A 68866-nucleotide genomic window follows, 5' to 3' on the forward strand; every position below is an offset into this window, starting at 1 on the left:
CATACATTGTAATTGTTTTGAAATATGGCCTACAAACCCAGCAGTGTTTCTTTGTGCCCCTCAATACCAGTGTTACCTTTACATCCAACTGCCTCCATTAGAGGGAGCCAGTTGTACACAGATTTCCCCTAAAGATTGACAAACTGCATGGGACACACTTCGGTCTGCGTATTGGATAGAACAGACGTACCAACTGCAAATAACTGTAATCATACCATATGCAAATATAACATTGGAGTGAACTTGGACAGTGATGAGCTTCAGTTAAGTCTGTTTTATAAATTAGATTTTTCTGAGCATTTGGGTGATTACCAAAGGACTATAAATGTACTTTAACATTTCTTTTTCTCCCTCTTTGGTTAAAAAGGAGAACATTTAAAAATCCTGAATGTTGTACACATGATTTTATGCTCCCGTAAAACATTATTATACTGCATTTAATGTGATTACAAATCCCTTGTTTGGGGTTTATAATACTGTTCAAATCAAATGTCACCTGGACGGAAAGTTTTCCTGGATGTTGGTAGTTGTTGTACGGTATAATACAAATATTTAATCTCTACTGCATTGCTAAAGATTGGCTGCAGTTTAATATCAATTATTGCCTTTATTCCAACTAAATGTTATAAATAAGTGGGGTTCCTTGTTTGTTGTATTCTATTCAGAACATCCAAAGACAGTGTGTCAACATTTAAATGCTTCAATGTTCCTCCAGTTCTCCATTGCCTTTTGGAAGTTTAGGGACATAGTTTTTGTATGTATTTATGTCAATATATACCAGTACTGCCTTTAGCAGATGTGTGTCTCAAAGGATAGTGAGTGTCTGCTGATGCTCAGGAAACAGTTTGTCAGGCCTAGTGTAAAAAACATTTCTGTTGTCGTCCAACGGGCTTCTTTGTCGAGTTTACAGGCAGTGATCAAACAACAGCCCTCTGAGTTCATTATGAACTAATGGATTTCGCTGTATCTGGAAGACCTTGGGGACATTTTTTCAAACCCATCGCAGGGTGGCTGTGGTTTATTGAGTCTATTGATCATTGTTTGAATCTCATGCCCTTTCTTTTTCTCCTTGCCTCTCCGTCTTGTCTCTTCTGACGCTTATTCCCAGATGCACACACACACACACACACACACACACACACACACACACACACACACACACACACACACACACATACACACATACATACATACATACATACATACATACATACATACATACATACACACACACACACACACAGACTTTATAAACACACTGTAAGTATACACCTACACAGGCAACATAGTGTTGAAAAGAAAGTTAATGGGTCGCAGATACTGTAGGCTGTGGTTAAAAAGAGGTGTGTAGGAAAGGGATTAGGACTTTAAATCTCTCATGCGTGGGCACACAAACTAGGCTATATCTGTATTTTTATGTTTTACCACCTCTGTTGGATTTTGAAGATAAATATATTCACATAACATTTTCCGACTTTCATCAACATACAGTACAATAACTCTTAATATCACTTTGCTTCTCTATTGCTAGCTTTCCATCAACATGACCATTTTCTACCATAACTTTAACATTCAAGAGCAGATCTTGCAGAACTAGTGTTGCTACCAAAATCCTACTTTCTACATTGCACTTACTTGTCTCTGAACTTTGCGACATCCTTAACTTCACATTCATTGTAAAAACCTACTGGTCTCTCTTTAAACCTTCCTGTCTTACATTCTTCTTCGTTCTTCACTTAACATTCGACATCGGACTTGTTAACATTCTGTTCCTGTCTGTCTACCTGCAGTATCACCATCGGACAACTTACTCTGGCATCCTTTTCTATTACGATTGTAAGGACTGGTTGCATTTTGTTAAAGGAAATCTATGGAGGATTAAGAGAGTCTCTAATGTTTTACACAATATAAAGTGACAGTTAAATCATGTTAAGCCTGTACGTTAGCTTACTTTCTTTCTGCTTAACTGTGACGTAGAGCCTTAGGAATGTCATTATTTTCTACTTTTTCTTTAAAACTGTATATTCATGTGCTTTGTACTCTTAGTTGGACAACATTAATTTGGGAGACTATTAGAGGAATTTGGGGCATTTCATAGACAAAACAATTAATCAAGAACATTTTCAGTGGATGGATTGATAATAAGAGTGATTTGCAGGCATTTTGTATAAGCTAAGAGAAAAAGAATGGCCAATATGTCTCATTTTGCCATGCCAAATTCCCTTGCTGTCAAGGGTGCAGAGCGCACCTCCTAATACTTTCATTTTATAGAACCAACTTATCCCCAACTTGTAAATGTAAACTGGCATGAAGAAGCTCCCAGATGAAAAATGGAAAACTATAAGCCTATATAGCATAGTATGCTGTGCACACACTTTGATATCAAACAGTTAGTTAGTAATGCACAGTTGGAAGCCATTCTATGCTGTACCAAATTCACCGGGGAGGCAACAATACAGATTTGTAGGTCTATAATACAAAATCTGCTACAAGGACAAAATATCCAAACTTGTACTGAACCATATTCCCCCTTGAAAAGCCTAGAAAATTACAAACTGACTGAAAAAAATGCAAAGCTCTCCAACTAATTTCCTCCATAGACCCCCTCTCATAAATAGCGCACAGTGCCTTACGTGCCTCTTTGTTTTACATTCATCATCATATCCACATGCCGCACCAAACCCTGCCAAGAATTCACTCACTTTACTGCAGAAATTCCTTATCAACATTCCTCAAGAATACACCTGCTAATCTTTCTAAATAACTGCCTCCATGCATTGACCTCTTTACAATTCAACACACTATTTCAGACTTGCTGTAGCCCTCAATGCAGCACATTCGGAAAGCCTCCGTTTCACATTCTGTACCCGCTCTTCTCATTTCGTTACCATTCAAATTAGAACCCATCCCGATGCTTTGAACCTCCTAGAGATTATCTGTGATTGTTAGCGACCATATAATGAGCTTTTTTCTTTTCTTGCCTTCCACATCTCCCAGCGTTTCTCTTGCTTACGTAAGACACATATTCTTGTCTATGTTTGTTGGTGGTATCCAGGATGATTGACTTTGACTAATCATTGTGATGTCAGTTACCAGAGCCTTCCTATCCTCATACACTGGTTCATATGCTATTTTACGAAAGGTTATTTCTAATTACATGTGTATTCTTCAAAGAATCTCCCACGACATATGTCCAAATTTGCTCATCACATGCATACAGTCTTCAAAATAAACATTGGTCTTCACAGAAAACACCCTGGTTATGTTTAGGCAACAAAGGTATTGGTTAGGTTGGGGAAAATATTGGGAATTAGGTCACAATAACCAAAGAATTGGCGTTAATTAGTTAACAGCACTTGCGCAGTTTTTTGAAAACCAAACATTGGCTTATTTGTCACAACTTCTGATTTAAGTAACGTTACTAGGGATGTCCCGATCACCTTTTTTTGCTCCCGATCCGATTCCGATCATTTGATTTTGACAATCTGCCGATACCGATTTTTCCCGATCCGATCTTTATGCAATGCATTAAGAGAAAAAAAAGGAGAAAAGCATTCAAGTTGTCCCTTAAACCCCACGTTCTCCACCACAGATAACGGCTGGTCATCCAACGCGATGAATTCAGCTATCTTGGCTGTTATTTTTTTGGCCTTTTCACTGTTCTGGGGCAGTTTCTCTTTCCTTTTAAAAGTCTCTGAAAGTGTTGGTTGTTTCAGTGCCGTTACCTGAGTGGCCGCTGTGTACTCGTTGTGTTGTTGTTGGTGTTTGTTTCTCAGGTGGCGTATTAGATTGGTCGTGTTGAACGTAGCTCTGTTCTTTCCACCACACGGAACCTCCGCCTTGCAAACATTGCATCTGGCTGTTACACTGCCTTCGCTTTCAATTTTATAATACTTCCAAACTCCTGACATTTTCTCTGTCCCGACTCCCGAGTCACCAGCTGAACGTAGCCTCTCGTTAGCTTACTGCTACTATTAGACACTGCGCCCTGCCCACTCTGTTGCCAGATTTGAGAGAAATAAGCAACCAGGTCTATGAAAACAAGCCCAAAAGAAGCAACACATACATGATGTTGTGTAATTTTAAACCAAAACTAAGGCCTCAGGATGACTTTAAGACGTGAACATGGTCATTTTTGTTTTGTAACATTAAATAAAATAAGAAAAATATTTCATTAAAAAAGGTATAGCTACAAACTGTATATGAGAACTGCATGCCAGAGCAGGTAACATTTCCAACAACAACCAACACCCTGACTGATCGAATCAGCTCATCGTATATTTTAAAATATTCTATATAAATGAAAGCGAAAAACAAAACACTTGTTGATTGCACCTTGTTGAAATCTTAAATGAATGAGGTGCCTTTTGTGGGTTCGCCATTGGGGTGACCAAAGATGTAATGAAGATAATGGTACGCAAGCTGGATATTACCGTAAGTGTCACCTATTCAAAGACCAGACAAATCAAAGACACAATGCCGTGCCACATCTGAAGGACATGGTTAAGGTTACCCACAGTATCTCTATCTGCATCCTCTGTACTGGCGCTCATTTACACACAGTGCATCCATGCTGTAGAAGACGTCCACACACGGGGGGTTAAAACACAATCACACCAAGACATTCACTACATTTTCGAGGGCGATTCTTCCAAGGTGATTTGATAAAGCTAGTGAGTGGATAAGCTGCCAGACGTCCTCAGAATAACAAGTGCTCCAGCTCAGAGGCTCCTCTGGCTTTGATGTTCGGCTTCAAACCTGGCTTTATGCTGACAGCAGATGCCGAGTGAAGTACACACTACGGCTGCTTTTTTCCAGGTGACTGAGTTCAGGTCTTCCATGGATTTAAAACATGACCCAGTTGTTACATTTTAGCCTTAAACAAGCTAGTGCAATAATAAGTGGTCACATCTCACTCATTCACACACTCGCTCTTTTTTCATCACTGAGATGTATCTTCTGGATTGTTGGTACAAATATTGCTCATTTGTTTAAGAGTCTGGAAAACTCTAGTTATGTATGCTCTATTATATGGCTCATCTTCCCAGGAAGAACTGTGGCTGTTATTATTTTTATTTTTAATATGACCCTGATGCAAGCAGTGTCTTTTTTGTTGGCATTGCTTTTGTTTTTATCTTACATTTAATTGCTATCGTTTTTCAGCTCCTATACAAGTCATTATTTGTGTTTGGGCTGTCATTCATTCATTTTTTTTATCACAGGATTGCTTTAAGTTTTCAAAAACAAGAAAAATGTTATCAGTTTTAATGTTATAAACTCTTCTTTAAATGTAGCTGTTTTTTTTTCTCTTTACTTTCTCACACCCTCATGTTGCTCGGTCGACCTGACCCGACCCAGGATCCCTGCAGATATATCTCCTCTGTGAGCTGTTTCATCTCACTTTGAGCTTTAGTTGACCTTGGTGATTAGCTTAGCTGGTAGGCAGCTGGTGGGTGGAAAGCCAGGCTGAACCGCACTGTCACCAACTTTAGGGCTCAAGAGGGGGCCCATGGGTGAGGATTATGGTGCCGAGTCAGCGCTGGGAATGCGTGAGTGGTGAATATACTACAATAGAGCGAACGGTAGGGTTGGCATGTGAGAAAAGATGAAATTGTCAGTGGGACAAAGAAGCCCGAGCATGACAGAGAAATGAATGAGACTGTGCATTAGGAAGTCACTGGGGTGGAGAAAGAGACAAACAGTGGGAGGGGGAGGTGGTAGTAGTTCTGGCTCAGGCCCTTGGCTTCCTTTCTGCGGTGACAGGTGAGGGGGGGGACGACTCCTCTCTCAGGTGTTCTCGGCTGCTGATGGACCGCTGACCTGTTATCTTTCTGAATCTCGTAGCTCACTTCTGGAATAAGGTGGCCATTGGGGGCCATTACCCCAGCCACCCTCAGTGCATAATGGGCGGCTGTATTCCCAGTGTCACTTCTGCCCTTTGTCCCACCCTCAGTCTCCTGTGCTATGAAGCATCAGCCTTGGGAGCTTCTTTCCGTCCATTCTTCAGGGACGGCAAATCTGACGTCTTCACTGTCTTCCGCGGAGGACTCACCGGTTCAGGGGCGAGCTGGTGTAGCGATGGCTCCTTATACATCGCAACTGTGAGACAAAGATAGAATCTGTCGGTTAATAATAAAGGAGGTGATTAATAAGTGAGGAACTGGTTTGAATTGTGCTGAAGTGACACAAAGGACACAAACCCTCTATAACTTTTGGCAGGAAGTGCGCAGCTCCTTTGTTCTTCTTCACCCGGTTGCCCTTCATGACCTGTCCGTCGCGGTTGATACCGATATACCAGGAGCGGCCAGACTGGGTTTGGCGATAGAGCATGGAGGAGTATGTGACGTAGTAGTTCTCGAACACACTCTCCTTGAACTTGCACTCAGGAGTGAAGTGCTCCTGAAAAGATACATGGAAAAGGGAGAGAGGTGGATTTATATTAGCAAATAAAGAAAGGGAAGAAAAATAAAGGGCAACCAAACGCCATAACAACAACATTGGTGCAATCTTTGAAATAAGCCACACAATACGGTATTTTACTATAGAATACGATGCAATACTTCTCTAATAACAATATTATAGGGATATTAAACATTTCATCATATTTTGTAATATATGATGTATTATTTGTCAGGATTAGGCACATTTCTTATTAATTTTTGCAATGTCTATCTTTGTTTTGACCAACCTCCTGCCAATACCGATGACATCATTACAATTAGATTTGATATATTAATGATCTATACAACTCTCCCCAACCCTATCTTTGAACATAACCTTTAGTTCACGTAAGAACACACTTGAAAGAACAACGACCGTGGATATAAGTAGAAAAAAGCACTAATTGGTGACTGGGAAAGGATGAGTAGAAGTCAATCTGGACTTGTGTTTCTTTGAACATCCTTGTCCTTTGGGAAGAAAAGGATGCCATTGCTTACTGTACGATGTAGGAATAGCACTAACATCTCATGTAAACAAAACACATTCCCAAAAGGGAAAAGCAAAGATGAAAAGGAATAAAACACTGACACCTACACAAATAAAATACAGATTTTCTGTCTATACACATACATTACATTGTGTACAAATAAATGAATTATTCTGACATCGAACTGCATCAGAGGCATCCTTAGTTCAGAAAACAATCTCCACACGCCTACAGTATAATATAATAAACAAGATTCTAGGTGATGGGATCAGTCTTTAGAATATTTGTAGGATGGTGTTTATGAACACAATCCTCCACAAAGATTTATATTTGGATCCGTGTTTCTGCACTATACATATCCACATTTATGGGAACAATAGATACCACTTGTAATACAAATAGTAATGAAAAATATATGGTACATTTAAACAGATACAATTACTGATATTACAAATCCGAGGACCCAAAACAATTATAATTAAATAAATGCTAAAGCAAAAACAATTTACAGTAAAAGAGGAGATTTACAGTAACATGATTTTCTAAAAGAAATTAACGGTTCTTAAATTATCTTTACATTTTCAAAGTTGTTGCCTATAATTCCATAAATGAATGGGTCGTTCAACCAATTGTTAAGCAGGAAATTCATTATTTACAGTAGTTGCTATATGGTTACAATGCGTGGTCTTCAGTTTGGTGGAACTGCTCCAACTCCTAGAGGATTTGAGGTCATATCAACTAAGAAAACAGACTATTTTAATTGGTTACAAACCAAAAATATAAAAAAACCCACTTGAGCTGGTTTTTCAGAGTCTTGGTAATGAGTATGCAGAAACAGTTGAAAGACTAATCCGTCTTCATTCCGCCAAAAGAGAATTATCCCTCCAATATATTCTCATATACTGTCAATTGTCCGAGACTGGCTAGATCTGAATAGACATTACACAATGAAATTAGCAGAACTTGGATGAATTCCAGCAGTTAAGCCAGTAAATGATCATGTTCCAGCAGCACTTCCCCTCCTTCTCTGTCCTCAACATAAGTACTACTGAACCCTGCATAATGTTGACTGGTGATATTAACCAATAGCGACAGATATACATCTCTCTTAGCCTCCATCAGGGTCTCCCCTGTCAGAGAGCAAAGCCAATCTGCGGGATTGATTTAGTGAGAGCAGCAGGGCAGAAATGGCTGAGTGGAGAATTTCTCAGAGACTCGGGAAGAGCCAAAGGTAGATTGGGAAGGTATAAGAGATCTTCAGTTTCACACTTATCACAGATCATCACCTTTCTCCTTCACAGGGAGAGAACTCAGGACTGTATGCCCTTTCTCAGTCCACTACTGTCCTGCTGCTCCAACACACTTTATACACTTTTAACTAGTGGTGAACAGTAACTAAGTCCTTAACTTAAGTACTGAAATACAATTTTGAGGTACTTTACTTGAGTTTTTCCATTTCTTGACACTTAATACTTCTATTTTGCCACAATTAAGACATTAATTGACATGTATATAGACTTTTTGCACTATTTTGTATTTTTGTATTTGATTTATGTTGCATTGTTGGAGGAGCTCAGGTCAGAAGCATTTCATTGGCACTTCTACACTGTAGCTTTGTGCATATGACAATAAAACCTTTGAATTTGAAGAGGGAAATATTGTATTTTTTGTGCACTACATTTATCTGACCACATTGGTTACTTTGCATTAATGATAAAACAATTAACACATAAATAAGTCTTTGGTTATACCTTGAGTATAAGCGAAGTAGTCTATAAAGTAATTCATTTAGCTTAACATTTATCAGCTGCAACAAACAAATTGATACATCAATTCAAATACAAAATATAATATGATGCCTTTACTTCTGTACTTTTAGTTAAGATTCATTTTGAATACAGGACATATACTTGTAACAGAGTATTTCTACACTGTGGTATTTCTACATCATCTGAATACTTCTTCCACCTCTGTTTTGAACTCCTGTTTTCCCACATTGAAAAACAAGCCCCTACTTTTTACTCAACAACCTCTCCCACTACCATCACAATCACGGAGCTATTTTAAGATCCTCTGACAGGTTTGATATCTTCTGCTGTGCTAACACAACGAGGATGGGATCGATAGATGATCTGCTTCATTCATTATTAATCAGGCCAAGGGAGAGAGACAGGAAAGAGAGCAGAAGATCGGAGAGGACAGAGGGGTTGCTGGGTAATAGAGGAGAGAGACCTGCTCCTTTGAATCTCCCCCGGGGACCGGAGCAGAAACGCCGGGGCTGACAAGGGCTTTAGTGGCCAGCCCCCGACCCTTTGACTCTCATGTCCTTCTGGAAGGAGAAGCCATCACTCGCAACAAAATACCCTTCAGCTCAACCTCCGGCATGACTCCACTGATAACCCCTCTCCTAAGTCATCCTATAATTACCTTATAATGAATTAAATTAACTTAAATTAGCCTAATGATAGAACCCACATGTTCTGTGTTTCATTCAAGTTGTCTCAAAATACACTAGGATAACAAGATAATGATAAAATGGGCTGAACATAAAAAAAAAAGCCTTTTAAAATAGGGTTGCATAATATGGAGTTTTTCCATTGATACCAATTATCAATAATCACCTTCTTCTTATCTCCAATGCAGTTAATAAGATAATTTCAACTAATTTCCAAACTATTATTTCATAATCTTTTGTTTATGTAAACTTGACGGTTAGAAAGGCTAAGTTGTAGTGAGCAAAGATTCAATATTCTTTAGCTCTGACCAAACCAATTGTTAAAACAACAAAAATAAAGATTTTATAAATGTATTGCATTATTATTTACGATTTTCTTCTTCTTCTCTTCATTTATATTGGTAGATCACAAAACAACTTTGGAAGTGGAAACTGTACTGTATTGTAGTGTGTAACAATTTGGCTTTGGATTCTTGGACCCTCATTTATCAGCCTGAATTTATTATCGATTTAATACATAATATTATACATTTATTATTAAAACCCGGTTTATATCGTGCATCTCTACTTTGAAGTGATTTGTCATCATAATCTCTCGTAAGGGCCAATACACCTGTCCCTAAAGGATACAAATATGTTGCTGTAATAATTCCCATCTCTGGAACTCCCCTTGAGGTGACCTCAGCAGAGGTACAGAGACCACCCCGTGTGTACTGACCGCAGATATCACTCAAAGCACCAGATTTACCTGCAAGTGAATAATTGTTGAGAATGTGTTGAGGGCTGCACAATTTTTAAGAGCGATGGGGGAATATTTCCATCTTAATGGTGGGGTGCTCGGACAAGAAATGAAATAAAAACCTCTTTCTTCAGCTGTGAGTCATTGAGAGACTTGGGTCGCTTCCCTTCCACGCGTCAAAAATGAATTTTAAATGAAAGCAGACGAGAAAGGTAATATGTTGCGTCCGTGCTGAGAATCCCCAAGATGGGAAGAACCTTTTTATGATGCAGAGCAGCGTCGCGACACCCCCAACCCCTCCCCGCCCACACACACCACCTCCTCCCTCATCCCCCTCCGTGTCTGATTACATCTATTCTACCTGCTCCAGGAAGCTTAACTCTCCATGCCACCATACACTGGGATTGCACTCCACACCAAACAAGGACAGTGAAGTACTAATAATACACACTCAAAGGGCATAGTTCCTTAAATCGTCTTTCCCCACATTTAATAAGGGTTTAACAACAGGAATGAAAGTTATGCCTATAAAGATCCTGGAGTATCTTGTTTACTCTCATCTCATCATGCACACTCGGGCGTGAAATCAGAACTAACGCCTCTGTAAATGTAGCTCTACTTGTGCAATGTTTAAGCATTTCTGACATGCAATTATTTGCAGTCCCTCATTTAGACAGCAGGGGTCACAGTGTCATGCACGCCTCCTGCATCTTCTGACTGTCCCTTCAGTCCCAGGGTAATCTATATGAAGCTCTAAAATCTGCCCAGCTGCAGTAATCCCACCTAGGCCTGTCACGATAATTAATTTTGTTGGACGATACATTTTCCCGGAAATTATTGCGATAAACGATAATATTGTCGGCACCGTTGTAACTGCGTATTTATCGTACGATAAGTCAATTTATTGATTATCGCAACAGGCCTAATCCCACCATTTCCCCATAGTATTCCCTTACTCCTGCAGCTACCCCTCCTCACATGTCAACATGTGTGTGTGTGTGTGTGTGTGTGTGTGTGTGTGTGTGTGTGTGTGTGTGTGTGTGTGTGTGTGTGTGTGTGTGTGTGTGTGTGTGTGTGTGTGTGTGTGTGTGTGTGGTGTGTGTGTGTGTGTGTGTGTGTGTGTGTGTGTGTGTGTGTGTGTGTGTGTGTGTGTGTGTGTGTGTGTGTGTGTGTGTGTGTGTGTGTGTGTGTGTGTGTGTGTGTGTGTGTGTGTGTGTGTGTGTGTGTGTGTGTGTGTGTGTGTGTGTGCGTGCGCGCCAGCAGGCCTTGTTGTTGATGTTGCTGCCACACACCAGATGTAGATGCACAACGCAAAGTTACATAAGTCAATAGGGCATAGATGTGCTTATCAGGAGGGCTTTACAGGGGATGAGACTTGCAGTTAATACTGTCTCGTGAAAACACATGTACAGTCTGTTGTGCTTTACGATAGCCCCATAGAGGCACACAGGGCAACAGCAGAGTGGATAATAATGTGCAGGCACTCATGCCTCTGCAGTTGACTGACAGCTGAAAGGGCCCTGTCAATATGATGTAGCAATGGAAGAGTGGCAGATGACTTTACCTCTTCGCCCCTCAGTGACAGAGGTGACCTGCCGCCTTTATCAGTAAACACCCTTTCTTTTAATTGTCAGAAAAAGATAGGACATGTAAAGCGGTGATTGTGTATCAGCATTGTCACCATCAGCGGTGTAAAGTAAATATTGATACACTTGATTATTGTCGTATCATTTTTTGTTGTGATTTAGTATATTCTCAATTCATTCTATACAGTCTGTATTTGCCCGTTTGCAATGAAAGGCTTGTATAAATGTTCTGTATTTCACTGTCGCTTACAGCCAAAGTCACGTGCATACTGCAGTTTTGCCTCTGCGAGGGTATATGGTGTTTTAAACATGCACATTACCGATCCACAACCCTCACTGATATGGTGAATAATGTGTGTCACAACAAGGACTATAGCAGACCCTCATGGACTGAAAAGGCCTTTAGCCAAATATCGGACCGGTATACCCAAATGTACCACTAATGGCGCATTTCCATTGCAGCGCGTAGCTTGCTTTAAGCGTGCCGTGTCGTGCCGTCCCCTTTTTTGGTTGTGCTTCCACTAGGCCTCGTTCCGGCGCGGCACGGCGCGGGGCCACTTTTTCCCCTCTTTTCTGGCCCTAGAAAATTGTGGTTCTATCGGGGCCAACAAACAGGGCTGAGTCGGGCTGAGTATGCTAAACTAGAGAGAGGAGCGCTGGCAAGAGGGCTAGAACTACAACAAGATGGACATATTTGACCGTGATTTAATTGTAATACACGTTTCAAAATGATGCCGAAGTAACAACATACTGATACCGGTTAGTAAAAACCATGAATTAATGCTTTGTCAAGTCTGCAGACAGACGGCAGGCGAAAAACCTTTTAAAATGCGTGTTTTTCTAGATGGAGATTGGCTAAGCTAACGCAGTATATGCCCCGACCGTCCACACTCACAACAACGGCCTATACAGACATAAATAAAGCAGCGACTGTATTCACCATGACACAGGCAGTCTGTGGTGTGTACTTGTTTAACTTTTGTCGAGTTTCTGAACATATATAAGGAGCTGTGAGCTCTGAGTGCTCACAGCTAACGGCTGTGTTGTGTTTCTGGATTTCTCATTGAAGATGACGTCACGGCTCCGCCTACACTGCGTTACTATAGTAACTACCCCAGTTCCTAAACTGTAATGGAAGCGCAGCATGAAGTGAGTCGGCCCTGTTAAGGCCCAACGCGGCCAAGCCGTACCGAGCCGTACCGAGTGTGGCCGAGGCCGACCGTGTAGTGGAAATGCGCCATTATGGCGCATTTCCACTAAGTGTCGTCCATGACTTTCTTCCTGCAGTTTACTCGATGGCTTGTCTGTTTTTGATGTGATGATCCAAGAACGTAGCAGGCACAGATGCATCAGTCCGGGGCTTTAGTTTTCTTATTACCCCAAAGACACCTCAACTTAGTAAACAAACTGATGATTCACTGTTCAGCAAACTGGTTCAAGCTTGCATATCAAACTGGAAATCAAAACCTGAGATCAACCCAACTATAGTTTACTCATCTTCTATTCTGGTTCACTGATATCTAGGCAAATGATTATTCATTTTGCTCAGATTACGTACAATATACGAGGAAGTATGATCCCACTGATCTGATGCATAAAAGAGTACAACATTTGTATAAACCTAATAGCCAGATTTTAGCCAATGCAAAGCTTTGATAAAGATTGTTCATACCTTGGCAGATCACAAGGATTACATTCTAATATATCCCCGAGAGAATTTTTGGAAGGAGAGCTACCTGCACAAGGTTTATCGTAAGACAATCAGAAAGAATAGGTTTTGCCTTCCCTAAGTGCTATTAATTGGCCGCCTGGCAAAAAAAGTCTGTCCTTATCATTGCACTTCTGCACTTCATCTCTTCCCTCTTCCTCTGGCCAATTATCCTCTCCCCTACTTTTTCTAATGTCCACATTTTATCCTGTCCTGTGATAAAGAGATGCTATCTCCCTGCTGGTGTTGTCCTGCATCTCAATGCAAGCCTCTCATGAAAAGAATAGAAAGGACGAAGCTTTTCATCTGCAGGTCTCACGCTTTATACAGTTCTTTATACCTCTACTGTGTCTGCCTGCCTGTCTGTCTCACTCTCTATAACACACACGCACACGCACACGCACACACACACATAAAACATGCTTTTTTAAAGTGCAAGTCCAAAATAAGTTGTGATGAAAAACTATTTGGTAAAACGTACCTAATCAGACACTTAGGAAACCATCCCCCAGTAAACGTGTCACATTTTAAGAAGCTGGCAAAGCTATCTTTAATCAGGAGTGGATTTAGCTTTTCCATTAAATAAATGTCACACACATTTTAAAGTATGCTGTTGATTCTAGGTAGTTCTCAGACAAAACAATAAATTGTTATAAAAATCCGTGTCGGCAGGTTAAAAAACTGAAATCGTAATCGTTGTTGAGCCTCTATCAAATATGAAATCTATGAAACCAGAGACCTGGCAGCGAGAACTTGACCTGAGAGGCTGTCAAAGTATCAAAGAAATAGGGACTGTAAGAAAGTATTGATACACTTGAGTCTTATGTTCTGTGATACTATATTGATTCTGAACATATTTTATTGATTTTCTATCAATAGTTTACATACAAAGATTTTTGTCAGATTGCACAAAAAGCAGTGTAGGGAGTAGGGACTAAGATCATTTCAAAAGCAAATCCCACTGTAATATTTAGCTTTTAATACTGGCATGTATGCTCTCAATGCTTTGAACATTTACTTGTGATTAGTTTTTATCACCCTGCTTTAAAAAATGGTGTCATGTACTGTTTGTATTTTTGCCTTACAAAGTATTTCAGAGAATCTTATCTGGGGAATGATTACAAGACTCTATTTTTATATCCGTATCAGCCATTTCCTGTTGTCACCTACAGGTATTGAGGGGGAGATTTATAAGGCAGCAGTTGACTTTGTCTGCTTGTTATGGAGCCTGGCCCTACAACCTGACCACTATGTGTGTGTGCAAGTGTGCAGGAGAGTGGAATTCAAGGAATAATTGCGGGTTATCCACGATAAAACGACATAATTAGCACCGTAATGCAGCAGCAGAAGTATCAGCATATGCAAGAAGATGATCAAATGCGAGGAAGCGAGTAGTCACTCCGTCAGTCACCTCGGCTCCTCAGTGAGCGACAGTGATGAACTTATTTATCGGCAATGAAAACATTCCTCCTCTGTGTCACGCACTCTCTTGGCACGCTTTTAAATGTTAAAGCAAATATGAACATGCTGTTAGAGCACACAGATATGTTTAAAGGGGCCATATTGTGCCACCTGCACTCCCTCCTACAGCAGCACATTAGCACATCAAATACAATATAGAGAGCGATATGCGGCCATTAAAACAAACATGCAGGATATTAAACAGGAAGACAGCTGTTCTGCTGAGCAGCACCGTAGCATTGATGTATAGCTGCAGTATGTGTGTATTTGTGTGTGTGTGTGTGTTAGAGAGAGGAAATTCTCTGCAAGAGTTCATGGGGGTGCAGATATTGACTGGTGCTGAGGAAATCCCCTCCTCTCTGTTCACAGAGAGCACGGCACTGGAGTGTAATGCATGCTAATCAGGCGCTCTTTTTGATCTACAAACGGGACGATATAGAACTCAATCTTGGATAAATATAAAAAAATAAACTCACAATAAGTTCACTGTAGTTGGTTTTGATTAGCGGGAGTGACTTGAAAAAGCTGTCCAACTCGCTATAATGGTAGAGAAGTAAGGGAAACACTTACACTTACACATTGTTTTTTTACATGAATCTTTCTGCTTAATTCATGCAGGAGAACCTTATGATTATGATTGCTTGAAGGATTAGCAATATTTGTTATTGACAACATGTAAGGTAATGTGATTCCAGTAATGTGTTTTGCCATTTCAAAGTTCTAGGCATATTATATAATAATATTATTATTAGCATATAAACGACTACTTAATAGTGTGTGATGTTGTGTGTGTGTGTGTGTGTGTGTGTGTGTGTGTGTTGTGTGTGGTGTGTGTGTGTGGTGTGTGTGTGTGTGTGTGTGTGTGTGGGTGTGTGTGTGTGTGTGGTGTGTGTGTGTGTGTGTGTGTTTGTGTGTGTGGTGTGTGTGTGTGTGTGTGTGTGTGTGTGTGTGTGTGTGGTGTGTGTGTGTGTGTGTGTGTGTGTGTGTGTGTGTGTGTGTGTGTGTGTGTGTGTGTGTGTGTGTGTGTGTGTGTGTGTGTGTGTGTGTGTGTGTGTGTGTGTGTGTGTGTAAAAATGTTCAAATTCGGCTCTGATCGTAACAACATCGGGCCATTCATGAGGGTATCTTAAGCCATCGTAACTGCCGGTGGAGTTTCTCAGGCTCCAAAAATTGCCGAAAGAACTTGCGAAGGTTCATTTTCGTCTTGAAATTGTGTGTCAATTTTTCCCTTCGTAAGGCCATCGTGAGGGCATCTTGTCAAATCGTGTCATCTTCGTCTTTACTTCGTGTGATCATTGGTGCCATCGGGCATTTTTCGCCTCACGAAGACAATACGAAGGAAACAAGAAGCTGCCCGATTGTCTTAGGAAGGCAACACGACTACGTGAAGCCCTCGCAATGCCGTCGTGTAGCCATCGTTTTATAGTACGATGACATCGAGATGGGACCACGGTTTTGGCGAAGACAGCCGAATTTCAGTAGCTCAAGCGTTTCCCATGTGTCATGGTAACGTGGACATATAAAAGGCCAGCCTCAGAGCATCTTCTTCAGTCAGTCCTGAGCAACTGCCGCTTGGTGGTGGGCGTGTCTTGAGCTTGGGGAGTTTATGCGAGCAACGCAACCAACAACCAATCACATGAATCTCTGCTGTCAATTGCATAAAAGGTTTTACATGTCACACTTTATATGATGAACATTTATGACATTAATGTCTATGGTGCTATTTTACGCAACATTCCATGCTGGCTAAATACTGTCTATGCCTGCTAGCTGTCCATTCAAACGAAGTACACTGGATATAAACTCCCCAAACAGGCGAAAACCTACCAGTTTCACCCACTGTCTCTGCCACCTCCCTCCATGCCTGGCTCCTCCGGTTTGTATCCCGGTAGGTGAACAGGGACTGAAAGCACCAGGTGATTCCCTACCCCTACCGCTACGATTATTTTCTCCTCCATTTTTTGGCATATGAGGAAATGAACTGCGGTCTGGCTCTCCCAGCATACACGCGGTTTGATTGGCTAGCGCTTGTACTGGCAGATTTGCATACGCAGGATTTGATTGGCTGACGCCTCCGCCTCAGCTTCAAAAGTAGAACATTGTTCTACTTTTGCAGCGAGCACCGCGAGAAAAGCTACGCTTTGCTCCCACAATGCAGTTCGGCGAATCGTGACTTCACCCCATTCAAAGTGAATGGGCAGAAGCGTTGAAGCGTCAACGCACGCCGCCGTGTGTAGGGGCCGTAACTCCCAAAGCTTCAATCACAATTAATCTCAATTCAGTTCCTGCAGAATGGCATACTTTGATGATGAGACAACCAGGAAAAAGAAGGCAGCAGCATTGCTTCTTTTGATGCACCTCAGAGAACATGATGAGCAACTCTTACAGGCCCAGCACCTCCTCTTACAGGTAACAATTGTCTTATTTCACTTTGTCATTTCTTGCTATTTGTGACCTAGTTCGAAAAAAAAAAACCTTCTTTGTGGCTTCGGTGTGGTGGATGTCGTGTGGCCATCATGTGGCCTTCGTGTGTCCTGCGGGTATAAACTACTATAAGAATTCACATCTTCGTGTTGCCTTCGGGTGCCATCGTGTGGCCTTCTGTAGGCATCGTACTTGCTTCGGCTGTTGCTTGGCTGTTGACCAAGTTCGGGGCCATCTTCGTGCGAAATTCACAATTCCATATTTGTGTGTCCATCTGGTGTCAATTTCGGGACAATGTGACGCCAGCCTTAGAATCATGTTCATGTCCAAGGGCTGATCAGATATACATGTATACTGGTAAACTGGCACTAATGTTGTCAGTAGCTGTTCGTACTACAAGCCTTGAAAGCTAGCATCCAAGATTGGTTTCAATGCTTCCTTGCTATGGATTTAAACAGTTTTACATGATCTTGATCGTTTTGCACATATCATCATGCTAAGGGAATGTTAAAAGCTCTGTCCAAGGTGCTGATCAGCCTATCAAAGGGACTGAATACACAGCACACTGGGGCTGCAGTCTTTTTTGCCTAGAAAGCATCCTAACCATAATGACCCAGAAATATCTAAGTGACATGAATAAGGGATGTTCGAATTCTCAAAATACTAAGGAAAGGTGCTTCAATTATACAGTTTTTATCACTTCTAGCATATGGTACAGTGGTCCATCCTTTTCCAAAAGAAAGTAGATAATTATTTCCCACAATTTATTGTGGCAGCAACACCTTGCGGGCGTAAATTACATACACCATTGCTGTTTAATTGTACCCTATGAATAAATTAAAAACATAATCTTAGGAGGTTTTATTGTAGTTGGACTGGAATCCTCACTTTACATGTACAGTATGTTAGTCACTGTACACTTAATTTATGAGTGTTATAAAAGTTTTAAAAAACTACAACTGTCCGCCAATGTGTAAGAGATTTACATTTAATTTTCTTAAGTCCTGATAAATTCTCCTTTTACATCTTTTCTTTGACAACATGACGTTTTCGACTGCAGCTTGGGACTAGCACTATCCTGTAAGTACATGCATGTCCTTTCTAATATTAAAGCTTGCCAGACCAGACCTGATTGCTAAAAAGAGGGTGCCTGTTGCTAATATAGCAGCCTTTCTCTCGATTGTAAGGTAAATATTGTGTAAGTAAATACTGAAAACATACATTTGTTGTTCACCAATACTCTGTGACACAGAATTGAAATGATATACTTAAGAGCTAGTAAAGTGCTTTTACAGCATTGACTTAATTAGACACAACATGTTTTTATACTGTAACTCTGTCACGGGTGTTGCACTTTGAAGAGTTCTCTCTTTTTACCCTCCTGCTGGTCACACATTTGTGTTTCTGGTCACTGGAACAGGTGAACTGTATGTTAATGTTTCAAATAAATCAGACAGTTAGATTTTTTTTACAGCCAACTGATTGCATGTGTCTCTTTTCTCTGCAATCTCAGAGACTCATTTTACGAGAGATTCAGAGTCCAAGTGCAAGTTGAGAACACTTATCCTGTCAACATGCTTGCAAACAATCAGTCTTAAAAACACCTGTCACATAATTGAAGTGTATGATATGTATTAAAAGTAGGGATGTCACCATACCAGAAATGTTGTGGGCGATACAAATACCAGTGAAATTCTAATTCTGGAAGCAGATTCAGTACCACAGTAGGCAGACAAGACAATAAATCCCACGTTCTTTAACATAAATCCTATGTTATGTTTGGATACTGTTTTTTAAGGGGGTTTAAAAGGCATAATTCCTCCTCCAGTATCTATTGTTTTTTGCTGTGATGACATTTTTTTCAAACTGTTAAAGGTAGGGTAGGAAAGAATGGAGAAACCAGCTCAAGTAAGCTAGAATTTGAAAGTACACAACCGAAAAAAATCTGCCCCTTCCTTCAGACTTCCTTACAGAGCCCCTCCTCCAACACACACGAACGCGCACATGACCAATGAGGGCACGAGATAAGTTTGTGCACGAGATGGAAGGCTGACAGGCAGGTAGGCCATCCAATTATCTGCCGCGGGCCGGGGCAGATAATTGGACTTGCTTTTTACAGCGCCACGGCTTCCACAGATGAAATATTTGTATATATTTTTTTGTCAAAGCATTTAATGTATTCATTGCCATCGGGATGTTAAGAGCATTCCATGGAATATAACAAAAAGTGTTTCTGAAGTGAATTACCTACCCTACCTTTAACTTTAAGTTTTTTGGCACGTTCTTTTAGTAGATTAAATATGAAAACATTATGGTAACGTTATACTTTACCGTTGCCCAGTACACATTTTTATTGAATAAAGCCTAAATATGCCTTAATACAACTCAATAGCAGCTTTGATATTGAGCTAATAGCTAACTTTAACTAGCTCTCCTGCTGATTGCACCAGCAGACAGCTGTTAGCAATAGAGGAAGCTAAGGAGGAACGTGTGTGCTTTATGAACCGATAAGCAGAATTACAATTTATTTTATATTTTCAACACGTAAACAAGGCTCCGTTAGTCTTGAACCCCCCACAGTACTTATGGTACCAAACAGGCACTGTCACATTTTCAGCATCTCGGCTTTGACAAGTACCAAAGTATTAGTTCTTGTGACATCCCTAATTAAAAGTGAGCGAGATGTTGAAAAAGCTGTGAATGTTTACATGTTTGGGTATTCAAATGAACTGACAACAGACATGCATACTTGCTACGTCCCCACCTGCCCTGAACCTGATACCTGCCAACAGTTCCTCCACTCAACATACACCTGATTCCCCATTTGTACACCCACTCTCCAATCCTCCCTCCATGTCTTTCCAAAACTAATTGGAATAGTCGTTCAGGTTGTCAGCCTATTGTTCCCTCCTATGTCTCACCTGCCTCTCTCAAACACTCATGTACACTCACACACAGCGACATGTACAGCACATACATGCATTACTTGTTAGGGATGGGAGATTCAGCAAAAATTCTATGTTTGTCATGATTAATTGGGAATGGAATGATCCTTTGTTTCAAAACTAAGTTACGTCACTGATGATTTTATTGAGAGATTGGCATTAGAATCACCCTTTGATCGAATCAGAATTTCTAAGAATCAGAATTCCTTAATGTGTCCCGCAACTGGGAAATGTACAGTATTACAACAGCAAGAGTATAGTGCAGATACATTTAAAAGAGTAGACTTGGTACAGGTTATTATTAATAATAGAAAAAGTGAAAAAAACTAAAGAAAAACAGATAAGAACACAATGGTAAAAAAAAATAAGAAGCAGTATATTTAAAAATAAATTAGCATAACATAATATAGAAGTAGCAGTAGTGTACTGTTTACAGATTGAAAAATAAATTGAAAGAAAAAATAAAGCGTGAATTGCACAAGGGTATATCACCGAATAGCTGGCAATTGGGGGTCACCCAACACTGTCCTATAAGCAATCCTCATCATCCATATTATCCTGAAATAGGAAAGCCACTAGTGAAGTCCACCTGACAGACAGCTAAACCCTGACATCCAAAATGACAGGAGATGATAAAGCAGTAATTGGTATGTCCCCTTGAGAATTCCATGTCAGTGTACAGGTTATAGCTTTTCCGTTGTGAAGATATCCGGCCTATTCGCAGTAAGACATGACACATATATCCCAACCTGACATTACAAGCCAAACCCAGAGCGCTTATAATTGGGTTTCCCTGGGATTTAGTGTCACAACAAAACATTTTTATATTACGGGGCTTGCGATCAAATAGAAATAGTTTCTTCTATGTACCTGTGACAGATCTGTAGGGCATACTTACCGAGGTATAGACGTATCCTTCACTATTCATGGCCAGGTATAATCCCGTCTTTGCCCCCTGGATTGCCACAATCCGCAGTCCCACCGGAATTAAGTTGAACTGTGCTGAATCGGGGAATAAAATAGGAGAGAGATAGGGCACGACAAAGAGGGAGAGGGAAAACATGAGAAAGTCAGAGAAGATTGTGATATCAAAATCTGCTTTTTTGTCTTTATTGTATTAGGCTGAATGGCCGCACCGTCACTGCTGCATGCTATATCTCTCTTAAGCTTAAATGCTGTGACTGCTCAGAATTTATGTTTATTCAAACAACAATATATCACCTTCACTATGCTTTACACTGTCTAAACCTTTGATGATAATAGAGAGCCAAACGGAGCTTAGTGACAATGGGATATTTAGATACAGTATCTTTATTGTGTGAACATATTACCAATAAAATAGTGAATCCATCAAGAAATAACGTTGTAGAATACATTTTACATTTTACATTTCAAAGAAAAAAAGTGCCTTATTCCAACTCCAATGTGAAAAAAGGCCTGAGTCTGGAAGGTCAAACAAAATAAATGATACTACGGAAGGAACACTGCACAGTTTGTGGTCTGAAGCCCACAATTAGATTGCTAAAGGTCAGGGAGAACATTCACATCATCTCAACGGTGGCAAGTATGTTCACTCAGGCCTAGGCTCCACGGGAACGAAAACGGGTTGTATCCGCATATTTCTCTTGCGTATAGCCCTTTAAGCTACACAACGCCGTAACGGAACGGTAGAAACGGACCCTGCAAACGACAACGGGTCCAAAGGTGGATAGATCTGGGAACGGAGCGCTCTGGGGGGTCCAACGGGGCCATGTGGTAGCCTATACGGTAATCCGTTTCTGATAATGACGACGCAATAGCCCCGCCTCTCCCCGCCTCTGCTGCTCACCCCCGCAAAAGTACACTGCACACTGAATTCAGATTATTTATCTTTATCTCGATATGGACATAAACGCGAGTGAAGTCTAATCTGACAGGACGGAGACACGCAGCTCCTCCCGCTGTGATGCAGCGGGAGCAAACACACACTTCAAGTCAGATCATCACCCTTAGCTATTTTAATTACCTCTCAAACTACCTAAACTAGTTATAAATATGTTTATTTTTACTGTCGAGTCATCATTACTGGGATCAGCTGCTGCATGAGACAGACACTGACGCTGTCAGAAGAGAGGAAAAAGAGACAGGCTCTGTGTATTTTATTATCATATATCATTATATCGTCGTTATTCATTTGTTTTAAAGCTCAATAATAACAAAGAAGACCTTTGACCGGCACTTTTATAATTTGGGTCCGGAAGATTTTAAACTTTAACACACGTTGCCCGGCGAAAAACTCTGCCCGGTTCCCTCGGCCCCACCGCGGAGAATAAACAGAAGTGCAGCCATGACAACCATTCTTCTTCGCTGCTTTTGTGGAGGAAGTTGCTGCTTTTGTGGAGGAAGTTACAGCGCCACGTACAGGCTCGGCATATGTACTGCAGCTTTTCCAGCGGTTGGATGTAAACGGAGCTGTCTCGTGTAGCAAGACACAATCCGGTGTATATTGCGTGTGGACGGAAGCCTTTTGGCATTTGCGTTTGCGTTAATCCTATGTGTTTTGCCGTATGCGTTCCCGTGGAGCCGGGGCCTTAGAAGCACTTTAAAGTCAGACAGCGGCTTTTTGTGGTTTATGGACTTCAAATACAGTAGCAGATCCACTGATCCACTCAGTATATGGGATTTCAAAAGGAGCATGAATGGCTTTTATCCTTAAAAGCACATATGCGCAAGGACGCATTAAATTCCCAAAGTTTGGCAGTTTGACAAGATGTTCCTTCCTATTATAAGACAACAATAACAATACACATTGAGATCATTTTGACATGAGCTCACAAAATCCAAACTTGTGCCATGACTGCCACAGAGGCTTTTAGCACAGCAGCCATTTTTGGGATTGTTCTCCCAATATGAGCTGTTCCATAGAACAGCTATATGAAGATAATAAACCTGCACGTAATACATGCATCAATACAAAAATAATCTCGTTTTAACCTTCAAAACACGACCATGAGCAAAGACATGAAGGCTATACACACACACAGACACACACACACTCACAAAACGCGCTGCTTTCATCCCTCGTGCTGTCCATGGTCCCGTCAGGTTGCATCTGCAGGTAGTATCCATGTTGGCTGTATAGCCGAGTAACAATGCCTTTCAGCTTTGGCTCTGCAAGGGAAGCACAGGAGAACAACATGGCATTAGAGCGGTGCCAACACAACAGTCAAAAGCAGAAAGCCAGTCATTAACAGAACCTGGAAAAAGAAAGGTTAAGTCAAACAGGTCAGAGTTTAAAGACACCAACCACAGAGAAAGGAGTTTTACTATACACTATATTTCTGCTATATCTGAAATTCAAACATGGTTTAATACCTATACGTTTATTTTATTGGATTGCATTAGGTTTGTACAATTAGGAAAAGTATGTACTGTTAGTCATTTCCAACCACACCGTGTATTGTCATGTTTTATAAACAGTGTATATTGTATTTCTTGTTTTTACTCATGTAGTACTAAAGTTTGCTATTCAATCCACAAAGACCCAATTTTTGCAAAATATCAAAACTTTTATTTAAAATTCACAAATGATGTTGAGTCTTAATAACAAAGAAATATTGGTGCCAAAGGTAACATTCTGCCTCCTAACTTTCCCTATATGGTGAACCAAAGCATTTTAAATATCAAAGACGCATGAAAGCCTCATTGGGCATCAATATAACGTCTTTAGGAAGTCTTGCCAGGAGATAAGACGCCTGGAAGAATGATGATTGATCTCTGACATCATTACCATAATAAAGGAAGACTTATCCAACCTCTAAACACTTTGAAGTACTACAAAAGAAAATAATACAGCTATGTTGGCTCTAGTGTGTATAGGATCTTATAGGTTAGAGATATTTCTCTAGAGAAAGAGTTTAGGCTTTGAGTGTCCAATAACAAGTTCTTAGATAATAAGTGAATTGCCCAAGCTACATTGTTAGACTAATTCGCCAAACACTCCATCTTACAATAATTCTGTAGTAATTCAACTGATGAATAGAATGCATGTATAACTTAAGCGAAGGCATCAGTACACTGGCCTGCTACATGTGTTATTTGTAGCCAGAGCTCTGGCCATCAAAGGGATGAAGTCAAGTGAGAGAGTTAGTCTGTCTCCAGCTAAATAAATAAAATATATATAATCAAGGGCGCTGGGTGGTGGAGGGAAGGGTGGAGGGTGAACAGAGAGCTTGAATGTTTCATGAGCGGAGTCCCTGCAGCCTACTTTACGTTCATTTAAGAAACAGAGTCTTTGCAGCCGCTCTCAGACATCACTAGCGCGCCCCTCAATTACACGAAGCACTCGCACTGTGTCGAGGAAATTAAGTTCTCCTGAGTGGCTACTCCAACAGCAAGGAGAACCCTGTAGGTCCCGTGACATTTCCGCAATAAAATGTGTAACAACTACCAAACCTATTTTGTATATTTTCTGTCAAGTTGTGTACTTACACTATCCCAAATCCAGCAATTTTCCAACCTGAGATAACCACCACTTTAATCAAGGCTTGTTGGTCGCCTGGTAATGGCAAGGCATCCTCTTGCACATGCGTCAGAGTTTTTGCCACACTTCTTAGACCTTGGTTGTTTTAACTGTATAGTTTAACTGGATACTCATTTTGGTCAAAGGACGTATGATCGTAAGTTATCAGAGAAACAAGCTGAGCATACGTAGGCGGAAGATACACTTGATTTTTTAAGATTATTTTAATCACCTGGTTCATTTGTTTGGACCCAGTGAGAATTTCTTAGGTAAATGCATCTTAAGTAATCAGTGAAAAAAGCTGAGCAAACGTTAGCGGTTAGTTTGCTGCCCCTCCGTCTTTTTCTTGCAGAACAGTATTAGGGAATGACTGATCTTTACAGTTAAATTGCTTATTTTGTTTTTCTACCAGTTTAAATCAGCTGGTCCATGTGTTTTGAAGTATAGAAGACCTCTGCAGGTAATTTGGCTCCTGGTAAAAACGTCCTAAACGATGAAAAATGAAGTTTTGAGACAATAACACTCATGATCCCATTGTTATAAACAACACCACCAAACTCTGTATTTTGTTATTGTTCTGATTAAGAGACCCCTATTGGTGGAAAACGACATATTGTACACTTAGAGCTCAGTCTTTTAGTCTGCACAGTGAACTGATGGTCTCCTTCCATGCAGCTTTAATAAGGGATATGAACCATGGATGAAGGTGCAGTTCATGACAGTCTCTGGAGGACTAAGGGGCAATCAAGGGAGTCCCCCCTCTGCTAAACGTCATCCATGTCCTCACGCTCGTCCCCCGGGGAGGGACACAGGGCACTGCGCAATCCGCCTGTTTTCCTCAGTGTGGCACAGGAAGCAAGAGAGTGACAGAGGATGCAGGGAGGAGATCTGTAGGACTATTTCCCGCAGGAAATGTGCCAGAGTTGAGGCATCAGTGAAACTGTGACCTACTCCCATTGTTACATGCAAGCATCTGCAGCACTCCCCCTCCATCCTCTCTCTTTCAAAGCTGCTTGTCAAAAACATTTCAGTGTCTCTAGTCCTGCACTTTTCTTCTGTCTCTCTCCCCTTTCCCTTTTCATTGTCCTTTGAGCTGCACACGCTTTCATCCCACCTAATAACATCATACATCATCCAATCAGAGCAGGGACGCCGCTCATTACTTTGTCCCCACAGATGCAAAACAGAGAGATGAGAGAGTGAGACAGAAAGAAAGGGAGATGGGAGGATCAGGGATGAGAGAAGTGAGCATAGGGAACACAGTGAAAGAGATGACACTGTCATTTCATTAGGAGCGACGGCTGTATGTGCACGAGAAGGAAAAAAAACAACATTTGGACGAAACTTCAATTGACAGCTTGTGCAATAAGGGTGCAATCAAAACTCCCATGCTTAGTGTCAGGGGCCGTAAACTAATGTTTCACTTAGCAGAGCTGGCTCCTACTTCAGAATCTTCGTCCCAATGCACAATAAATTCTCATACAGTGTAATGAAAGCTCCCAGCAAAAACTTTAACGGTTGTGTTTTACTGCAGCTGCATTAGAGATTCATAGATGATAAAATGGAAGAAAACAACCCCTGTGGGCTCGTGCTATCTTATTACCATACAAATATTGCAACTTTGGTTTATTGAGGCCCAAAGTCATTTTATACTGTTGTGGTCTAGAAGCATCTTTTTATTGTGGTGTTATTGACATAAAAGGAAGTGCACTTGTGTTTTGCTACTGAGACATAATTATGAAGATGTTGTGGACATTTATAACTCCAGGGTTCAATATGGGGGTATAATAAGGTTTTATAACCTTTTTTCATCGTAGCACAATAAACAAATCTGTATTTACCTGAACAACCAGTAAAATGCGTGATATTAACTATCTTGGCTAAATGTTGTTTACTGAACGACCTGTAACAATATAAAGCAAACGATTGTCAGCACCAATGATAGCAGGTAAGACCGAGAGTAGTACTACAATTAAATAATACAAGCACTACTTCTAGCAAAGAAATATTTGTATAGAACAGTTTATGTTCAACCGCCCTGCCACCATCAATTTGATTTTGTCGTGACACGAGAGGGTGGAGCCAAGTACAACCAAACGCTGATGACATCTTAAGCCGACCAACATGTTACAATTAAGTCGTATTGAACTTAAAATACACTTTAAAGCTTTTAGACAAAAACACAAACAATATCCAAAACCGTCAAAGCCATGCTAGCTACATTATTTACAAGCAAACCTCGCCCTAAAGCATACCCTTTTTTTATTTCAATGTTTTTCTCAATTGACCATAATTTAATAAATAAACACCATGCTTTATTGGGGCAGACTTGAAGCTAACAATTGAGTCTATAAACTCTTCAGGAAAATGTTTACTGAGATAATACATCAAGAAGTACAGTCATTTTTGTATAGACATCTATACAGTTGGACTTTTTGCTATCAGCTGAAGTGCCAACCAGATGTTAGAAAGAATGCAGGCCTTAGGAACAACAACTTTTAAGACACAGAGGTTGCGTCTTGCCTGCCTCTCACTCTTAACCCTTTTTTTATGTCAATCGCAAGTTACTCTCCAAGCTAATGTTAAGCTAGCAGTCAACAACTAGACCATTACAGTTATAGATGTAAATAATAGTTGTTAATACCGTCCGATAGGCGGGTAGGGGGATGAAAGAGATGAAACATCGTAGTTTGGGGGATAAAGAGTCCCGGTGTATGTCACAAATGTTTCACTGATATTTCTAGAAGACAGAATTATTTGCTTCTCCTCGGAAAAAGTCAAAAAACCTTTGTTGTTGAGAATAATACATAATGGGTCAAGGATCTACACTACAGTATATAGTGGATACAGGTAATATTAACCTCACAAAGTGAATACAACACCAAGTTATCTTAAAAATAATTTAGGCTTTTCTTCCCCCAGTCTCTTGCATTAGCTGTGAAATTCCAAAGCTCTTTTTTGGCTCTAATAGTTGAGTGCAGCAACACAGCTTTTACCAACATGCAAATGAACAAAACTGTGCATAATCACATCACTGACTCCACTCAGTGTCATCAAGTAGCAGAGATGCACTACATCCCCATGTGTATCCTGCCAACTGCTCCCCTCTCACTGTTCTCCTGACAGCATCTGTCTGCATAATGTGCACACACACACAGACACACCGTTCTGCCGTTCTAGTTAATTTTGCAGTAGGTTAAAGTGGACCTATCATGCTATATTTGAATAATATATTGTAGGGCCATACCTATATAAAACATGTCTGTGAAGTTTTTTTTTCAAAATACCAAACAGATCATGCATTTTAGCCATGCCTCATTTTGCTCTATTTTGCTCTCCTCCAGCCCTGTCTTTGCATGAGCTGCAGCTGACCACGCCCCCCTGCAAAGGAGGGGGGCGAGGCACGAGCGTCATGTTACCATGCTGTTACCATGCTGTTACCATGCTGTTACCATGCCACGGCAACCTCTCATTCCCCTGATAGGTGGAGAGTTGGCCATATAGGCGGAGCTCCTCGTTCCTGACGTCAGAGAATTTTCAAATCTGGATCAGTCTGTATCAAATCCGTTGCAGCCCCGTTTTTAGAGATTTGGGTATGGAGGAAAAGAGAGAGAGTTGTGTTTTCTGACACTTGGTGACTTCCCTGGAACACCGGGGACACATATTCATGTATAAAAGACGTACAAAAGTGCATTTTGCATGATAGGTCCCCTTTAACATTAGGAGGGAATACATCAAGGCCTCAACCAACATGTCACAGTGTCTTAGTAACCCTCTCCTTTTATCAAGATGTAACAACATGCCAAGGTCAGGTTTGTCTCCTGGGTCTAGATCAGTGGTTCTCAAACTTTTTCTGTCATTCCCCACTTTGAACAGGTGGGCCTTTTCAAACCCCACCTGTTCCTCATCGTTCCAATAAAATGGTAGGCCAAGCTTAAAATTGTCAAATGTATCGTGCAGGGGTCTCCAACCTTTTTTAGGATGAGAGCTACTTTCAAAAAATAAAACAAGTTGTGAGTTACTTTTACTCCTCTTTTTTTGTTTTTTGCAATGTATATAATTAGCATATTTTAACATGATATGCTTACCTTTAACCTTTGTGTGCTGTTTGGGTCTGTGGGACCTGTTTGCAGTGTTTACTAAAAGAAAATGTATGCAATTTAATAATTTTAACCTGCTTTATTTAGGGGTGGACCTCACCCGGGGGCATCCTCTCGGGTGAGGTCCACCCCGGGAAACATTTTTTTTTAAATGTTGAAGTTAAAAGCATCAATCTGGTGCACTTTGAGCACAAAATGAATTGATGGATACAGCTCTCAACACTCATATACTTTTCAATAATCCAAACATCTTTAGAATATGATCACATGATTTTTTTTTTTACTGTCCTATAGTACACATTGGAATGATTTCTTACTTTATTTTGTACAACTAGGCTATATTAAATAGATAAAGGTGTGCTCTCTCTAGCACTCTCGCTCTCTCTCTCTCTGTCTCGCTCGCTCGCTCACAGAGGCTGTGTGCTCCTCCGTGGCGATGACGGCTTGCGTTAAAAAATAATAATAAACATAGACCTATTTGTAAAGTGGGGGGACACAAACGGGATTTCGAAAAGTGTCACGGTTAAACTCCTTATGAAGTGGTGAGGTGCCGCTCCACATTGCTTTTCTTCCCGTGTGTGTGTGTGTGTGTGTGTGTGTGTGTGTGTGTGTGTGTGTGTGTGTGTGTGTGTGTGTGTGTGTGTGTGTGTGTGTGTGTGTGTGTGTGTGTGTGTGTGTGTGTGTGTGTGTGTGTGTGTGTGTGTGTGTGTGTGTGTGTGTGTGTGTGTGTGTGTGTGTGTGTGTGTGTGTGTGTGTGTGTGTGTGTGTGTGTGTGTGTGTGTGTGTGTGTGTGTGTGTGTGGTGTGTGTGTGTGTGTGTGATGTGGTGTGTGGTGTGTGTGTGTGTGTGGTGGTGTGTGGTGGTGTGTGTGTGTGTGTGTGTGTGTGTGTGTGTGTGTGTGTGTGGCTTGTTGGTATTTTTTTCATTTACACGTGCAATGTTTTTCTACCAGATACTTGAATGTGGTTTATGATGTCTTCATGAACTGGATCACGTCTTTTTTTATCTTTCAATCTGCTGCAGGGAATAAATGAAAGGGATGCTGGAGAGATTGAGCGTGACACTCAACATTATATTTGGGGAATAGGGATAGAATGATATAGGAGTTTATCTCAGAGCCGATTAAAAAAACTCACAATTGTTGATTGTGATTATCTTTGGGATATCTCTCTTTTTGTGACTTATGTTGATGTCTGTCAGAAGGATACCACAACTGTTTTGGCCAGGATAATTGTCACATTATTCTTTTATCATCTCATGCCTATTCTGGAACCCACAAAAAACCAAGGCTGGTCAAATTTGAAGCAGCACAAGCTGAGAAATTCCTGACTTTTAGTCCATAGCTTTGCATAAACATAAAAAACACTGGGTTTTTCCTACTTTTCCTCATGTTAACAATGCAAATGGAGATCATTAAACCTACCCTGTCTTCTATAAATCTTTCAAACCCCACCACTTCAATTTGCAGTATCAAGCCCGAGCTGGGTCTTTTTTTCAAACTACAGAAAGCCCCCTCCAGAGCAACAGAAGAGATTATACAAGTCTTTTTCACAGGATTAGTAATCTTCCTCGTGACAACTCAACTAAACTGCATGTGTAAATCACTGGAGTGCCCTTTAAAAGTAACGGTCAATGACCAAAATACATACATTTGTACAGAATTAAAAATAGCTTTTTCCATCATTCATAAGCCTTGGAGAAGTACACTGACAGACAGTGACAGCAGTCTACCTCTGGTTGGATTAGCAAAGCACACGGAGTTGTTTACGAGGATGCGTAGCGTGCACATGCAGTCTCTAGTGCTCCACAGGGGTAAACAGAGGAGATGATAATTTGGAAAGATACTGACTCAAAGGTCAGGTTTAGAGACTTGGGTATGTTAGGGCATACTTTTATTCAAACAGTACAAGCCCATTTTAGATGGCAGGGGACCAAGAGCATGCAGTTTTATAAGACCATAATAAACCAAACTAATGGAAGGTTTGAGCATCTTTTAAGGCAGGGGTGGAAAGTTGGTGGAGTTGTAAATGCGTGTGACCTCTTAAAAAACTGTGGCTAGGTTACCTCTGTCTGAAAGTAAAAACGTTTTTAGTTTTTTTTAGATAAAGTAGAAAAACTAGTCAAAACTAGCGCCACCTCAACCAGTTTATTTTTTGTCTCTGTCTTCACCTTTAAATAAAGGCATTCTGATTCAAACTGTAACATATAAATTACACATTGTTGAATAAGTATGTACAATCTAATAATATCACATATAACTAGAACAACATTCAGAAAGTCCTCTGCCAAGGCTATTGCCATAAGTGAAAAATAATGCATGTGTCCGTCCATTGATTCCGATCACACATTTATTTTTATTTAATAGGTTCTTACTTGACTCATATTTTCACCCTTACACCTTATTTCATGAAAATCAAGCAAGGATTTGTTCTGTAATTGTGCTGAAGAACAGACCATGTCTGGATGTAACAATATATTTGTCACTGGGACCATTCCTCGTCAATATTTGTATAGGTGTATTCTTTTATGTTGAAACTTAAGAGCACTAAGAGTAAGAGCAATTTTTCAATGATGCATTGGTTAGAATTTGAATACTTCTTCCACCAATGTTATAATTGACTTACAAGTGTGCAGTTAAAAGGCTGAAGCTAATGATTATTCTCATTGTAGACTAAAATGTTTGTGTTGTCTATAGAAAGTCAAAATAAAGTGAAAGATCCTCATAAAACTCCAACATGTCATTCATTGAAAATGCTTATCCCACTAACGGTCTCACCCCCAAGATGCTACTACCATCAAGTACTATCACACAGAACGATTGGAATTTTTGCTTGAAAAATTACTGAAAAGACTTATTGATTATCAGAATCATTTCATATTTGAAATGTTATAACACAAGTGTAAAACAGTGTTTGTCTTGGTTTATAAAATGCTAAACAAATTAAGAAGAGCTAGTGATTTGACATTCATGTGACACACATTAAATACAGTTAAATCCCTGGTCAAATGTAAAGAGTCTTCAACATATGCTTCAGTGATTGTAATAGTAAGTAAAATGTTTGTTTCCTTGTATTTTATCTTGATAATTGTCCTCGATCATGTTGAAAATGTAGCTGCTGTAATGCACTAAAAATGTCATCGTATCGTATTGTATATTATCGTATCTAATCATGTCTTGTCGTATCGTACCACAACATGGCAATGATGTCCCTTAAGGAGTTGAACATGAAGCCATGGTTCAAGACAAGCTTCTTTTTTTGCATGAAAATGAAAGAGTAGAAGATGATTCAAAGGACTAATGACTAAACAGCGAATATGCTGACATTAGATGTGTGGTGGGAAATGTAAAGTTGTTGTTTTCAGGACGGAGTCAGGGAAGTTTTCTCCTGTGAGCATTACATTTTGATCGTGTCCATACAATAAATGGACACACACATAAACTGCTTTCTTGAGCCCGTTGAGACTGCACATAAGCATGATTAATCTAACCATATGCATCCTATCCTGTGTCAGTCATACTGTGAGGTGCATCCCTGTTCTGTAGTTAAAGAACAGCAGGGGGCTACCCTCCATCTTTCAGGGTGAGCACACCTACATCTGCCTTGCAAAGTTTTCACTTGCTATGCCAGAAGCACAACCTGCAGCCTCCACTGTCCTGGGTATTTCCCGCGGAGAGGAGGCATTCATCACTCCTGGACGCGTGTGGGCTTGAGTGACAGAAAAACATTGGCTGATCCAGGTCAGTGGAGTGTGGGTCAGAGGGAGCTCAATGTCTGTTTATGTACATCAGCACACAGGTGTTGTCAGAGCACCCCCCAGCATGTTGACTCAACAGCAGGCCCATTTCCAAGTGGCCGCTCCGCACAACCAGGGAAAATATGACTTGCAGTTGAAAAGCAAGGGAGAGTGCCTTAAGGGATGTGGCTTTAGAATATATATGCGCTGTAAGTCAAAGTCAAGTTTCATTCTCCTTGCATTATCACATTTTCTTGCGGACACTGTATGTGTAACTGGTATTATAGCTAGAAGTTGCTGTTTAGGTTACAAGAAGTACACCAAGACACCGTTTTTAAAACATTGGTCAATTCTGAGATTCTGCTGAGTTAACATGTCTTCTTTCAGACTAATGGAAAGAGAAAATCCATAATAGACATTAGGTTTTTTTGTGACTTATTTTAAAAAGCATTAGAGGCTTGATTTGCATATTTTATTTGTAACAAAATGGTGAAACTGTTTATGTTCCTACAAAGAGACATACAAAATCCCTTCTGTAAAAACCATTGACTCTTATATGTTAATAAAATGACCAAACATTTCTAACCTTGCTTTATCCAATGTTTACATTTATATTTTCCGAGAAATGCATGCAACTTAGCACAATTTAAGAGTATACTGCCACATTAGAATATTTTAGCAAACCATCCATCCATCTTCTCCCGCTTATCCGTGGTCGGGTCGCAGAGGTAGCAGTTCAATTTTAGCAAACCATTTTAGAAAACGTGTTATACAGAAAATGACCGTCTTAATATAAGCTATCAACTGGGCAAGTTCCATGGTGATATCCATTGGTTTAGTATGTTCCTCTATTCACTAGTGTCTCCCCTTATCTTTAAATGATTTATGGAAATATAAATGGAGGATTTGAATGAAATCGACCATTTTCATCACAGATGTAAATGGAAATGTAGACTCTGAATTTAACCCATGCTACTATTAGGAGCAGTGGGCAATGTGAGTGTCATATGCCTTGCTCAAGGGCACCTAAGCAGTGCCCAAGAGGTGTACTGGCACCTCTCAATGTACCTGTTTACCCTCCATACTTGTTCCACCCAGGAACTAGATTCTGGTTTTGTTATGTTGGATGAAAAATGTAATCTGCAACTTTCAGACGGAGGTAAACAGATTATTTAATAAGTGGTCAGAGTTATGCAAAAGCGGGAGAGACTATAAAGCATTTTGTTTATTAAATTGCATTGCCTGTAGTCCCAGCAGTTCCCGGGCTACACAGGGATGCCTCTCATCAATTTACATTCAGCACTGATAATCATTTTGAAAATCACCTGGGGGAGAACGGAGCCTGGTGTTACATTGAAATCATTGCAATTATGTGTGTGTCTGTATAAATGAGGTCAATGCACATAAGAACCCAAGGTAATCACTTCAATGCATCACGGCTGCCATCAAGGACACTTAAAAACCCTTCGCCGCCATGTCATTTCCCTGAGAAGTAAGCAGTGGTGGAGCTTTATTATCGCCAATCGGCCTAGTGTATGGCTCGGTGTTGGTTATCATTACACTAATGTATTTATCTGGTATGATGTGAGCCCGGTATGTGGAGCTCCTCCTGATAAGGGGTGGAGGTAATTACTGAGGGCCTGCATGACTGAGCAGCCAAGGGCATTTCTTCTTCTGCTCTGACCGCACCACACAACAGGGGTTTTCCTCCACTTGTATTTGCAGGACTCCCTGACTTTCCCCTCTTCCCTCCTTATCATTCTTCCACTTTGAGCTGCTTTCGCTCTTTGAGTATGTATGCATGGATACGGTACACGTGTGTCTGCATACATACATACATACATGTGCCTGGGAAGAAACATAGGGAAAAGGGAGTGCGTCTCTTGTGTAGTGTTATATTCCGCTTCTAATAAAAGGAGAACATGGTTCCTCCTTTTTTTCCTTTTCCTTTTCTAAACTGGGCCATGAGCTACAGTGCTGCTAGTACTGTAATTATCAACCTTGTGGGAAGATAGAGGGGGGAGAGAAGGAGAGGAGCGAGGGAGGGAGGGATGAGTCGTAGAGCTGGTTAAGGCGAGACCCTACAGGCAGAAACATTGTGTTTCTTGCACTGCACGATTTGGGGATTTTGGGCTATTTGGTTTTCTTTCTCAGAGTAAAGAAAACATCATTAATACACATTTGAGTGTTTATCTTTACTACACTGTGTATATGTGTCTGTAGACTTCTCATACGTTCTCCAAAAGTTAGCATTGCATATTTATACACAACATTTAAGACAACTTGTATTACAGAAGAAATATATAATTTACTGTAAATACTCAACTAGAGAAGCTTAATAGTGATACATTATCTAATCATATATATCATTTTTTTTACCCTATTCACCTGTAGTTGTATATATCTAATGGAATACACATCTTTCTCAAAATAGTTTTTTTCTCATCTCAGAAATCATCGTTTCAGTTGTACTTCATATTCTGGAGAGTGATGTGTTCATAAACCAATCATAACCAAATCATAACCAGATTTGGTTATGATTTGATTCCTAAGAAAATAGATTTTTTTTTAATGGCTGTCTAAAATGTCAGCTAAATAAAACAAAAATGTTGGACCTTTATCCAATGCTCAGACTGTATGCAATTGTGCCTTATTTGCAAATTGAAACTTAGCATTTTAAATACTTGTGAATCAAAAGACAATTGTCTTAAGACAAATAATCCACAGTAGTAATATCATGGTGATATATTTTAGTAAATCTGCTTACCCTATTCACCTGGAGTCTCTCTCTTTAACAACATAGAGGCCAGACAGAGGAATGCTGGTCTAGAAATAAAAGAGGGAAGGCCAGCAAGACTAAGGGAAAAGGGCAATGACGGAAGCAAAGATACAGAGTGTGACAAGCGTGAGTCGTAGGGTGAGGAGATGGGGGGAGACAGGCTGAAAACGGATGTTGTAGATGAGAGTGAAGAGGGATAGCCCTTTGGGGGAGAGCTTAAAGAAGGAATCGTAATGAATGAGGTGTATCACATCACCTGCAGCTCCAACAATGGCCTCTTGATTCAAAACCAAGGCACCATAAATCATCCCATGTGACAATGGCAGCAGTTCACCTAAGTGAGACAGAGTTATTGCTGCTTATTAATGGCGCTGACAAGAGCTTGTCAAACACGAGCAGAGGTAAATAGGACCCGCGCTGCTTCCCTGACACACATTCAATATTCACAAATGTGCCTCATTAGCATTATGACAGGTGCATATCAGTGACAGTTAACAACATGCTCAGCACAGGGAGAGTCACTACGATGTGTTGCAGCCTCAAAGCTTCTTTATTAACATCATAGTCAAATTCTCCAGGTTAAAATCACCCTTTTTCTTAAAGGAAGACCAGCTGCACACTGAACAAAAAAAATTGACTGATTTTGTTTTATTTAAACGTAATATTATTGCTTTCAACTAGACTTATACAGTTATGTGAAGTCTATTGACATAATACATTTAATTAAAGTCACCTTTTCTGTTTTTTAAGTGCACACCACCCATCACCTTTCCTTTTTCCCCATGGAGCCTCCAGCAAGGACACAAATAGGCACTTTAATATTATGCCGAACAAACAAACACAAACATTCCTCTGCACTCCCACAGGGGTCCAGACCTCTGTCAGATCGCGTGATGATCACACAAGTAAACAAACAAGTGAGCTAAACAGCACAGCACGGCAACGGGCAACAAAGGGATTTGCAGAAGTTGCATTGATTTACTTGCCGAAACACTTTGATATAGTCCTTACGCAGTGCTTTTCCCACGCAAAAGAAGTAGAAGAGACCCGTGAGTAGACGCTGAAGAGCAGCTCTGCACGGGAGGAGGGGAATCCATTGTAGATTCCAGGGAGAAACACCGGCTGAGATTAAGTTTAGCTGACACAGTTTGCATACTCACGCAGCTGCATGCAAACATACAGATACACATAGCCTTTTTGTATTAAATTAACTTTCTTTACTGACTTAAATCGTCAGGGCGTGCCTCCCTTTGGATGCAGGAAGCAGCAAACAGTTTTTGAAAGGATAAACGCAAAGAGATATGGATTAAAGCAGAATATTTTGTTGGATAATTTGTGAATTTAGAACATATTTACAACTAGCTTGATTCAATTACTGTTATTGGGAAACACTCCTCTGGAATCTAACTCTACACAGTATATACAAATACATACATGCCATTAAAGGTCCCCTATTATACTGTTTTTCATCAATATATTATAGCTCTCAGATATATACAAAAACATGTCTCTGAAGTGTTTGGGCTGATTCTCTGTCTATTACTTTAGATGAAAATAAGGAGCCACTCCCCACGCCCCTCTGATGCCCCTTTCACACCGGCGCTTTTTCCTGTTCACAACCGCAGCGGCGCCGCGTCATAGCTCCGGAAATGCGGTTCACTTCCAGCTCCAAAAAATTGTCGGGTCTAGACTAGAGGCAAGAGCTTCGGAGGTTGAGAGGCCGGCGTCGCTTACGTCTCTCTACGTCGAGGCGTGCAGGAAACTAAAACCCCCCCCCCCGAACATGGGTCGACTGAAGAGTCTCGTCATGCCTGCCTACAAGCAGTAGCGCTGAGCAAAGTGACTAGAAGGCAACCACACACTTAAAAAAAAAAAAACACACTTTATAAAGTCAGGCAACACTAACCCCAGGCTTCGTGTGATTCTGTTTATTTGTACCTTACTTGACCATCCGTTCGCTGTTATTGATCATTGTGGAGAGCAGGCAGACGTTTTGTTTGTTATTATAGCAGCTATCGGATGGAATCAATACATGGGCTGCACAGGTTGTCATGTCCGACTATCACAAGTAGAATCATAATGAAAAATACGCCGGTAAAAATGTACCTGTAGAAAACGGCTTAGCAAGTAGTCAGTTTAGCTTCGGTTGCTATGCTAACATCACCCATGTTATACCAGAGAAAACTTTCATAACAGCGTTGTGATGCAAACAGCGTCAATTCAGACTGACACACATTCACTTAAGGGGAACTGGGGATATGTATCAGCTGCTTGTTGTGACAGTCAGACAGTGAATACTTTAGAGCCGTGTGAGCTAACCCGGAGCTAACGGGAGAATAAACTCCCGTGGAAGAGCAGCCAGCACTGCAGCGGTCGGTAAATGCCGCTGAAACACATTAATAAACAATGAACCACGGCACTCTGGAGAAAAGTATAAGGTTGGAGAAGTCGTTATTTAATTTAATCTGGCTTCGTATGATTAAAAGCAACACGATCATCGACCCGACGCAGTCCCCCCCCGTTGTTGTTGTTGAAAATCCAGCGATGTAAAACGGTGACGTCATGACGCAGCAGCGGCAGCTGGGCGGTGTGAACAGAGCGGGAGCTGAAAAGGGAAACCGGAGCTGAACCAGAAAAGCTCTAGCTAGGAGCTTGAAAGGGAAAAGCGCTGGTGTGAAAGCCGCGTGAGAGAGATTTGGTTAAAAAGAACCCAATGGTGCTCTGGGAGGAGATTCAGGTGATAAGGTGGGCGGGTGTTACCTTGGTTGGTGATTGGCTAATGGTTACACAAGCGAAAACCATCGTTATGACATAAAGTGGCCAAAATCTGATCAGCTCATTTTCAGACAGGTTTTTATATAAATGGATCAGGACAAAAAGAGAGAGAATCTCTTTCACATAGGGGACACATGTTTATGTATAAAAGACATGAAAAAGTGATTTTGCACAATAGGTGACCTTTTAAGCAAAGCACAAACTAGATGTTTTATCCAATACAGTTTTCAGAAAGGTTTAGCATTTTCAAAAATGCTTTCAGACACTATTTGTATATTCAAAATCGTATATTATTTGCAGTAGTAAGCTTCTTGCTCAACTGCTCAGACATGAATGCGTTATCCAACAGATTAGTCACTGTCACCTCCCGTCCTCAGACTACCAGATGCAGGGTCAGCCTTCTGGGCAGCTGTGGTATGAAACCTGGTCCGGTGCCAGTCTCCAGTACTCTGTTCTGTTGACCTCACTGTGAGAAGGGCTCTGCTTTTATCTTAACAATTCTGAACTCTTAAGGTCCTCACATGTTTATGCCAAGTTAATCTATATAAGATGCAATTTCTCATTGTTCTATTTTCAATTACAAATATCCAAGCGGTCTGTTTGTAAAATAAGAGTTGTTAAAGGTGGGTAATTCACTTCAGAAACACTTGTTGTTATATTCCATGGAATGCTCTTAACATCCCGATAGCAATGAATACATTAAATGCTTTAACAATAAATACATAAAAAAATGTCATCTGTGGAAGCCGTGGCGCTGTAAAAAGCACGACCAATTATTTTAGCCCGCCCGACTAAAATAACTGGATGGCCTACCTGCCTGTCAGCCTCCCATCTGTGCACAAATGTATCTCGTGCCCTCATTGGTCATGTTCGTGTGTGTTGGAGGAGGGGCTCTGTAAGGAAGTCTGAAGGAAGGGGCAGATTTTTTCCGCTGCGTACTTTCAAATTCTAAGCGCACTCGAGCGGTTTCTCCATTCTTACCTACCCTACCTTTAAGGTTTCATAATACAAAAGAGCATGTTACAACCAACTACTGCTATGTGGTTAGCAGGATAACACTGGATCAATTTTCATTGAACTGGTAGAAGAGGCAGGAACCAACAGAGAAGCCATTACATTTTAGTGCAGATTGGAATCACGCGGGGTAGGTTTACAGATTAGGTTTGACTTCTATCAAGAATAGGGACATTTTGAAGCTTCTATGTGATATCAGAAAAAGAGTTCCTGACTAAGAAAGTTCACTGAAACAAAGATGAGGTTTTTGTTAGGGCGACTATGAGAAGAAATACAACACATCATCTGTTATTATGACATTACGACTTAAATCTCATGAATACACCAAATTTGGAAGAACACCTTCCCATCTCGGTAAACGGGACAATCCTAGGAGCACATGAGTGAACCTTTGGCTTTGTGGTAGTCTGCGCTCAGAGTGCCATTCTATAATAGAAAAAAAGTACTTATTATTTGGCATCAGGGGAATTTTATGTGTTACGATGTACTCAGGCCTCTCAGGAGAGATCTTGATCTCAAGGAGATGACCTGATTAACTAAGGTTATATATGATGGACACCAGTTACTGTATGGGCGATAACAATGATAACTGGATTTTGCCAATTTCCACACTGTCAAGTGAGATTTGAATCTCTGCTATATCAGTAAAATTAAATAATTTGATTTTTGACGTGACTTCCTAATACTATCCATACATGGGGTACACAAGGACACATATGGTTTCTTATCTGAAGACTTTCTTGCTGTTCATCTCCCATCCATGCCCCTCCTCCTCTCACTCCCTCTCCTCCACTTCTCCTTCTCCTTGTCTTCTCATCATTACCTATAGGTGTCCTCCATCCTCACTGTCTTTCTCTTGTTAGAGGAAAATTCAATCTGTCCTTGTCAGCTTTAATCAAAGCACCCACAGATTCAATTTAGCAGTATGTGTGGGAGGTTAAGGTGGTATCTCCTCAGGATGAAAGGAATCAAAAGGGTGCTCTTTGTACACACATCCCTCCGCCTTCTCACTTGAATAAGACTTAAGGCCATTGTCAACAGCCTCTCTATAGCTCAATATCTTTTCACAAGGCAACCCCCTCCAAACCTTTACTGCAATAATACGATAGAAAAAGTCACTGATCCCCCTGATCCTTTGTGTCCATTGACTTTATTTGTCTGAAGAGGAATTTGCAATCCCGAGACATAAACTTAGATAAACCTTCAAATGAAAATAAATCATACAAAAAAAAACTAATCTCTGATGGATTCTTTTCTTTATATAAAACGTTACTTCATTATGGTTAATCTAATGTGTACATCTTAGAGAAAGTTTTAAAGGATTAACCAGATAAACTTCTTCTACAAGGACCAGCTGTGTTCCCATCCCTGTAAATTGGTACAGATACTGTATTTAAGTTCCCTCTGATGAAACAAGCGTTGTTCAAATCTGAAAATCCCCCGAAATTGGATGACCCGCAACAGCAATCAACCACTAATCTTTTGTTTGTCTTCTAGATGCAGACAAACAGTAAGCTATTCTTGGAGATCTCTCAAATCTTGATTATGGCCGGATATTGTCAGCCCTAGGCGCCGTTATGGCACTTTTATTATTATTTTTCTTTTTTAACTCTTTATTTTTCAATCGACAGTCATGGCACTTTTATTATTTATGATTTATGATTCAGATGAAGATAACTGCAAAGTTGAAAATGCTGATGGTGAAAGTATGTCTGAAATGTTCAATTACATTCGTATATGGTCATATTTCCAATCAGCACTGGGCTATGGTTAAGGATATGACATGTGTAGTTTTTAAGAAATGTAACCAAAGTGATTTTGTTGCCTTAAATCCCCTCAAACTTGTTTAGCTGTTCAATAATTATTTAACAGTCTAACCTTATTAGTAAGTAAGAATTAAATTAAAGATTTTGTAGAAAAAACATCAGGTTAGAAGTTGGGGTTAGGGTTGATTGTCAGTGTCCTGACAACAGCATTAGCCCAAAGTGATCAAATTATTGATACAAATGTTGCTAAATTATAATTTATGCATGGACGTATTTAAAATCTCCTTCTCCCTAATAAGCCCTGCCCAATTCAAATCAATACAATATCAAATACAATCACTCGGTAGTATTGGGATAAAACAAACCACTATCACACATGCACTGCAACAACCAATGTTTCTAGACATTACCCGGAGGAGTTGTATGGGCGAGATCAAATGTTCGAATCATTCAGACCGGAACGTCAAACGCACTTTACCCTGACAGCTCTCTAATATGAATTCTCTGTATTGTCCGATTGAGCCCAAGAATTCACAGAGAGCGTTGAGCGGTTGATAACGTCTCTATCACGGTTGCTGTTGAACCCCAAAGAAAACAAACATCCAACTCTAGAGACATTGAAGTTCAGGAATTGCTAGCCGACAACGGAATGGTCAAGGCAAATTCAGGAAACGTCAAGAGAGTTGTTGTATTTAACCAACTGCTGGTTTCTTGACCGTGCTGTAAACTGTGTTATGTTATGCCTCCTGGAAGCTCTACCCAGACACCATCACTCTTCTAAACCCAAAACTTCAAACCATTAGTTCATATGAGAAAATGGCAGACTGAGAATCTAGTTTTGGATACTTATTGGCAAGCTGGCACACATCTACATAACGCATAAATGTAATTTGTACCGACATGATCCACCCACCCAACTTTAAATAACCAACCAACTAAAACACCTAAAACATAAAAAGTAAAATTCTGAGCTGTCCTCCTTCTTCGTCAACAGTTTATTAAACAGAAGGACTTTCTGTCTTGCAGTGACAGTTCATATCCAGCCCCATGGCTTCCCATCTCATGATCTTCTCCCCATGCTGGCTCTCTGACATTCTGATTCAAAGCTCTTTTGAGTCCCACCTACATTCCCTTTCATCTCCACTGCTATCTTTCCCTACCTCTCTTGCTGAATTTTTGATTTCCTCTTTATCCGTGTCCATCCCCATCACTTCCACCCACCTCCACCTTTTGATACAAATATTCTCTGACATCAGTAATATCTTTACATTTTTCTTTAAACCTCTGTTTATCCCGACAGACTAGCCCTCCCTCTCTGTCTCCGTCTCTTCCTCTGTCTCTCTCTCTGACCCCTGTCACAGTCATTAAAGTTCTGATGAGAAGCTACCTAACACTGCATTGTCTGATCAGGTGTTGTCGAGTAAGCGAGTTTGCGGGCCTCGATCCCTTGGGGTCAGCTTAATGCTATCCTCTGCTGGATCTCTCCTTGTAACCTGGTCTGCCGCTCGCCAGCCATACATTTGTGCTCCAACTGTCAACTGGGCCAACATACTACAACTCACCTCCATGCCAAACAGCCCCCCACAATGCTACAGGATGTCTATGTCTGCACTATATCTGAATGCATTCGTTTTCGAATGAATCAGCTAACAGTGTTACTATTTTTAACGCATATTTGTATTTCTGAGGTCTGCTTATAATTTCCATGCACACATGTTTGTGCTAAGATTGCTAATTTGAGCTAACTTAGAGAAGGGTACTAAAGGTGATACTCAGGGGCGAGCAGCTCGATATCCCTCCCTTTTCAAGTCCGATTCCACCTTGAAGAAGCTAAGAGGGTGATTATTGATTAACCAGTATACATTAATGAGCTGAATTGATCTGAAAAGAGGGCAACAGTGCAGATCACTGACAGAGAGAGTTTTTCATTGGCCAGGTCAGCCCCTAGTGAGGGTTACTTGTGTGGGGACAGAACAGGACACTATAGAAAAGGATGATGAACAGGAACAAATCTGATTATGTGGTTTGTCATGGATCTCATCCAGTGTAAGCTTTGTGCCAACAACTTGTATAAGCAGCAGGGTTTATGTCCATCCTATCATTTCAGTAGCCAGTTGTTTTATAGTGATTGTAAATATAGCCTGTGTGCTGGTGTGATTCTAATATGACAGCTGAGAAAAACTCTCCCTTAAAAATAACACAACTGGTAGAGAATCTACAGAATCCTGGGATTGCTGTGCTTTTTGGAGAACATATAAATGTATTTCCTTGTAACTAGGTATTAACTTGTTAAAATGACAAATGTGTATAATATGCGCTTGTGTTGCAAACAATCTCTAAGCTTTTTTCAAACTCAGAGATTTTTACCTGGCATACGGTATTGATCTGTCGACAATGCTTATGAAGCATCGTTTTTGGAATTTTGGACGTCGCCATATGTTTTTTTTTTACTTTCCTGTCTTGGTTTTTCCTGTCGCAATCAGGGTTTTTTGGAACTAGAAGAGACACGAGAGAGTTCAGCGTAGCAAATTGCTGAATAAGACTTATAGGCAATCAAAGTCTTACAACTAACTTTTTGGATCTGAAAACACAACGCGAAAGGGTAAATATTCTAAAACTAAAACACTGACAGCAACGGGACCCGACCACACCATGGTAGTGACTTGTCAGTCACATAGTAGCCACACCCTAAAGCATAACCTACTTTATCATCTATTTTACTCTAAATGGGACCGTTATTTATAAGATGAACATTGTTGTATTGAAGAATACCTAAAACTTGCAATTGAGACCATAAACGCATTAAGAACATGTTTACTGAGGTAATAATAAGGTGAGTTGGGGCATTTTTTCATAGACCTCTATACAGTCAGACTTCTCTTCGTCCTGCTGGCCATAGAAGGAATGCAGGTTTAAGGCACTTCCTCATTGACCTCTGTCATTGACCACTGTAAAGACATTCATGGTCAATGGTGATTTTTAGATAATAATTTCCTGGAAACTTCATAGAATATCAATGGTAAATATTTAGAGACTAGAGCTTTTTCATTTTATGGTTTCTACAAGTTAATAATAGTTTAGAATTTACAGTTTTCACTATAATATTCTATATAATATTTTAAAAATTGACGTCAATAACTAGGGATGTCCCGATCCGATCACGTGATCGGGGATCGGAGCCGATCACGTGATTTTCACGTGATTGGGGATCGGGAGAAAAAAATCGGGGATCGGAATTTTTTTTTTTTTTTTTTATAAAATATTTTTATACATTTTATTTAATGTTACAAAACAAAAATGACCATGTTCACGTCTTAAAGTCATCCTGAGGCCTTAGTTTTGGGTTAAAATTACACAACATCATGTATGTGTTGCTTCTTTTGGGCTTGTTTTCATAGACCTGGTTGCTTATTTCTCTCAAATCTGGCAACAGAGTGGGCGCAGTGTCTAATAGTAGCAGTAAGCTAACAAGAGGCTACGTTCAGCTGGTGACTCGGGAGTCGGGACAGAGAAAATGTCAGGAGTTTGGAAGTATTATAAAATTGAAAGCGAAGGCAGTGTAACAGCCAGATGCAATGTTTGCAAGGTGGAGGTTCCGCGTGGTGAAAAGAACAGAGCTACGTTCAACATGACCAATCTAATACAAACACCACCAACAACAACACGACGAGTACACAGCGGCCACTCAGGTAACGGCACTGAAACAACCAACACTTTCAGAGACTTTTAAAAGGAAAGAGAAACTACCCCAGAACAGTGAAAAGGCCAAAAAAAGAACAGCCAAGATAGCTGAATTCATCGCGTTGGATGACCAGCCGTTATCTGTTACCTTTTTTTTCCTCTTAATGCATTGCATAAAGATCGGATCGGGAAAAATCGGTATCGGCAGATTGTCAAAATCAAATGATCGGAATCGGATCGGGAGCAAAAAAAGGTGATCGGGACATCCCTATCAATAACCATGGTCTACTACTATTATATAAACAACTTACAGCCATTTTCATAATAAAAAAAGGGATTTTCAAGGCAACATGAAACAGTTGGTCTCAATATCCTTTCTGTAAGAAATAAAGCAATTTTATTAGATTTAGTTATTGTTTGGTCACATTTGCAAAGTCTGAAATGTGGGTTGTGTTGCCATGAAATGAGTTGGTGTCAGAAGGATGCTAATTTCCTTCAATGAAAGAATTAAATAAATCCATTTAGCCTATTTGTTGATTTGGATAAATAACACAAATGGCACTTAAGCAAAACTTTCATAACAGATATCAGGGGAAGGTTCCTGCTTTTCTCACATAAAATACAGAACAATCTTCTGTACATCTGGTACCTCTACAGCTCTTTTTTGTTGTATTACAATGTTGTTTGAAGCATACAGTAGAAGACATATGTGAACACAGTGGTGCAGAATGAAATGAAAGTCATCATCAAGCACAAAGCTCTGCTCATTCCTCATCATTCTCACGTTCAATCTGCTTAGATGCAGTCTTTAGCTCCGGGGGTTGAAAACACTGTTTCTTCCCCAATCAGCCATAAAAGTGTGCCACACACTATGGATGAAGGATTTTTGTTCAGTGACATTTCTGTAATATGCATAATTTAGCTTAAACATACTACACTTACTCATTGTGCATGAATAAGGCAAAACATTTTTCTCAGCCATGAATTCAATAATTCAGCATTCTATCAGTCACACCAAAGGAGTGAAGAAAACTGCTCAAATAAATCAATAAATTACATTATTTTTTCTCGTTATCAGTTATGAAAAGTATTACAAAGAGGTTTGGATTTTAAGAAATCAAACAAAATAGTTGACTATTTTTATTTTGTAATCCTTTTTGAATAGTATAATAGAACAACAAAGCAACACAAGTACCTGCAAGCACAACATCAGAGAGATTTTACACTCTCAATTGTTTTAATTTGAGTCATGGCACATTTTCCATTGACAAGATAGTAGGCAATGTTGGCAACACATCACATAATTAATCATTCAAACCTTCCAAAGAAAAACAGCAAATACAAAGTTATCCAGCACAGGAACATTTTTGTACACATTGTTTCTGTGTCAAAACTGTAGGATAAGTGACCATGTAAGTCCAGTTTACTAGAAATAGCTTTCTTTGTAATGTTTGGTATACAAATTAAGTGTTTTGTGAGTATTTTAAGCACAAATTATGGCCAGAACAATGACCAATCAAACAAGTTGGTGATTCATCTAAAGTTTCTAAACAATCAAATTCAACCTTTGGAATTTACAACCCACATTTTGTGAGTGCAGATGTCTGTCATATACTGCATAAATTCAATACACAAATTCCAAACAAACATATTAACCTCAACCTAACTACTCAGTTGTGTCCATGCACATCCGTTTATATTTCTATTAGATCCCATTCATGATTACACTATTTGTTGTGCAAATGTTTGTAATCATGAGTAGCCCATGTGGTAATTTGTAACTGAAATATGAACCTTTACATCCCCAATGTGCAGATGTGCATAAAACAAGGAGTAGTGCATAGACTGCATTCAACTGTTGTGATGTTTTTTTTAGCTAACATCACAGTTTATTGTTCCCTTGGGCCGGGATGTTTTGGAATGCTAATGCAGCGTTGGGTGAATGGAAAATAATTTCAGCTGAGTTTTGCATTTATTTACAACAGTGTATCACACAGGTGAAGCAACAATAGGACTGGCCTGTTAACCGGTGCTGCTGTGAAACCATCAGGATTTATGAGCTATGACTGCAACATAAATGAAGTAAATTACTTTAAAGGTGAATCCAGGGTGAACTGATTGTTTGTGCTTTTATAAAACTAGCTGTCATGCTGGTTGATTCCTTGAGGAAAGGTTTTTTGATACAGTTTTTATCTGCTTAATAATATATGTAAGAAAGCTCTCTGGCAGGTTTTTGAGCCTAACAAACCTGCCGGACTCTTTCAAGTAAAAATACGTAGCATTTAAAACCTGACATTATGACAATGATTTGAGCTTTACAATAAACAGATGGGGTATTTCCTTTTTTTATGAAATTGTAAAAATGTAATGCTCATTTGCTCCATTTTCCTTAAAATAAAAAAAATGTAAGCTTTAGTTTCTAGCCAAATATGCCAACACGTGAGAAAAGCAGAGAAAAATGTAAACTGTAGCGTTCACACTCACCTGGTCTTTTCTCGTTTCGACTCTTTCGACCCCCACATAGTCGTACTTTGGATATCAAGACCAGGATCTGCTTCTGGCACAGGGACTTGTTGCTCTTAGGACAGGGCTTCCGCTTGTTGACTACCGGTCGGGTGGTTGGGTCCTCCTTGACAGCCCGTTTCTGTCTAATGAGAGAGCTGGCGAGAGCTGCCATCTTCCCCCCCTCTCACCTTTGGGAGGGGGGTTTGTTTTCCTTCCCAGTACCTCCTTCTTGCTCGTTCGGCTTTTGCTTTCCTCAAAAAAAACTAGAGTAGGACAGACGGTTTAGAGAAGCCCCCACAGGGGAGATCGGCCGTCTAAGTGGGTTAACAGGCAAGAGTTTAGTTTAAGGGTTCCCTTGGAGAGGGAAGAACTGGAAGATGTGTAAGTTCACCTGCAGTCTGATGTTAAGTCAACCCAAAAATATCACACTATCCGAGCACACAAAAAAGTGGCACAGTCACATTTTCAGTTTAAAAAATAACTGAAAATCCAACGTTAGAATTTAAAAAAGGGGAAGACGGAGACATATTGCTACCCCTCTTCCCCACTCATCTTCCCATTAAAATGGCCAAGTTAAAAAAAAATGTATATAGCAAAAAAAACTACTTTGACTTGACAACACCACAGAGAAGGAGCCTAAGTAGTTTTACATATAAAAACACTTTTACTGAAGAAAAGTGAGAACATTTTGGATGCTAAGAAGCTCTTAAAAGTGCGAGAAAAATCAAACTGTTTGTCACCGTATGTGCAGTCCACGGAGGTCCAACTTTGCCTCATATTTAAATGTGGCGGCGTGGAATAACGAGGCGAGAGTCGGAGCGGTAATCCAGCCGACTTAAATCCAGAGGTATAACAGCAGGCGGGACGTTGATGGTCTTGGTGGGAATGTTGCCTGGAAGGCAGCGGAGACATGGACACAGACAGACAAGAGATTCCTCATCTGTCTCCGATGGCACGCTCCTTTCCCACAGTCCTCACCGAACCCCCCTCCCTCCTCCTCCTCCTCCCCCTCCCCCTCCCCCTCCTCCGCCTCCCATCCAAAGTCAGCGAGTGGTTGTGAGAGTATGTGTGCGTGAATTCCAGCAGCCACCATCAGTAGAGGTGACATTCATGAGAGAGAGAGAGAGAGAGAGAGAGAGAGAGAGTGAGCAAAAGAGAGCCAGGGAGGGGAGGAAGGAGAGAGAGGGTGGGAGGGAGGAAGGGGCTGTGATGTGTGAGAATGAGCTTGACTGGGCGAGGGAATGGGTGAGAGACACCGCTCGCAGATGCTACAATTTTTATTTTTCCACCAAGAAAAAAAAAAAAAAAAAAAAAAAACCTCAATCATTTTGACTGCCCCACTGAAAGAGACAGTGCCAGGGGGGGGGACAGGGAGGAAAAAGGGGGGGAATGCATATTGTGACAGTTCTCTGTGTCTTCGAGAGGAACAGCATCACCATGTCACATGTACACTCACACACATCAGCATATTTTGTAGTAGAGTCTTCCCTGCTGTATAATTCTCTCACTATCTATTCTTCTTCATCCCCCCACCCCCCGTACAGTGTCGGTGATTTGTTTCGTTAAGCTCTACATATGAAATGGGAGAAACAAATACAAAAAAGTGACTTGGTTCACTGAAACTGGCATTTAGTGTCTGACATATCTGACTGCTGGCTTACGCTAACCCTGACAGAAACATGAGCTCGGACAGATCGAGTTAGACAGCTAACCCTGACACACACACACACACACACACACACACACACACACACACACACACACACCACACACACACACACACACACACACACACACACACACACACACACACACACACACACACCCTGCTAAACATCCATACAAAAACAACAAACAAACGTTTATCGTGAATTTAGTTCACGGAGCATTTGTTCTACTTTCACTTGGATACAAATACCAAATGCTGACTTGAAAGATTTCTCTAATATTTTTGGCCAAAGAACAACTTCAACAAGTCACAGTACAGAGCAAAAACTATGCTGACATACTTTTGCGGGAAATAGCAGCTTCTATTAAATGATAATACTAATAAGTAGTTTGTAGGTTCGTAATTCCCATTTTCCTTCTGCAAGACAACCCAATTTCAGATTTGTATTTGGTGTAATTGAACACTAAGCAACTGTATTCCAACATTTACATAGACTTCTATAAAAATCAACCTTCAATGTCAAAGTATATGAACTGATGCCTATATGAGCCGTGATGTGAGAACAAAAAAAATTACGTGAGCACTGTAAGGAATTACCAAGCAAATGCATTCAAACATTTACATATATTTCTATAAAAGGACATTCTCAGAGGATGTTCAGTGCTAATTGCATTATTTTGTATGTTATGGGAATGTAAGTGGTTTGATAGTGTATGCATTGATAGATTTCTGCAGGAAATAAATCAACCTTCAATGTCAAAATCCAAGCTTATTCACTGTCAAAAAAATCTCACGATTGTGACTATCTGTAGTACAACTGAATATACAAACACTGTAAATATCTCGGGTCCCACCCCTCAGACTCGAACCCAATAAATCAACTTATCTGAGAGCTAATCAATCCCATTTTATTTGTCATGGCGCCTCTCTTAAAAGCTAATTGCCAGGGAAACCAGCAGCGGAAGCAACCTGAAAATGCAAGGTCAATTGAAATCGTTCCCAACAATGCCGAGCAAGGTCACCATCTGTCAGGAGCTTGATTGACAGGTGACAGCGGAGGTTTGGTCCCCACGGAGAGACGAGGGCACGGCGGGGGCGGAGGAGAAGGAACCACAGATGAGATAACGGATTTTGTATTGACAAGGAAACTGCATTTTTTTTCTCCTTTCCTGAAGATTCGTCCCCCCCCACCCTGCATTATTTCAACCATCCTCCGCCACGCACGCACTCAACTTCTTTCTCTGAAGAATCAATCTCCTAATGGACGTCATATTACAAATATTGCCAAAGGTTGTTGTCCTTTTGCTTTTTTCCAATCACAAAGACATGCCAAGTTACACCAAAAGAAAACTAAGTGGGGGATTTTCGGGACATTACACAATCTCAAGGTCAACAAGTGCTTTCATCATTTTTATGACGTTTCTTGACAAAATCTAAGTGGACTTATTAAGAGGGAAACCACTTTTCCTATCTTCCCAAGAGCTATCACCTGTATGAACACACCCCAACCAACAACTAAACACCCATTATGTCAGGACTCTTTGTTGCTGCCATTAGTTATTTCCAATTTATTACCATATAAATGATAGCCTTTTCGTCTTGCTCATATATCATGTGCACACAGTAAGCACACTGTTTAACAAGGTTCTTAAACACTCACATCTAATCCAGGATTTACTGTGTGGGTTTTCTCAGCCCTGTTGTGTTATTATAGAAACCTCTTTGGCAAAGTGTAGAAAAAACAATCTGCATGGATCAAATGGAAAGTAACACATTTTAAATAGCAAATCAGCATTCTGTCACGTGTCCATGTATGAATAATGGCCATCTGAATGATGCACAAAAGAGGATTAAATGCAGATGTTTTGCTAAAAACAATCCATGCCACAATCCCTGCATGCATATGAATTCACATGGAAGCCGAGGGTATTAACAGAATATCCGCTCTGAAAGCGCTTTATGATGAAATGTATTTTCCTTGTATAAGGGTTCCCTCGTGTTCGTGCATTCTGTGTTACCTAACAAAGAATTATTTAATCTTTATTAGATGAGATGAAAAGATACGTTAAGTGGCAGATAGTGTGTTTCCATCCAAGTGGTGTTAAGTAACAAAGTACATTTTTATCAAGTACTGTACCTAGTAACATGAGTTTGTCCCATAGACTGTAGTTTAGGAGTGGACATGATCACTGTGACATTGAACTCATCGGCTTGTGGACTACAGTTTTGAAGCACTGAGTTTTTGCTTTTTGGCCGTTGCTATCTTTTTTTTTGGAACCAAGAGTGACAAGAAAGTGTAGAGCTGTATAAAACAGAGGCTGACAAATTACTTCCAACTTTCATGAACTGAAAACTCATTGTAAAGAGGTTAAAGTTTCAAGACAAAATATGAGAACACTAAAATACCTGTCAATCCCAACAGAGCCAGCCTGTAAAGCAGGGGTGGGGAACCTTTGTCCTCTCAAGGGCCATTTCAATTTTTCAACATCCTCCGAGGGCCGTACAAATTATTGACCTCTGCTTAAAAATACTAAAATCACAGCCCATTCATTTGGCCTTTCTTTCATGCTGTGCAAAGAAAAAGCAACCTCTTAATCCAGATATCTTACCATGACTCGCGCATGCATTCACGTGCACGGTTGTGGCATGACCACCAAAACAGAAAGATATGGACACAAGATGTGTGCAAATGTATTTAGTTTCTTATTCATGTGGACATGATTTAAGTGGGGGGAGATCTCTTCCCGGGAAGATTTTTTTTTAAATGTTGAAGTTAAAAGCATCAATCAGGTGCACTTTGAGAGCAACATTAAGAGATCTATGGATACAGATCTCAACACCCATATGAAACAGAACTGTAAACAGATTTTCTTTTTGGATATTTTACAAATCACTCTCCTTTTAAACTGTATGGGTACTGCAATTTGTGAAGTCCTGGCCCGGAGCGGCGTTCTGGTGCTCTCCTGCAGAACTGCACCCCTGTCAGACGGCACATATACCACGTGATGACACGTTAGGCTCGTGTTGTGTTCAAGGACCCTGACCTAACCCAGGAAAAACAGGCACTCTCTTGTTTAATTTTTTTGCGGAATAGATTTCTTAAATTTTTTTCTTTTTTGCGTGTGTTTATAAATTACCTCGAGGGCCGTACCAAATGGTCTCGCGGGCCGTATACGGCCCGGGGGCCGGAAGTTCCCCACCCCTGCTGTAAAGCATTCTCAACATTATCTTCTATTTAACTTTAAATGGGACCATCATTTACAAAATCAACAATGAGCTATATTCAAGAATAATTGGAACTAGTAACTGAGACCATTAACTCATTAAGGAAAATGTTTACTGAGGTAATCATTTAAGTAAGAATCGTGTCGTTTTTTCTTGGACTTCTGTATAATATTTTTGTAACCGGTGGAATGCTTGATATTGAAGATAATGCAATTTTAATAGCACTTCTGCACTGGCATATATTTTCAGAAATGAAAGTTGCTACTTGGAATTTCAACTTTAATTCCATGTCATACTTCTACTCCACTACTAATCTAGCGAGGACAGGACTTATTCTTTCACCAGATATGGTTAAGAAAAAGGCGTTATCAGGCGAAAAGTCAAGAAAACATTTTATTTCTCTACAGGCACCTTTCCATAATGTTCTCAGACAGTTATATTACTTATCTGAGCCCGTCAGGGGCAAAACAACAAGCACATCATTTGACATACATTAATGGTGGGGAATTGTGTAAAAGGATTGCATTTCAACCTGGTTTACGGCTGCAACAGTCTCTCACAATGCTGGGCAAATCAAAAACTGTTTTCACAAGTACTCTTTAAAATAACAAAGCCATTGGAAAATAGGGTCCAGGTTGAAAAAAACGAAATTCAATATCAAATACTGCTATGCACAAATCAGGATTTAGTATCATTTCATTCAAAAATATTGACAGTTGTTGGCTTATTTCTTACTGTTTCCTAGGGGACTGTAAATCCCATCTACATTAACTCATCAACACAATCCTTTGAAAAATACAGTATATACTTAACTGTGTATCGTTTTTCAAACTAGCTTGGGTCAGACATGTGATCTTGTTTACATAAACACACAAAAAACACACACACAAAGCCAGAAAGAGTTAAGCACATCAGAACAATTGGCCTAGTTCTGTCTTTCTCTCTCCCTCCTCTCTTCATCACTCGCCCTCTCCTTCAGTCCCCTCTCAGCTCATCACGCCGTCCGCAGATGACAGGAGGTATTCTTTGTTAATCCCCCTCCATTATGCGACCATGTGGAATCTGAGGCCTGCTTCTTGCATGCAGAAATAATATTTCCAATGTCCATGACCCATGGGTGAGTTGCTCATTAACTTTGAGCAGCACATATCATTCTCAGTCTCATTCTTTATTTAGCCCTGTTCGGATCAGTCTCTGGTAATTAGGTCTTAATCGTGAGAATGACTTGGTGTGTGAGACAGATTCTCGATTTTTGAATTTGACAAAAAATGTAAGGCATGTTTGAAATGCTTGGCTTTTAATTAATGGCAATTATGCTAGAGTTTCTAATTGAATGCAGTACTCAATATGTATCAGTGTTTTACAATTCGCGTATTCAAGCTTTGTTGGACAGCAAATCCAAAACTGTTATCTATTATTTATTTACCATTTTTAGACCCACGTCACATGGGCATAGACCCAGGCTTGGTAAACTCCCAGTTTTATTTGTGTTCGGAATCCTATTTACTTCCAATTACAATCATCGTTTCTGTGCTACAAAAAAACACAGAAGTGGGCTGTGTCTAAAATGTCTGCCTGCATCTGTCGAGGCAGCCACACACTAAAGCATTGCTTGCTTTGGAGTCTATTTTACTCTAAATGTTAAAGGGGACCTATCATGCAAAATGCACTTTTGTACGTCTTTTAAACATGAATATGTGTCCCCGGTGTTCCAGGGAACTCACCAAGTGTCAGAAAACACAACCCTCTCTATTTTCCTCCATACCCAAATCTCTAAAAAAGGGGCTGCAACGGATCTGATAAAAACTGATCCAGATTTGAACACTGTCCTGACGTCAGGACAGTGGCGCTACGGCTATTGGGCCAACTCCACCAATCAGGAGGAGACAGCCACGGCCATTGCCGTTCGAAAGCGCTGGAGACGCTGTAGTACATATGCCAGGCCTGTAGATGGTGCTGTTCTCACAGAATCAGCCCTTGCAAAAACAAAGCTAACATTTTTCAAATTGAGCGAAATGAGGCATGGCTAAAATGCATGATCTGTTTGGTATTTTGAAAAAAAAAAAGTATAAATATGCCTTATATAGGTATGGTCCAACACTATATTATTCAAATATAGCATGATAGGTCCACTTTAAGATAATTTACAAAATGAATAATAAGCTGTCATAAATAAGATTTGAAACTAGAAATTGAGAACATAAACGTGTCACGAAAATATTTACTGATGGACGATATCAGGTAGGAAGAAGGGTCATTTCATTTAAATTCATAGACTTTTATACAATCCGTCTTCTATTTGCAACCAGAGGAGTCACCCCCTGCTGGCCATTAGAAATAATTCAGGTTTTTGCATTGGCTTCACCTTGCTTTGGAAGCCTGTTTGCGCCACAGGAAAAAAAGAAAATCCTGTTGTGAATGTTGGTCTATAATGTTATCTAATGTTATATATAACAATGAATTAGTGACAATGTAAAAACAATGTGACAATGAGGTAACTTAGCCAAGATCAGCCAAGGGACAACTTCTGGGTCTGAAAGGTATGGAAGCCTGTTTGCGCCACAGGAAAAAAATATATTGACTTAGCTAAGTCAATATAATGAGATAGCTATCTCAATATATTGATATATTCTACAAGTAATAAGCCATTAGTTGAGAGTTTTTCCTCAATAACCCTCTAATTAGTGCTTATTTATTGCAAGTAAGGAAGTTGTTGTACATGAGTTTTGGTCTTAATATGCTCTCCTCAATATGTCTAAATAACTCAAAATTAGGTCTATCTAAGAATATGTTCCCTATTTTAAAGTGAAGTCTTGTTCATAACCAATAAGCTAGTCATTTGATTCTAATTTACCTGAACAGGTTCCCTATTCTAAAGTTGCCTCCTCTTCACACTTTGTAAATACATTATAGCACACAACTACTGAAATTAACCTCAACAGTACATGAACAAAGTAGGCACACGTTGAAACATGTTTTATTAATGAACCACTAAAGAGAGATTCAGACACATACCAAAACATGTCAAGTTTCTATAAGGCTGAGAACACATATACAGCCTGTACTTTTTAATAAAACTGATTTTTAACAGAGTTTATGTATTTGTGATCATACTGTGTGACCTGAGGCCTGTACTACGAAGCTGGTTCAACCTAACCTGGATATGTTGGAGTTAGCCGGTTGGCCTAAGCCAAAACATACGCGCTGGCGCTAAACTGTACTACGACGCCAGTTATCAAGTGGATCGCTCAAGCCAGCCGTGTCCTATCTAGTTAGGTGCGCGTTCACATAAAAGGGGTGGTATTTGGAGCATTCGACCAATCGCAAACACGGACAAGCGTACTGACAGCGCAGCGTCATACTTCCTGAATGAAAAGTCAACTTTAATATTCGTCAAATATGAAGAAGTTAAACTTTAAATATCCATGACTTAAACACTTTATCCAGGATAAAAGCCACATAGCTGCACCTGCAAGGTGAATACAGCTGGTAAAAGAAAAAGTGTTTGAATGCATACATTAACAGGTTTATGAAATCACTGCCCCGTCCAAGACACGAGTGGATCTGACTTTAATTACATTTGACTCGAGTGTTTCGTCAACTTAATGTGTTGCTTAAAATAATACTTCTGCATACAGTATGTGACACTGTGTTAGGATGGCGTGGAAGGGTAGGACCCAAATGCAGACTATCAAAAAGGTAACAGGTCTCGTAACAAAAAGCGAGCTTTATTTTAAAAGCTGATCAAAACAAGGCATGAAACAAATGGGTTGTACAAAAAACTGACCGTGACCCACATGGAGGGAGACAGGAGAGACAACCGTGACTGACATGGAGGAAGACAGGAAAAACCAACAATGAACCGACAGGGGAACACAGGAAGAGACAAGACTAAATACAGGGAGGGGTAATCACAAGACAAGACAAGACACAGCTGGGGTAAGAGAGGCAGAAACACAAGGGCAACAGGTGAACACAATCAGACAATCAGACACACCAGGGGAACTAATGACAGGAAGGCAAACACAGGAAGAAGGAACAGAGAAGACACAAGGAGGAAAACATTTCAAAACAAAAAGTGGAAAATGAAAACATAAATACAAAACCGTAACAGAACCCCCCCCTCAAGGGACGGATTCCAGACGTCCCAAGAAAACCCCCAAAAGTCCAAAAAATTCCAGCAGGGTGGGTGGAGGGGGTCTGGAGGACGGGTTTGGGCTGACAGCCCAGGGGCACAGCGGAGGACCCGGAAGGGGTCTCGGGCGGACGGCCCGGGGGCAAGGCAGAGATCAAGGAGGGGGTCTCAGGCGGACGGCCCGGGGGCAAGGCAGAGTTCAAAAAAGGGCGAAGACCACAGCGGGCGAACTCAGGGGGCCGGGCATGAGAGCAAAGGCAGCGGCTGAAAGCGTCAGGAGGCCGGGCTCGAGGGCGAAGGCCACGGCTGGGGAAATCAGGGGGCCGAGCTCGAGGGCGAACAAGAAGGCGTCGACGGGACAGCTCCGGAGGCCGGGCAGGAAGGTGCTGACGGGACAACTCCGGAGGACGGGCAGGAAGGCGCTGACGGGACAGCTCCGGAGGCCGGGCAGGACCCGTTGTCGGCCAGACAGGAACCGGAGCCGACGGAACAGGCGTAGACGGGATCCTGGACATGACATGGACTGGTGTCAATGGGACCCCGGATGGAGCAAGGGCTGGTGTCGACTGGACCTCCAACGGAACAGGACACAGAGTTGGCAGGACCCCCGGTGGAACAGGTGTCGGCGGGACCTCCAACAGGACAGGACACAGAGTTGGCAGGACCCCCGGCGGGACAGGTGTCGGCGGGACCCCCAACAGAACAGAACATGGAGCTGGCAGGACCCCCGGCGGGACAGGTGTCGGCGGGACCCCCAACAGGACAGGACATGGTGTAGGCAGGAAATCTGGTGGAGCAGGTGTCGGCGGGACCCCCAACAGGACAGGATCTGGTGTTGGCAGGAAACCTGGCGGAGCAGTAGTCGGCGGGACCCCCAACGGGACAGGACATGGGGTTGGCAGGACCCACAGCTGAACCCCCAACGGCACATGACACAGGGTTGGCAAGACCCCCGGCAGAAGAGTAGTCGGCGGGACCCCCAATGGGACAGGACATGGAGTTGGCAAGACTCCCGGCAGGAGAGTAGTCGGTGGGACCTCCAACAGCACAGGACATAGGGTTGGCAGGACCCCCGGCAGAAGAGTAGTCGGCGGGACCCCCAACGGGACAGGACATAGGATTGGCAAGACCCCCGGCAGAAGAGTAGTCGGCGGGACCTCCAACGGCACAGGACATAGGGTTGGCAGGACCCCCGGCAGAAGAGTAGTCGGCGGGACCTCCAACGGCACAGGACATAGGGTTGGCAGGACCCCCGGCAGAAGAGTAGTCGGCGGGACCCCCAACGGGACAGGACATAGGATTGGCAAGACCCCCGGCAGAAGAGTAGTCGGCGGGACCCCCAATGGGACAGGACATGGAGTTGGCAAGACTCCCGGCAGGAGAGTAGTCGGTGGGACCTCCAACAGCACAGGACATAGGGTTGGCAGGACCCCCGGCAGAAGAGTAGTCGGCGGGACCCCCAACGGGACAGGACATAGGATTGGCAAGACCCCCGGCAGAAGAGTAGTCGGCGGGACCTCCAACGGCACAGGACATAGGGTTGGCAGGACCCCCGGCAGGAGAGTAGTCGGCGGGACCTCCAACGGCACAGGGACATAGGGTTGGCAGGACCCCCGGCAGAAGAGTAGTCGGCGGGACCCCCAACGGGACAGGACATAGGATTGGCAAGACCCCCGGCAGAAGAGTAGTCGGCGGGACCCCCAATGGGACAGGACATGGAGTTGGCAAGACCCCCGGCAGGAGAGTAGTCGGCGGGACCTCCAACAGCACAGGACATAGGGTTGGCAGGACCCCCGGCAGAAGAGTAGTCGGCGGGACCTCCAACATCACAGGACATGGGGTAGGCGTCGGCCATAGAGCCAACAGGACACGGGGTGCTGGAGTCGGCCGGACCACCGACAGAACACGAGGGGCTGGAGTGGGCCGAACCACTGACAAAACACGGGGGGCCGGAGTCGGCCAGACCACCGACAGGACACGAGGTGCTGGAGTCGGCCGGACCACCGACAGGACACGAGGTGCTGGAGTCGGCCGGACCACCGACAGGAGACGGGGTGCTGGAGTCGGCCGGACCACCGACAGGAGACGGGGTGCTGGAGTCGGCCGGACCACCGACAGGACACGAGGTGCTGGAGTCGGCCGGACCACCGACAGGACACGAGGTGCTGGAGTCGGCCGGACCACCGACAGGACACGGGGGGCTGGCGTCGGCCGGGGAGCCAGTACTGGAGCCGAAACTGAAGTCGGGACCATGGCTGCTGGGACCGGAACAGGGGGTGGAACCATGGCTGCTGGGGCCGGAACCATGGCCGCTGGGGCCAGAACTGGGGCCGGAACCATGGCTGCTGGGGCCAGAACTGGGGCCGGAACCATGGCTGCTGGGGCCAGAACTGGGGCTGGAACCATGGCTGTATGGGCCGGTTCTGGAGCCGGAACCATGGCTGTGTGGGCCGGTACTAGAGCAGGCACCATGGCTGCTGGGCACGGAACCGGAACACGGAACCATGGCTGTGTGGGATGGTACTGGAGCACGGTACCATGACTGTGTGGACCGGCACTGGAACACGGAAACATGACTGTAAGGTCCGGTTCTGGAGCAGTGACTATGGCTGCTGGGCATGGAACAGAAGCCTGGACCCTGGCTGTGTGAGCCAGGTAATGGAGCACGGAAGCATGGCTGTGTGGGCCGGTACTGGTGCACGGATCCATGGCTGTGTGGGCCGGTACTGGACCACGAGCCGGCCTCCCGACCTTGCGTTTCTCCGAGGCCCCCTGGAGGCTCCGTGGACCTCCAAACGCCAGGCGGGATCCCAAAAAAGGGCCAGAGAATGGAGCTGGAACCACTGGAGCACGGGCTGGAATCTTGGTCTTGCGTCTCCTAGAGATTCTTTGGAGGATCTGTGGGCCTCCCCAGGCCTGGTCATACCCCAGGAAAGGGTTAGAGGCTTCGGACAAGTCCTCAGGACTACTTGTGAAAAGGTGTAGCCACTCAGGCAACATGCTCCTAAGCCAGGGCTGGCGAGCAACCTCCTGACGTGCCTCCTTCAACGCAGCCTCTCTACCACGTCTAGAAGAGGCGCCATTCCAGGTATAAAAAATGTACTCCAGAGAGTACCCAAGACATTCTGCCTGTAGAGCAAACGATCCGAGTCTGCTGAGTCCAAAGCTGGTCGGTTCATTCTGTTAGGATGGCGTGGAAGGGTAGGACCCAAATGCAGACTATCAAAAAGGTAACAGGTCTCGTAACAAAAAGCGAGCTTTATTTTAAAAGCTGATCAAAACAAGGCATGAAACAAATGGGTTGTACAAAAAACTGACCGTGACCCACATGGAGGGAGACAGGAGAGACAACCGTGACTGACATGGAGGAAGACAGGAAAAACCAACAATGAACTGACAGGGGAACACAGGAAGAGACAAGACTAAATACAGGGAGGGGTAATCACAAGACAAGACACAGCTGGGGTAAGAGAGGCAGAAACACAAGGGCAACAGGTGAACACAATCAGACAATCAGACACACCAGGGGAACTAATGACAGGAAGGCAAACACAGGAAGAAGGAACAGAGAAGACACAAGGAGGAAAATGAAAACATAAATACAAAACCGTAACACACTGTGAGTGTTGCACGGCCAGATACGGCTCAAGAAGCTGACTCAAATAAGGAAATATATGATACATTATGATGTGATATGATATGCACTCACAGTGCCGCGGACTGTACTTAATGTTACTCTGATCCGGTTACTTATGTCGTGGCAGATATTTAAGTAAGCTTTCTTAACGCTAATATTATAATAGTCAGATTGCTCTGAAGATGGGAGGGGATATTCTATTAATTTTCACGGCCGTCTTTCCTGCAACGGCAGTTTTTCTGTATTTCCTCTATCCTGTAATATGAATTGATCGCTTTAAACTCCGCACACGGAGCTCTGATTGGTCAGCAGGCGGTGCTTTCACTGAGTTGATCTCTTAGCCTGCCACCTAACCTGCTCCGGAGCAGGTTTGCCGCTCAGCATAAGTTACCATGGAAATCTAGCCTGCTAAAAAGAGAACCAGCGTCGTAGGACCGGAAAGCCCGAGATTTCCCTGAATTTAGCCGGCTAAGCGAAAATCCAGCTTCGTAGTACAGGCCTCTGTTCTCTCTATGTGTTGTGCTGTCTCAGTGTGACCATAGATTAAACAGCCAGCCAAACTCTTTTGAGAGCCAGGGAATGAGCAGCCATGCTCCTTTATTGACTTATTTGCAGTCCACTGACATTCAAACGGAGTGAAACTATAAAAAGAAGAAGTTACAAGGCACTTAATGATCTCATACATGCAAGTGTAACATACACAGATTACTTGTAGAATATGGTCATGGAGAATAAGGCATTAATAAGTGTTTTATAATGACTAATAAAGAGCCAATATACTGCTAATATGCATGTTAATTAACAACAAGTTGATGGTGAATTTGTGTACCTTAATATAAAGTTTTACCGCTTATATGATGAACATTGATGTCTATGTGCCTTATTCTGTATTTGACATAATTGTTTCAATAAAAAAAATACATATATAACTCAATATATTGAGATAGCTAAGTCAATATATTGACTTACAGGATTTTTAAAAATGTTTTCCTGTGGCGCAAACAGGCTTCCATACCTTTCAGACCCAGAAGTTGTCCCTTGGCTGATCTTGGCTAAGTTACCTCATTGTCACATTGTTTTTACATTGTCACTAATTAATTGTTATATATAACATTAGATAACATTATTAAATTATTCACAACATATGTATATTTGTTCATTTTAATTCATTTCTTACTTCATAGTTTATATGACCCAATATGTATATATGCTCATTTTTATTTTGTATTCATTTCTTATTTCATAGTTTTTCATCATTTTTATTTTTATCTTTGATTTTATCTTTGATTTAATTAATCTGTGTGAATCTGTGCTGTCCTGTTTTTCATCCTTACCCTGTTGCCGTTTGAACTACTGAATTTCCCCACAGGGATTAATAAAGGTCCATCTTATCTTATCTTATCTTAACATGGGCCACTTCCATTCATCTGTTGTTTACTTACAGAAATCATTCATGGGAGTTGTTCATGAATTGTAGTCTTGGATTTCACTTTCTTAAGTTTGTCTGTATCAGTAAACCGTAAGAATTAACAAACATGAACTCAACTCTTTTACATTGTATTTGCAAACGGGGTTCTATCTTTTTCCATTGCCTTCATCCTCGCTGTTGCCTGAGGTAAAATCTTAGCAGGTAAATCTGCAGGATTAAACTTGCCTCTCTCAGAGTCGGTAAAGATTGCTCGATGAAAGAAGGTTTTGGAAGGACTCGGTGTGAGTGCTGTTTAAAGCCCACTGTCATCCCAGCCGGTTCAACCATCACCATCCTAACCCATCTCCCTCTCTCCTGTGTGATCCCCATCACCACTGGCAGCTACTGCTGAGATGACAGCAAGACCTGCTCATGTGGAGGAAGATATAGGGTACATTTAAATTCATTTGATGCACGTTTGCTTTCATAAGAATCATACAAATGTATATCAGGAAAGCAGAAAGTCTAAACAAACTAAAAACCCACTCGTATTGCTTTTAAAAAAGTTTAGCCCATTTGAAAGAAATGAACCAGCATTTACAAAAGATTGGCTGATTTGAAGTGAATATATCTGCACTTGTGGTGTTCTTCTGAGTTTGTATATATGGTGTATTGCACTTATTGTAAGTCGCTTTGGATAAAAAATGTAGCTAAATGAAATGTAATATAATGCAACTATTGAAGCACCCATTTTAACCTGCTGATGCTACTTTCTAATTCTCTAAATAGTGAGAATGAATATTAAATGTTTAAATGCAGTCTTGTAGGATATTGTTTTTGGCAAGAAACTTGAATACACCCCCCAATGCCTCCATTGGACCCCTGTGTTTACTTGTGTAACATAGTGACATCACTATGTAACACTCACACACTTTGTATGTGATAGGCTAAAGGGCGGGACATATCTAAGCGGATCACCAATCACAACACAGCTGGCCAGCTAACCAATCAGAGCAGACTGGGCTCTGGTTTCAGACAGAGGGTGAAAAGAGGTGCTGCAGCACAGGCAGTATGAGAAAAATAAAGAGCTTTCTGAACATTAAAGCATGTGACATGTCACAGTAGAGGCACAAAATACAAATATGAACCTGAACTTGAGCATAATAGGTGCCCTTCAATAAAGAAAGACCTGCTTAATGGGGGGTCTCAGTTAATCCGCCTTGACCTAACAACATTGTATATTGATGTTTTATCTTCTAAAATAAATTGTCTTTCACTAAGGATTACAAATTTAATTCAGTCTAATGATAACTTTTTCAAACGATTTAACTTGTCACATTAAAGAAAAAAAACGTCCTCAGACCTTCCAATCGTTTTGTTTAAAGCCACTGGTTGGACTTTGAATACAAGTTTAATGACACAGTCAGATGAAACAGTAATGTCTGCTGTGATTAATACAAGCCCAGTATGATCTCTGCTGTTCAATCCGCAACCTCTTTTTCCCTGCTCCCGCAATCTTCATCCCTCGTTTGTATGAAATGAATGAAAACGGAAATAGGCCTATGTCAGATTAGGATGACCTTTCATTCCATGGATTAGGAATGGAAATGAAATGTTTGGCTTTAAATAATGACTTTTGATTTATGAACTAATCTAGCTGGAACTGAATCTCATCATCCCTCCAAAACTGTTCTGGGTAAACACCAACAGTGCAGGAAATCAAAGTGTATTTACCGGTACATGTTTGTGTGTTCATTGTGCACAAATGTATGTGCATACTGCTTTTTTGTATTATTGTGATGCATGCATCCATATGTGAAGCGGTTCCACAGAGAATCAAAGCTCAGCAGGAATGCAAAAACAAGATAGTTCTATGCCATCAAAACGAGGTCACATAAGTGGGTTTTGAGATTGGCAGTGTTTTCAATATAAATATTGATTTTGTGTTTCTGGAGGTCTCTCAAGTGTTCCATCAGTCTTTTTGGCATTTCACTTCTACAAATGCTGCAGAATATAAGAATAACTCATTTAGAATTCAGAACGCATTATTGCATAATGTCGTGATGGCTTCAGAAATGTGATCTTTTCATTCTCTGATGACTTCTGAACGTGCCAGAATACATTAACTGATGACTGAAACTACAATATATGTGAATGCTTCTGGTATATCATTACAAACACTCTAATATACTCCATTTTGGGGTGCGAGTCTTATGCAAAAATGCAGCTTATGGTGGAGGAAGGAAGTGGTGGGTAAAAGCGGGCATGTCCTTGAGGATATCAGATGGACACCTCCCATCACAGATGTTCTGCTGGATTTGGACCATAACACCTCTAGAACACTCAACCGCACCTGCTCACAACACTGAGCACTTTATGTGGATTATAAGTGTTATTTTACCAATTTGTCTATCAGTCTAGGTTATGTTACAAAGTGAGGGTAGCTTGGTTTCATGCTCAGTTTGTCTTGAATTAGGGAACCAGTCTCGAATGCTTTGTACTCATTAGCCTAGCATTACCGCTTTTTAAACAAAGGCTTTCATGCATACATGGCAAATCCATGACATGATTCGGTGGCTTAGTGACTCAGTGAAACGGCAAACAGGCAGAGTCAGGAGCACAAACAAACTCCACCTCCTCTCTGCTAAGATCAGTCAGGAAATGGTGATTAAGACGATTTATTTCTTCATAGCTTTGTCCAAAATGATATCAAACAAATATGGAAGTGTTTGTATTTGATGCTTTTTCAGCAATGCAGTTCATCTGCTTCAAATGTTATCAGTTGATTAAACAACTGTTGTCAGTCATTGAACGCTTGGAATTTAGGGTGTGTGGCACTACTCTACCTCCTTAATGGATCAGTATTTTGATTTTATCTATTGTGGCGGTAATGCTGGGTTTTTTGGTCTGTCAACCCCTTGGTCTGGAATGCAATTATTTTACTATACATGACATTTTGTGCTGACACTAATCATTTCCAAAAGATGAATTCTACTGACTTTGGTGATCCTCTGAATCATTTTCTTCTATAACCACAAGCAGGTTGACATATTTGTAAAAAACGATTGGATGTATTGCCATGACATTTGGTGCTGATATCCACAAACAATGCATCCTAATGAGTTTGGTTATCCTCTGACTGTTGGTCTAACGCTACCAACCATGAGGTTGGCTTTTATGGTTTTAAGTGAAAGGTCTCAATAACTATGGGAATAACCTTGGCCTTAAATCGTATCTAGTGCCATAGTCAGGTTTATTGTAATTTGTCCAAAACTATGGCTTAAAGTGCATTCACATGAAATGCGATTTGCGATTTGCTCACCGCGAGGTCGGGCGCAGAGCTTTGTGATGAAAACAGCCTATGTTTCGTTTCTATAGTTACCTCTGCTAGCGTGCGCCTCTGTTAGCTGATTGGTTGCACATCAGAAGGTCAGCGGTAACTAAACTGAGCCCGAGGTCATATTGCTAATAAATATATATGTATAAAATATGTGAACGTTTGCAACACTTAATAGCCCTACTAGCACGTTTTACCAGCTGTGACAACGTAGTATTGTTTTCACCTTGAAGGCAATACCAGTTAGCCTTTATTGAATTGTGTAGGAGGAATATGTTTAGTGTATATACTGAAATATATGAGTGGACATGACATATATGAGAAATATGGTCATGTATTTGTGGGGAAATATTGTTAGTTATAAATGTTCCAATTTGAACACCCTTGTTGTCTGGTCTGTAAATGTTATATTATGTCATGTATGTAATGTTTCATGTTTAGCGGTGACTGCAGGAAGAGTCACTGATGTTATATATCAGCTAATTGGGATCCTAATGTAAAACTTAATCGTAAACCAAAATGGATAACAGTCTTTATATTATAACTGTTTAACATCCAAATGTTAGCGCTGTCACTCTGAGCATGTGAGCATGCTGATGTTAGTATTTATCTCAAAGCATTGCTGTGCCTAAGTGCAACCTCACAGAGACCCTATGGGTGTAGCTTTCTGAAGTTGTACTTGCTTTGCTGCTTTTCTACTTCTTAAACCTTGTTTGTCAAACCTGAGTGTTTCTAAGCCTTTGTTACCAAAGCAAAGGCCCAAAAATGCAAAATGACTCGTATGATAAATGCCTATTTGTTCTACTCCTCTGTAGACTAAATGACGCCAGGAGAATGCAATGCAATGCTAAGGGGCACAGGCTGGACGGACAGTGGCAGTGGAAAACATTGCTTCTGCAGGTAAGGCATCTCTATGTGATTTCCCTGTCAACAATGACTTCAGATACATTTGTCATAACCTGATGGCACTTATTTCTCACATATTATTATTGCACCCTCTGTGGCAGTGTTATCTTTCTGTGGGGTTCTGTTTCCACTTCTGTACAAGGTGTACAGCCAATCTATGTCATTGATACTGTTGGCATGGCGTTCTGATTATGGTCACTAAAGTCTATTTCCAGCTGTTTTTCTCATCTGTCACATATCAGGTGGTCACAGCAGCCACTGAACAAATCCACTTAAAGCCTCTCATACTCCTGTAATTATTTCTAGTGCTGCTTTTGATGTCTCTAGTGTTGAGTCAGAGGGAAGGTGAAAGCGGGTATGTTTTTATTTAGTTTTAACATTTATATGCCCAGGGTAGTTTCACTGAGAGTAGCGTTGTCTTTTTCAGGAACACACTCTCACAGTCAAACATGCCTGGAGGCTGCCCAGTAGAACCAGTAAGATCTGCAGGACCATGAGCAGCATTATTGAATCTACTAGGGGGGTAAGAGCCTTCCTCAAGGGTACCTCAGTGGTTGTAATGCAAGAGGGGCAAGCACTGTTTTCCTAATCTTCCCACCCCGGGGTCAATGACATTGATTAATCTTCAATGATAAAGATTCAAGATAAAAAGATTAAAAGGCTTAATTTCCATTAGCACAACAGTTACAAGTGTATTGGTTCACAATGACCATCTTCATATAACATACAGTATTCTTAAGAAATTAAAAGAGAAAAAGAGACATAATGGTGCAAGTTACAGGAAGGAACAAGGAAACTATATACATGTGAAATAAAATCAGATAAAAAATAATTAAAAAGGAAATTCTGTTCAGCAGAGTAAATCAGAATCAGAGTCATAATACTTTATTCATACCAGGGGGGAAATTGGGTGTTGTGACAGTTAAACAAATATACGTGTCGTGATGTAATATCGAAATGAATGACAAGCTGGTAAAATAAGGTTTGCAAGAAGGTTTTTTACTTCATTATGACTTCATTTCTGAATTATTTGTATAAACATACGCTTACCTATGATTGACAAAGCCACTGTCACAGAGAGCCGCTGTTATTCCCCTCTGTATAATGTGTGCTACACAGGGCTTATCCTTGTATGGTAGTGGTCTTGCTGGTAGCACCATCTGCTCCAACAGTGGTCACCTTGTCTGCTATCTTCCACTCCTGTTCAACTTTAAGAAACTGGCGCATGCTTCAGCAAAACGCCCTTTTCTCCGTTTTTAACACCTAAAGCGAGTACAGTTGCCATTTGTTGATGTGTAGAATGTGCTAATCTATTAGCTTACTTATTAGCATTTTCACTGCCATTAAATTCATGGTAAACATTCAAGCTGGAATTGCAGGAGGAAGTTGGGGTCAAACTCGGTGATGTGATTCATTTGTCTTAATTATAGTTTTTATTTTTTACTAAAGTTTTACAAATACATCGTGAGCAGTAACGCCAACGTGAAAGCCTAAATATAAACATAAGAATTTAAAGTAAATTACACATACCTAACAACAATAAATAAATATCAGGGTGCGTACGGGTGCTGGAAATCCTTGAAAATGCTTGAAATTGTACGAGGTGTTTTCAAGGTTTGAGAAATGCTTGAATTTTGGGAATGGTGCTTGAATGTGGGATAAAGTGCTTGAAATTGTAAATGCTTTACTTCGCTTTTTAGATTAAAAGAAAATAAAGAAGTCGGAGCGCGCTTAATTGTTTCGCTTTTACATAAAACAGCTCCGCTCCGACCTTCCCGCGCAATGCGCGTGACCGGCAAGTGTTTTTGTTACGTGTGTGACCTGGGCATTCTGATGAGAGTGATAGATGACAGTATGCCAGGAGGTTGCCGTTTCAACGAGCGTTGGCTAGCAGAAGACAAATACAAGCCATGGCTAAGACGAGGGTCAAGCGAAGCCCAATAGTAGCCTCATGCAAAGTGTGCAACAATAACGATGCGAGAGTCTGCGCTGACGAGCCACACACCACACGAAAGGTACGCCATAGTATAGCATTTTAGATTAGGCTATCGTTGCATGTAAAATACATTACACTTTTCTCTGTGCGCAGCAAAACAAGCTCGCCAAAATGGCTTCACTAGTCTGGCAGTATTTTAAGTGTCCGAAAATGACAATAAAATAGCGGTATGCAACGTGTGTGTGAAGCAGAAATCCTGCAGCTCCACCCGCTGTGACGGACCGGTGAACGGAGCAGAACACACATTAAGAGTTAGACCTAACACACTTAGCTATTTTATCTACCTCTGGAACAAGCTAAACTAGTTATAAATATATTTATTCTTCACTGTCGGGTCGCTCATTACTGGATCAGTGAGCTGCAGGAGATACTGACGGGCTGTCAGGAGAGAGAGAGGGGGGGAGAGAGCGATATCGGTATCGGCCGATACTGATTCCGGCGATCGGCCCCAAAATTGGCGATCGGAGCATCCCTAATAATTGTATATGATATGTTTTATAATGATTGATCATGAAAGTGTTCTCAAAGCTGGTAAAGGTGCAGCTAGTTTGAATGACTTTGTATACTACAGAGTAGCTTCTGAATTTACTCCAGGTGGAACTAAAGTCTGATTTAACACTTGATTATATTTCACATCATTCATCCACATCTGTAAAGTAACTAAAGGTATTAAATACATGTAGTGGAGGAAAAGTACACCATTTACCTCTGACTTGTGTTTACTGCCAACCTAAAAGTACCTCAAAAATAGTAATCAATAATATATTGAAAAGTTATTTGGCTGATTGTTTTATATTGGCTCAGCCAGGTTATATGGGATGCCCAGTCTACGTACAGATGGGTCACTCATTTTGAAATATTAAACTTAGTTTTCTTTTCTAACATTTTTAATTTTTCATCCTCATGTAGAATGCTATTATGAAACACACATTTGGTTGTTTATAGCATAAAGAACATCTGATTTAATGTGAGGTAGGGAAATAATCATTTGAGTATAAGTATGTGTATATAAATATGTAATTTACAACAGCTGTAAGATGCTTGAAAAGCTTGAAAATGCTTGAAAAGTGCTTGAATTTGACTTTGGAAAAGGTGTAAGAACCCTGAAATATGTAAAATGTTTATATTAGAATATATGCAATGTATTATTGAAGTTGTGAAATGTACAGTTAAGGGGGGTTTTGCTGCTATATTGTAATAATATATAAGTATATGGATATGTAGACAATAAACTGATGTTATGTGCACTATAAAAATATGTAAGTGATGACAATTTGCAGAGCTAAGTGTTTTTTTTAACAGTATATATATGTGTTCCCTTAAAAAGGAGACACCAGTCAGTTTATTGACTATGTTTTCCAAACACAGTAACCACAGTCCTGTAATATGCTTTAATTCTCTCCTTTCATTAAATATATCTTTAGAGATTTATTTAAAAGCATTAGCGGATG

The 68866-nt window shown here is 41.0% G+C and overlaps 1 protein-coding gene across 1 annotated transcript; it reads right to left on the reverse strand.

The window, feature by feature from the left end:
• Positions 1-5962: 5962 nt before the first annotated feature.
• Positions 5963-47274, reverse strand: fgf11b (fibroblast growth factor 11b). Its single transcript, XM_034113866.1, has 5 exons — positions 47082-47274; positions 23286-23396; positions 21145-21248; positions 6201-6399; positions 5963-6099 (listed from the first exon to the last, which is right to left on the reverse strand). Exons 1-5 carry the CDS (start codon positions 47272-47274, stop codon positions 5963-5965), a joined length of 744 nt encoding a protein of 247 aa, XP_033969757.1.
• Between the last annotated feature and the right edge of the window lie 21592 nt (positions 47275-68866).

The sequence above is a fragment of the Trematomus bernacchii genome, unplaced genomic scaffold (assembly GCF_902827165.1).
Source record: "Trematomus bernacchii unplaced genomic scaffold, fTreBer1.1, whole genome shotgun sequence".
In the NCBI taxonomy this organism is placed as follows: Eukaryota; Metazoa; Chordata; class Actinopteri; order Perciformes; family Nototheniidae; genus Trematomus; species Trematomus bernacchii.

Excerpts from the sequence above, each read along its gene's own strand:
- fgf11b (XM_034113866.1), bottom strand. The coding sequence starts at position 47,274 with ATGGCAGCTCTCGCCAGCTCTCTCATTAGACAGAAACGGGCTGTCAAG. Across the intron at positions 23,397-47,081 it reads TCGAAACGAGAAAAGACCAG|AGCCAAAGCTGAAAGGCATT; the intron begins GTGAGTGTGAAC and ends CTTCCCTTGCAG. Across the intron at positions 6,400-21,144 it reads AAGGATACGTCTATACCTCG|GAGCACTTCACTCCTGAGTG; the intron begins GTAAGTATGCCC and ends GTATCTTTTCAG.